The following is a 72,089-nucleotide window of genomic DNA, read 5'->3' on the forward strand; positions in this document are numbered from 1 at the left end:
TGATGAAGACAAACAAAAACACTTCCCCGAACTTTAAATAGGAAATGAACGGGACAATTATCTAGAGACCAAAATGGTAAGAACGGAAGAAGAAACATGGATGAGCACACAATTAAGGCAATTATGCAGATGATATCTAAGAAGAAGCAACACTATATAATAACGCGTTAGTTCACTGTACAAATGCTGCACGTTCCTGTACTCCTCCATACACAAAATGAATTACCTATATGGGGGCAAGTGGATGGATCCTTACTGGGACGCAAACACTTAAGGGACTTCCACACTCGCAGGAGGCCTATTTAGCTCCAGTTAGTTCAAATTGTATCAGAATGTGCTATCACTCCAAATATTCCAATCCTATCCTTCATGTTTATGGATCCATATTCCAGAAAAGCTTTTAGATGCTTGTGTGAGCCAGCACCAGATTTTCCCATGCACCTAGTTGAGATATGAGCTCTGCTACCACCTCCTAACACATCTCAGGTTTTCCCAGATGTCAACCAGGGTGGGAACTAAAGGGTACTCTGTTACTCTACTGTTTTGGTTACACCGCTGCATGGGTGGGTGAATGGAAAAGGAGTATGTATAAGGCGGCACGCTGTGTGGATAATGAAGGTCAGTCATTTAAATGCATGTTTTGTTTTCTTCAGCCTTGATAGTACTGTTGTAAAATGTCATGGGTTGGAGCATAGGCAAGGAAGGACCCAGGTACAGGATTTGAATTGGGGGGAGGGGAGTGGTGGTTAGTATGGTGTCTGTATGTGGGGGTGGTGGGGAGGACGGGGCCGGGGAAGAGGGCTATTGTTCCCATACTTGTTTTTTTTTTACACTTCGACCCCTGATTTCTCTCAAAGCTCCCAGACCAGTGTTGATTACCCTAGTCCACAGACATGCACATGAATCAGAGGTGGAATCTTAACTCATTAGCACAAATGGGATTCTTTGTTGAAATGACAGAGAGAAACCTCATGCACAGTGCGGATCAAAGTCAGTACCATAGACTCCCTCTTGCCAGGTTTTCGAATTGTATACTGGCGTCCTGCATGATGCATGGTTGTGGTATGACAACTTCTGAGTTGAAAGAGTTGGTGCAGTCTGAACACTGATCATATTCTTGACAACATGTTGTTTTTGCTCCATAACCCATTCTATAATGGCTTTGTATGAACTATACTTTACTCTAGTTACTGAATGTTCGCAACCTCTTCTGTTCTACTACATGGAGGCGTCTATGCATGTTCACACACAGGAACTTACTCGAACACAGGTACTCATCCATACATACATGCCCATGTGCCACACATCCTTTTATATAGAAAAGTAAACATTAATAACCATTACAGCTAACTAAACCATTTTCTGTAATGTTTCCTGGAGAAATGCTCATGTATTCCAAAACACCAGAATTCTCTAGAACCTTCTGTTTCTTTCACACAGGCGCTCACTTCATAAATGCAATATTGCTGTGCTTTGTACTGAAAAAATGTAGTTACCTTTATACACAACACTTTCTCCTTTCCTCAAATTCTGCGATCAAAAGCAAGACACTAGTGAATTAAAACCACCAGTACAGTCCTAAAAGAAAACAAAAAAAAGACAACATTCTATTCACATACTTAGCAGTCATAACAACATAGACACCTTTCTTATATTGAACAAAATAAACAGAGTTTTGCCTATTGAGAATCAAGGTATCATGCATCAGTGGTGAGAATTAATTAGGCATCCGACTAGAGCATAGGGCAGAAAGCGTACTTATGGCAGTGTGGTAAATGGAATGGCTATTTTGCATTGCTTTCTAAACTAATCTGCTGTTTTCAAAAGGCCCATAAGAATGTGTTCAATAGAACCACAAATCACAAAGATTTTGGGTGATTCGAACAGATCAAATCGGAGACAGACCGTTTTAGAAGTTCAACCATGCAAACTATAAAAGGACAAACATGGTTGGAGCTTATTGTCAGACTTGGGCAACTTTCAGAAAGGAAGGAGTTTGCGGAAAGCTATGCAAAAGGAAAGGATGCAAGGCAAACATTTACATTTAAAAACAACATGTGAGATGCAGCCTGTGCACAGAAAAAGGCAGGTGCAAGGAAATGTGTGATGTTAGCAGCCCACCTAAAGCAAGAGTATATGTCCACAGTAAAAGACAGGCACACAAATAAATCTTTTCAGTTACATAGAGGGATCCAGCAATTGTATGTTAAATGGAAAAACATGTCCAATCTGGGTTGAAAAGCACAATAATTTATTGGAAAAAGGAAAACCCAAATTGGGCCCTGTGTTGTGTGTATTATCCGATTTATATAAAGAAACATATCGAGATATTAAAGATATAAATGTTGATAGGAGTTTGATTATAAAGATGTTATAATATTGTACTGTTTAAGCTAACAATTGCAATAGAGAAAGGAAGTTAAGGCTGCATTTCTGATTCAAACAGCAGCTTTGGCCTAGAATGTAACATACAAACATCATCCATAAAGCTACAGGAAATTGGAGATGCGTTCCTATGAGAAATATGTGAACCTTGTCGATGAAGCTCAATTATAAATGTTTATGGCTCTGCCTTGACATTGTGTTCTTGGAACAGTCATTCAAGAGTAAAACTAATGGCACTCACTTGTAACCCAATTCGTCCTTGAGCCTACCCAAAGGCCTAAAACATATACAGAATTATTCTGAGCAACAGTCTTCTCTCAAGTAAACTGACCTTCCCATCAGCTAACTCTTCCAGGAGAAAAGAAATGTGTACAGTCGAAAACTTGGAGTCTGACTGAAGTGATCGAAAATGGCTATACTTCCTCAAGGGGGGAGGACTGAGTCACACAGTTTCCTGCCAGCTCTGTACTTCAAAGAGGATTGCACCATGGCAAACAGCATTCACAGAAGATATAAGTGACACAGATCTCAGATGCAAAGGAATTAGCCTTATATGACACCAGATGTTCTGTTTTCATGCAGGGATGGTATGCCATTTCAGAGTGTGATTCCTTCCATTCTATGTAAGGAAGAAAATGCACCATGTGAAATTTACATATGGAATCATATTTTAGGTTGTACATTTTGAAAGACATGTCATAGAAAGTGTAACTGTTTGTTAAAATGTTGAGGGTGAAATGTTCTATCAGTCGAATGTAAAACAATCTTTTTTGTTTATTTAATTATGTAAATTATGTGAATGTTGATATATATGCATAGAAATGGCACAAGCCAGTAACTCATGTATCATAGTGTCAGTGCCAGGGAGCCTGTTATTCTGAGCTGGGAATGTAATATTTGTGTAAAAAGACCAACGTGTGCAACACATACATTTTGCAGAGATCAGACTAGCATCATTTGATTAATTTAAGTGAGAGAAATTGTATTAACCAATTAGTAACATGATCACATGTGAGGAATATGAACTTTTAGAAAGTTACAATTGTATAATGTTGACAGATGACATCACAGCAAAAGGGAAGGGAAATGGGGTTGGAAGTTACTCCCATCAGACTGCCCTCTTCATTAATATGCCCAATGAGCATGGTGGGGATGGTTTTGTGTGATGTCATTTTTGCAACACTGTCCATTCACATACATTTACCAATTATATTAGAGAAATTATACACCTCTGAAGGAAGTGGTTTCTGATCTATAATAGTCCACCCCCTTAGGTTGTGGCAACCATCACTCGCTCACTCACTGAATGGAGTTGATGAAGGGGAAGAAGCAGAGAAAGATGAATTGATTACAATGTATTTATTTTTATTAATTGTGTATTTGTATGGCACCTATACACACGTGTTTCCAGGTGCCACAAGACAACTAATGTGTGTGTGGGGGGGGCAACGATAATGGTTATATTGGCCTTGTGACAATTCTACTGTGTAAGTGCAGACAAGGTGATAAGTGCAGGGTGCAGGGGTCTAGCCGGGAGAAGGAAGGGAGGGGGTGAGTGGCTGAAGAGGCAGGCCCTTGGTGGTGAGCAGTGCTGAGAGGACCAGTGAGGGCAAGTGCCAGGGGAAAGGAGAAGGTCAAAATAAGTGGACAGGGTGGATCAGATTCAGGTTAGTCCAGGGAAGTGGGCCTGAGGGCAAATGCTGGAAGGGGATGCTGAGGGAGACTGTCAGGGGTGGTCTGGCCCATGTATGACTCCAGAGGGACCAGGCACCAGTCGCAGTGGCAGTGAAACATTTAGCATGGCAGGGGGAGAGGGAAGAAAGAGGAGAAAAGGAAGGACTTGAGAAGTTTCTGGAACTTAATAAAATCTGTCTACAGTCTAAGGGGGGCAGGGAGAGCATTTCAGAGCGAGGAACCTGCCAAGGAAAGGGATTTTTTTTTTTTTTTTTTTTTTTTTTTTTTTATAAAAAAAAAGTAGAAATGTTGTTCGCGCTCCTAGCGCAGTGTTTGTTGCCTGCTCCTGCTCCCCCCCTCCCACTTCCTGGTCTTCCTCGCCCTCCCCGCCTCCCTGCCCGCCCACCCCCCCTCTGATTGGTTGTGTGCCTGCCTCCCCTCTGGCCTACTCGACGGCCGTTCCCCACGCTCGCTTCTTTTCCCCAGCTGAGCGTGGAGAGCGGTCGCCGGTGGCCTGAGGGGATCAGCAGGCCTGGGAAGCCCTGCCTGGGCCTCCGTGAGTGTTTTGTTGTGTTTTTTTTATTAAAAAAAAAAGTAGAATTGTTGTTTGCGCTCCTAGCGCGGTGTTTGTTGCCTGCTTCTGCTCCCCCCTCCCACTTCCTGGTCTTCCTCTCCCTCCCTGCCCGCCCACCCCCCCTCTGATTGGTTGTGTGCCTGCCTCCCCTCTGGCCTACTCGACGGCCGTTCCCCACGCTCGCTTCTTTTCCCCAGCTGAGCGTGGAGAGCGGTCGCCGGTGGCCTGAGGGGATCAGCAGGCCTGGGAAGCCCTGCCTGGGCCTCCGTGAGTGTTTTGTTGTGTTTTTTTTATAAAAAAAAAGTAGAATTGTTGTTCGCGCTCCTAGCGCGGTGTTTGTTGCCTGCTCCTGCTCCCCCCTCCCACTTCCTGGTCTTCCTCTCCCTCCCCGCCTCCCTGCCCGCCCACCCCCCCTCTGATTGGTTGTGTGCCTGCCTCCCCTCTGGCCTACTCGACGGCCGTTCCCCACGCTCGCTTCTTTTCCCCAGCTGAGCGTGGAGAGCGGTCGCCGGTGGCCTGAGGGGATCAGCAGGCCTGGGAAGCCCTGCCTGGGCCTCCGTGAGTGTTTTGTTGTGGTTTTTTTTTTTTTTTTTTATAAAAAAAAAAAAGTAGAATTGTTGTTCGCGCTCCTAGCGCGGTGTTTGTTGCCTGCTCCTGCTCCCCCCTCCCACTTCCTGGTCTTCCTCTCCCTCCCCGCCTCCCTGCCCGCCCAACCCCCCCCTCTCCCCCTCTGCCTATAACCTCCCCCCTCCTGGGCAGCCCTCTGCCCGGCAGCCCCCGCGGCTAAGGGCCCCAGGCCAAGGGCGACTCCTACAGTGCGGCTCCCTGTGTGTCTGCAGGTGTCCGCAGGGGACGCCAGGCGCCAGTTCCACCTGTTCTCCGTTCCCCGGCCCACCCCTCCTTCTCCTGGTTACATCCACATGGGGCCTTGCCTCACTGTATTCACAGTTTTGGTATACTAGGGTGCTTTTTCTCCCCTCGCAGGATTCTCAAACTTAGGTGGCCCGGTACCTAATACGCATTACTGTTTGCTCTGATTTGTGGTATACTAGGGTGCTGCTCTAATTGTGGTAACTTGTGCTTGCCGCTCACTTCCTGTCTGCGTGCTCTCGTTTCGTCTGTCCCCCCCCCCCACCTCCCTCCCTCCTTACTCCATGGTGCTCTCCGTCTCGCCTATCTTCTTTAACTGCTTCTCCATTGACTATCCTGCTTTCCTCACTAAATCTGGTAGGAAAAAGTTTAAAAAGGACATCCTGGTCTCCAACCCAGGCCTCCCTATCGCTGACACCTACACTAATGCCTGCTCTAAGGAAACTCTCACTGACATCCTCTTTTTCGTGCCTTCGCCTGACCTATGGACCCTTCATATGGTCTCTGTGCTCTCTCCTTTCTCCTCCTCTCCCATTAATGGTGGCACCCGTTGGGATGTCCTCTTGGCCCCCTTCCACTCCTCTAAGGCCATCATTAATGTCTACGCTAACGGGACCGTCTTGGTCCAAGGCATTCAGGCCAACCTTCACCTCTTCGATAGACGCTTCCCACACCTCATCAACTTCCTCTCCTCTCCTGCTGTCCCCCCTCCTCTATCCTTGGCTACCTTGCCTCTACCCTCCCTCCCTGCCCCCTCTCGTGCTCCTTCTTCACCTCGTGCTCGTGCTCCTTCTTCTTCACCTCCTTCTTCAATACCTCCGCAGGGCGTACCTCTGATCTGTACCCCTCCCCGGAAGTTCTTCAAGGATGGCAGCCTTCTCCACATTGCCACACTAAACACTCGCTCTGCCATCAAGCACTCCTCCGATATCTGTCACCTTCGTGAGGAACTGGACCTCGACGTCCTTTGTCTCACTGAGACATGGTTCACAGCCAGCTCTGCCACCAGCTTTGACACACTCCTACCTGACGGTTACAAGATCCTCTCCGTGCCCAGGCCCAACCGTGCAGGGGGTGGTGTTGCCCTTATCTTCCCTGAGTGGATTCCTGCCACTGTCACTCCTACGCAGACCTACTCCTCTTTTGAATGCCTTGTCTGCCGACTCTCTCTCTCTCCTAGCCATTCCCTTACCGTGGCTACTATCTATCGGCCACCTGGTCAAATTTCCTCCTTCCTCTCTGAGTGGGCTGACCTCTCCTCCGCACTCCTGTCCTCAACCACTCAACTCCTCTTTCTTGGCGACTTTAACATCCACCTTGATGCCTCCAGTCCCCCCACTGGTCTCTTTCGTGACCTCTGCGACTCTCTCTCACTCTCTATTCTCCCATCTGGGCCTACTCACTCTGCTGGGCACACTCTTGATGCTCTGATCTCTTCTGACCTTCCCCTCTCCGTCCCTCTCTCCACTCCTCTCTCCTGGAGTGATCACTTTCTCCTATCCTCCCACCTCACCCTGCCTACCCCACAGGTAAAGCCACCCTCATCACTGCCACCCACCTTCTCGGTCATCCGACCCATGAAGCGTGTGTCAGTTGAGGCTTTCGCTGCTACCTTCTCGCCCCCCCCCTGCCCCTTCGGCTGACTCCCACCCTGACACAGCCCTCTCCATGCTCCACTCTGCTATATCTGTTACTCTTGATATCCTTGCCCCCGTCATGAGAATCCGCCTGAAGCCCAAAGCCAAATGTAACTCCTGGTATGACTCGGATCTCGCCACCCTAAAACGCAAGTGCAGGGTTGCAGAGAGGAAATGGCGTGCTTCATGTTCATCCTCTGACAAACTGGCCTGCCGCCTGCTCCAAAGGCAGTACCGGCTCTCCGTTCTCACCAAGAAGAGAGCCCTTATTCAAGCCCGCATCTCTGCGGCATCAAACAACTCCGCCGAACTCTTTAAAATCTGCAAGGAGCTGGCCAACCCTGTTGCAGTCTCTACCTCTCCTGTCCCCTCCCAGGCCCTCTGCACTGCACTGGCCTCTCACTTCATCTCTAAAACTCAGGACATCCTGTCCTCGCTCTCCTCCTTTCACCTCCCTCCCTCCCTACCCGGCCCTTCCTCTGGCCCTTCTGCGGTCACCCCTCCTCCCTCTTTCTCTGCCTTTCCACCTTTCTCTGCTGACGAGGTTTCCAGACAAGTCCGATCTATGAAAGTCTCGTCTAAACAGGTTCACCCCTGTTCCTCCAAAACTATCAAGGACCACATCGACTCCCTGGCTCCTGCCCTGGCTGACTTTTGCAACCACTCCTTCGCCTCTGGAGTCTTCCCTTCCCCCCTCAAGCACTCCCTTGTGCACCCTCTTCTCAAGAAACCCTCTTCCGACCCCTCCTGCCCGGCTAACTATCGCCCTATCTCCATCACTCCCTTCCTGGGCAAGCTCCTGGAGAAACTGGCCATCTCCCAGCTTAACCTCCATGCTGAATCTGTTGGTAGTCTTCATGACCATCAATCTGGCTTCAGAGCTGCCAGAAGCACGGAAGCTGCTCTCCTGAACATCTGTGAAGACCTGCTCTTGAACCTTGATTCCAACACCCCGTGTGTTCTCATTCTGCTCGATCTCTCCTCTGCCTTTGACACTGTCAACCATGCCATCCTGCTCAACCGTCTCCGGGAAAACCTGGGTATCACTGGTCAGGCTCTGGCATGGTTGACCTCTTTCCTTTCAAATCGACCCTCCCAGGTCCAACTGGGGTCCTTCCTCTCCGACATCTTTTTCTCCACCTGTGGTGTCCCCCAGGGATCTAATCTCTCTCCCTGGCTGTTCAACCAGTATCTGGCACTCCTTGCCCACCGCATCGCCGCTCTCTGCCCTAATTTCCAGTGCTATGCGGACGATACCCAGCTCATTTTCAGGCTACCCTCAGCCTCCCCCTCTCCTTCCCTCATCTCTGACTGTCTGTCTACTATCCAAGAATGGTGTGCCGCCAATGACCTCTGCCTTAATGCCAGTAAGACTGAGATTCTACTCATCGGTACTCCCACTCCCTCCTTCCCTGTAGCTCTCTGGCCTGCCTCCCTTGGCCCCCTCCCTGCTCCTACCTGCAAGGCAAAAAACCTTGGGGTCATCTTCGACTCCACACTCTCCTTCTCTCCTCATATTTCTGACGTCGCCAAGAGGTCACACTACCAGCTGCACCTCCTCAGAGGTATTCTTCCCTTCCTCTCCTTCCCCCAGAAGCTCACTGTCTCCCGAGCCCTGGTTCTCTCGAAGCTGGACTACTGTAACAGTCTCTATCTTAATCTGCCTGCCTCCACTCTCCGCCCTCTGCAACTCATCCAGAACAGAACTGCGAGACTTGTCCTTGGCCTCAAGCCCGGGGACCGTATCTCTCCAGGACTGAAATCTCTACACTGGCTCCCAGTGGCTGCGAGGATAAAGTTCAAAACCCTCTGCATTGTCCACAAGGCCTTCTGGGGCCTGGGTCCTAAATACCTTCAACTCTCTCTTCCCAAATATCTTCCTTCCCAAGCCCTTCGCTCATCCGCCTCCAACTCCCTCAGGGTTAGCCGCTTCTCGAAGCAACGAGCTGGGGGTAGATCTCTCTCCGCGGCAGGGGCCTCCCTCTGGAACAGCCTTCCTGCCTCCCTGAAACTTGAGGAGAACCATCTCCGGTTCCGGAAGCACCTCAAAACCTTCCTCTTTGCTTCTTCTTTCCCTCTCCCTCTCCCCTGCTGAACTGCTAATTAATTTTCACTGAAACTGCACTGATCCTGCAACTGGACCACTCTAAACGGCCTCGGTCCTGGGCCCTGCCACTCTCCACTTGCACTGATGCCCTGGAACCCCTTTGCACTGCGGGACTGTCTCTGTATCCCTACAGCCCCCTCCTCCCCCAGCACTTGTTCTGCACTTACCTCACACTTGCCACCAGCTGGCCCTATTTATTTATTTATTACGTACGCCACTTACCTTGTACTGCACTTTTCCCCCTCCCCTTCCCCTTGCACTTTTTCCCCCTCCCCTACCCCTGCACTTGCGCGATCTGAATGACACCTGGCCTAGTAGGATCGTTGTCTGTCTCCCCTTGTCCCCCCCTCCCTGCCTCGTCGCGCCTTGAAACACTTGTGTATAGGCGCGTTACAAATACCATACCATATCATATCATATCACTCTCTGTTGTTTGAAGCATCTGACCTGCAGAGAGTTGGAGCTTGAGGACCGAAGAACTCTAGCAGGGAGGTTTCTAGGGAGAGAAAGCTGGATTTAGAGAGGTCCCAGGGCCCATACAACCTTGTGTATGATGCAAAGTGTCTTGAATGTGATCCTTTTGGTCACCGGGAGCCAGTGGAGAGATATTAAGACTGGAGACATGTGGTCCCTGGGCTTTAAGCCAAGGATAGGTCTTGCAGTTCTATTCTGAATTAGCTGAAGGGGGCGAAGGGAGAAAAGAGTTAGATTGAGGAAGAGGCTGTTGCAGTAGTCCAGCCTAGAGAGAACCAGAGTTCTGGAGACATTGAACATCTGGGGGAAGGTGAGAAAAGGGAAAATGCCTCTGAGGAGGTGGAGTTTAAAGTTGGACTTCTTGGCAAGGTCTGTGATGTGCAGAGAGAAAGAGAGAGAGGAATCTAAGTTGACCTCAAGGTTTTTAGCCTCACATGAAGTTGAGGGGACGGGGCCCAAGGAGGGTGGCTAGAGAGTGGGGCAAACAGGGAGCAGGCATCCCAATGAGAAGGATCTTTGTCTTACTAGCATTAAGGCAGGGATCGTTGGAAGAGTAGCACACTTGTATAGCAGACAGGCAGTCAGGTATGAGAGAGGAAGGAGAGAAGGAGGAGGAAGGGAGCTGTGTATCATCGTCATAACACTGGAGATGAGGCGAGAAGGTGGAGATAGGGTGGGCCAGAGGGGCTAGGTATATGTTGAAGAGCCATGGAGATAGGATAGAGCCCTAAGGGATGCCACAGGGCGAGAGAGAGAGAGCGAGAGAGAGAGGTGGAGGAGAGGAAAGGGCCCATTTGCACTTGGCAGGGTCAGTTTGACAGGAAAGAGATCAACCACACCAGTGCCCAGTTTGTGATGCCAACGGCATCATGGCAATGATTTATGAGGATGGAGTGGTTGACTGTGTCAAAAGCAGATGAAAGATCAAGGACGTTTAGAACAGAGGGAGAGTTAGAATCCAGAATCAAGGGCAGGTCTTCATAGGTGTTCAGGAGAGAGGTTACTGTGCCTCTTGAAGCACTAAATCCAGACCAGTGATCATGGAGGCATCCAGCCACTTCAGTGTGAAGGGATAGTTGGCAGATGACCAGCTTCTCCCTGAGTTTGTCCAAGAAAGGGCTGATAGAGATAGGGTGATAGTTAGCTGGGCAAGAATCGTCAGCCGATGTTTTTTCTTAGCAGAGGGTGCACAAGGCAGTGCTTGAGAGCTTGTGGGAAGGAGCCAGTGGTGAAGGATTGATTACAGAGGTCAGCCAAGACTGGGGCAAGAGAGGTGAAATTGTGCTTGATGGTTCTGGAATAACAGGGGAGCACCTGTTTGGAGGATACTTTCATAGAGCGGACACATCTAGTGACCTCATCCAGTGTAATGGGAGAGAAGGAGGAAAGTATGGCTCGAGTGAGAGGGGGGCCAAAAGAGGCAAGAGAAGAGGGTAGATGGGGATGAGAGTAGAAGACCGTGAGGATAGGATGTGCAGAGTTTTGGAGGAGAAGTGGAAGGCTAGTGCATTGCAGAGGGCCTGGGAGGGAGGAGGAGAGGAGGAGACTGCTGTAGGATTGACAAGTTCCTTGCAGATTTTAAAGAGTCCAGCTGTGTTATTGGTGGCACCAGTGATACAGGCTTGGACCTGGGCCCTCTTCTTGGAGCAGACGGTGAGTCAATATTGTCTTTGGAGCAGGCAGCAGGCCAGTTTGTCACAAGAGGTACCTGAGGCCTGCCACTTCCACTCAGCAGATTTGCATTTGCGTTTCAAAGCTGCCACGGCAGAGTCATACTAAGAGTTGCATTTGAAGGCAGGCTTCATGTAGATCCTCATGACATGGGCAAGGATGTCCAGGGTGTTATAGATGGCAAGATTGAGAGATGGAGGTTAGCCAGAGCAGAGTCAGAAGGACAGTCGAAGGCAGGGGCAGGAGGAGAGATAAAGGTGGAGGTAAATGCAGTGACTGACACACGCTTCATCAGTCGAATGACAAAGAAGGAGACCGGAAGTACGGGAAGAGGCATCATCAGGAGGCTGGGAAACTCAAGGGGAGTGGAGAGGAGAGAGTAGTCAGACCAGGAGAGGGGGTAGTAAGAGGGATAGAGAGAGGGATGTCTGTAGAGATGAGTGTATCCAGGATGTGCCTGGCAGAGTGGGTTGAGCCAGAGGGAAAATATTGAGGGAAAGACAGTCACAGAGGTCACAAAAGAGTGCAGTGGCAAAATCTTAATAGTCAAGGTGGATGTTAAAGTCACCAAGGAAGATACGTTTGGGGAAGGAGGTAAGGAGAGAGGGGGAGAGGTACGCCCATTCTGAGAGGAAGAGGGGTGAGGTTCCGGGGGGACTATAGATGGTGACAAGAGTGAGGGAGAAGGTAGGGGAGACAGACAGCCTACAGACGAGGCATTCAAAGGAAGAATAGGATTGAGTGGGGATAATGGTGGCAGGAACCCATTTGGGGAAAACCAAAGCCACTTCACCACTAGGCTGGGCGGGCCTGGGATTATACAGGAGTTTGTAGCCATCGCGGAAAAGAGTGCTTTCAATAGGAAGCAGAAGGGAATAGTTTGCTTTCTGTTGTACCCATTTTTGGATTGCTAATAGAACACTGTACGAGAGGCCTACCTGGAGTTAAAGATCCAAGCTTTCTTTAGTGGAAAAGACAGCAGACATTCCCAAAACATAAAGAAGGTAATCCGATTAGGGGGGGAAGGTGATCCCATCTAGCTGACTGATGTCCACCTTTTCCTAGAGGGGGAGAGTTGAACCACTCCTTAAAACAGTGGTCACCTGTCTGGGTGATGGCCAAAACAAATTCTTATGCAAGTTTAAAGTCAAGGGAAAATACAATTATGGGGCAAGCAAACTCTAAAGGGGAATAAATTAAATCCCATCCATTTTTATTAGTGGAAGCACTGAGGGAGCAGGGTATGTAAATTGACTAGACCTACTGAGAAATGTGAACATATTTTAGAAGTGCCTGTGCTTCTAGAATTATAGATTTGATGTAGGGCCTATGATGTGTATACTGGGAGATCCCCTGCCTCCTTCTCTGTGTAATTATCAAACACAGACAAAGCATTCTGGGAGTCAAAAGGATATCTCACTGTGTGTATACCTAGAAAGATAGTGTAAAATGAAGTCATTTCCTGGTTACGTCACCAAGCAGAGTTCTGTTACTAGCGCTGACCATTAAAGACAAAGAGTAGAGGGTAATGAGCCAATACCCATTTCCCATCTTTATGTTGCCCATTGAAAATGACAAATGTTATGTTACTTTATGTTATGTTACTTTGCATTTATATAGCGCCTTATGTATCATTGGTATGATCTCAAAGCACTGGTAGGTTGAACGCCCTCGGGAACCGTAGTTCAAGTCAGTTGAGAGAGAGAGAGTCATAAGGTGCGTGTGTGCACCGGATATGTGTGCAGCCGGTGTTTCATGATAGCTGCTTCTTAGCGTTAGGTGTGGTGGTTGGGAGGTCAGGTATATGTGTTCATTCTGGAGGGTTGACACCCAAACTGATATCTGGCTGCGTTAGGCCCGAGGAGACGCTTAAGCTAGCGTTGTGTGCTCAGCTAGCTGTCTTTAATTAGGATGATGAGGAGTATGTGGCAGGTGTTAGTATGAGAACAGCTATACCGAATGTGTCATAGTATCGCTGTGTTCTAGTGGAGTGGTGGTGTATAAGAGAGAGTAATCGTGGTAGTGTGATATGGTGGTTATCAGTAAGGTGCTTGCGATCGAGCACTCCATCTGTACCATCTATTCTATCCGTTTTATTCACTCTGTCCGTTCATTCCACTTTGTCTGTTCATACATTTCGTCTGGTTCATCATTTAATTTACTAGTCTTTCTATCCATTTCATCACTCAATCCTTCATCCACATAAACTACTCCATCCAATCCATGGATCAATTTCATCCTTCCCGTCTGTTTAGTGTGTTCCGTCCTTCCTATTCATTCGATCCGCTCCGTGTGTTCCACTCACTTAATCAGTTCCATCCTCTCAATCTGTTCCATACGCTCTATCCGTTCCATCCGCTCCATCCGTTCCATCCGCTCCATCCGCTCCATCCGTTCCATCCATTCCATCCGTTCCATCCACTCCATCTGTTCCATCTACTCCACCTGTTCCATCCACTCCACCGTTCCATCCGTTCCATCCATTCCATCCGTACGGCAGTTGATTGGCTATGAAGTACACCTCAAAGTTAGGCAATGTAATACCCCTTTGTTCATATGAGTTCAGGAGTTGCAGCAGGCGTCCTCTTCAAGTTCTTCTTCGGTTACTTCGTCCAGTGGTTGACTCTGGCTTCCAAGCCAGAGGATTTGAATATTATACAGTTCTCTACCATTCATTCCAGTCGAGCTGTCAGTCACCCAGCAGGGTGGCTGTCTTTGCCGGACAGTCAGTCACCCAATCACCACAGAGTGCATTTGGGTCTTCTAGGAGAGTAAGTACAGGGAGTTTCGGGCACCTCCCTCACTTCCTGCCTACCCCAAACACCCTGGAGTCAGCAGCGGGTTTCACTCCTGAACCCCACCAAAGGCGACATGAACAAAGTGACCCAACCTGTTTGGCATACAGAGCAAATCTCAAGAAAGACCTTCCCACAAAGAAATGGCGAAAAACGAAGACCGGGTGCCATTTTGACAAAGATGGCTCCCGTGTGAGCTTTACTATAGCTGCGAACGCAGCCCGCGGTCAAGACACACTATGGTAGTTCAAACGAAACCACTGCTACCAGCCAATCAGTGCGAAAAGGGTAACATAAAAAATGTTACATGAGAAACTAGACAAAGGTGATACTAGGTAACCCCTCCAGCACTCTATTGTAAGATAGGGTGTGCTGGGTCTAGAAAGTTACGATGGTAAGTAAAGTCAATTTCACTTTATTGCTCTTGGAAACAGTAGTTTATTCAAGAGAAGGTATTTAAGCCTTTGGGAAATCTGAAAGACTTCCCTGTGTCACTGCACTGAAGGTGCTGTGTGCCACAATGTAAAAGATGATGCCTATGTAGTTTGTCAGGATCCACAACCAAAAGATACAGTGTTCAAAATCACAATAAAATTCAAGTCCTCAAAATCCAGCAAAGTTGCTGGGGGTCTCTAAGGTGGAGGGAATTAGCACATTTCTGAGAATTTTCCCTGACACTAACATAGCCTGAGCCACCTCAACAGAGTGCTGAACCCCAGAAGCAAGGAAAGTCCAAGTGTCTGTGAACTGCGGTTGTGCTATTTGCGAGAAGCTGAAACTGCGAAGTGCTGCTGATCTGAAGTTTACCCATTGCTGCCGCCGACCTTCAAACCGTAGTGCAGGAGTCCTGAGACATCCTCCCTCTTGTCCCCACTACTGAGGCCCAGAACAACAGGATCTGCCATACTACAACAGGAACAGAAGTCAGCTGGAACCAATTTCTTCAGACCTAAGGTACTGTAAACAAAGGGGTGCTTACCTCTTACTGTGTAACTTGCTAGCTCTCAGTTGAGACTTGCCTTCGTTACACCTCATGCAAAGTTGCTTGCAGCTTTGCCCATCACAAGCCTCCCAGCTTGTGGCCCAACATTGATTTCTTTATCAACAAAAACTCTACATTGTGTAAGACTTTTTACTTACCTTTAAGAAGAACTTCACCTCTCTTACACTTTGCTAACTTGACATTGACTGTCCTGGCTCCCTGATAGAATCTTCTAACCTCCGACTTTGTGTTTTCATCTGTCCCTCGAAAAAGTCACACATTCTTTACTTGTGTAGCTGGGAAAGGGTTAATTTACATTGCATTGGGGGGGTTAAAAATGCTTACCATCTGAGATAATTGTTAACCATTGTTTTCTCCCTCTAACCTTTCGATCAACTCCATCAGTTCCATCCACTCCATCAGTTCCACCCACTCCTTCTGTTCCATCCACTCCTTCTGTTCCATCCACTCCACCTGTTCCATCCACTCACCTGTTCCATCCACTCATCTGTTCCATCCACTCCACCTGTTCCATCCACTCCACCGTTCCATCCGTTCCATCCATTCCATCCGTACGGCAGTTGATTGGCTATGAAGTACACCTCAAAGTTAGGCAATGTAATACCCCTTTGTTCATATGAGTTCAGGAGTTGCAGCAGGCGTCCTCTTCAAGTTCTTCTTCGGTTACTTCGTCCAGTGGTTGACTCTGGCTTCCAAGCCAGAGGATTTGAATATTATACAGTTCTCTACCATTCATTCCAGTCGAGCTGTCAGTCACCCAGCAGGGTGGCTGTCTTTGCCGGACAGTCAGTCACCCAATCACCACAGAGTGCATTTGGGTCTTCTAGGAGAGTAAGTACAGGGAGTTTCGGGCACCTCCCTCACTTCCTGCCTACCCCAAACACCCTGGAGTCAGCAGCGGGTTTCACTCCTGAACCCCACCAAAGGCGACATGAACAAAGTGACCCAACCTGTTTGGCATACAGAGCAAATCTCAAGAAAGACCTTCCCACAAAGAAATGGCGAAAAACGAAGACCGGGTGCCATTTTGACAAAGATGGCTCCCGTGTGAGCTTTACTATAGCTGCGAACGCAGCCCGCGGTCAAGACACACTATGGTAGTTCAAACGAAACCACTGCTACCAGCCAATCAGTGCGAAAAGGGTAACATAAAAAATGTTACATGAGAAACTAGATAAAGGTGATACTAGGTAACCCCTCCAGCACTCTATTGTAAGATAGGGTGTGCTGGGTCTAGAAAGTTACGATGGTAAGTAAAGTCAATTTCACTTTATTGCTCTTGGAAACAGTAGTTTATTCAAGAGAAGGTATTTAAGCCTTTGGGAAATCTGAAAGACTTCCCTGTGTCACTGCACTGAAGGTGCTGTGTGCCACAATGTAAAAGATGATGCCTATGTAGTTTGTCAGGATCCACAACCAAAAGAAACAGTGTTCAAAATCACAATAAAATTCAAGTCCTCAAAATCCAGCAAAGTTGCTGGGGGTCTCTAAGGTGGAGGGAATTAGCACATTTCTGAGAATTTTCCCTGACACTAACATAGCCTGAGCCACCTCAACAGAGTGCTGAACCCCAGAAGCAAGGAAAGTCCAAGTGTCTGTGAACTGCGGTTGTGCTATTTGCGAGAAGCTGAAACCGCGAAGTGCTGCTGATCTGAAGTTTACCCATTGCTGCCGCCGACCTTCAAACCGTAGTGCAGGAGTCCTGAGACATCCTCCCTCTTGTCCCCACTACTGAGGCCCAGAACAACAGGATCTGCCATACTACAACAGGAACAGAAGTCAGCTGGAACCAATTTCTTCAGACCTAAGGTACTGTAAACAAAGGGGTGCTTACCTCTTACTGTGTAACTTGCTAGCTCTCAGTTGAGACTTGCCTTCGTTACACCTCATGCAAAGTTGCTTGCAGCTTTGCCCATCACAAGCCTCCCAGCTTGTGGCCCAACATTGATTTCTTTATCAACAAAAACTCTACATTGTGTAAGACTTTTTACTTACCTTTAAGAAGAACTTCACCTCTCTTACACTTTGCTAACTTGACATTGACTGTCCTGGCTCCCTGATAGAATCTTCTAACCTCCGACTTTGTGTTTTCATCTGTCCCTCGAAAAAGTCACACATTCTTTACTTGTGTAGCTGGGAAAGGGTTAATTTACATTGCATTGGGGGGGTTAAAAATGCTTACCATCTGAGATAATTGTTAACCATTGTTTTCTCCCTCTAACCTTTCGATCAACTCCATCAGTTCCATCCACTCCATCAGTTCCACCCACTCCTTCTGTTCCATCCACTCCTTCTGTTCCATCCACTCCACCTGTTCCATCCACTCACCTGTTCCATCCACTCATCTGTTCCATCCACTCCACCTGTTCCATCCACTCCACCGTTCCATCCGTTCCATCCATTCCATCCGTACGGCAGTTGATTGGCTATGAAGTACACCTCAAAGTTAGGCAATGTAATACCCCTTTGTTCATATGAGTTCAGGAGTTGCAGCAGGCGTCCTCTTCAAGTTCTTCTTCGGTTACTTCGTCCAGTGGTTGACTCTGGCTTCCAAGCCAGAGGATTCGAATATTATACAGTTCTCTACCATTCATTCCAGTCGAGCTGTCAGTCACCCAGCAGGGTGGCTGTCCTTGCCGGACAGTCAGCCAGCCAATCACCACAGAGTGCATTTGGGTCTTCTAGGAGAGTAAGTACAGGGAGTTTCGGGCACCTCCCTCACTTACTGCCTACCCCAAACACCCTGGAGTCAGCAGCAGGTTTCACTCCTGAACCCCGCCAAAGGCGACATGAACAAAGTGACCAAACCTGGTTTGGCATGCAGAGCAAATCTCAAGAAAGACCTTTCCACAAAGAAATGGCGAAAAACGAAGACCGGGTGCCATTTTGACAAAGATGGCTCCCGTGTGAGCTTTACTATAGCTGCGAACGCAGCCCGCGGTCAAGACACACTATGGTTGTTCAAACGAAACCACTGCTACCAGCCATTCAGTGCGAAAAGGGTAACCTAAAAAATGTTACATGAGAAACTAGACAAAGGTGATACTAGGTAACCCCTCCAGCACTCTATTGTAAGATAGGGTGTGCTGGGTCTAGAAAGTTACGATGGTAAGTAAAGTCAATTTCACTTTATTGCTCTTGGAAACAGTAGTTTATTCAAGAGAAGGTATTTAAACCTTTGGGAAATCTGAAAGACTTCCCTTTGTCACTGCACTGAAGGTGCTGTGTGCCACAATGTAAACATTGATGCCTATGTAGTTTGTCAGGATCCACAACCAAAAGAAACAGTGTTCAAAATCACAATAAAATTCAAGTCCTCAAAATCCAGCAAAGTTGCTGGGGGTCTCTAAGGTGGAGGGAATTAGCACATTTCTGAGAATTTTCCCTGACACTAACATAGCCTGAGCCACCTCAACAGAGTGCTGAACCCCAGAAGCAAGGGAAGTCCAAGTGTCTGTGAACTGCGGTTGTGCTATTTGCGAGAAGCTGAAACCGCAAAGTGCTGCTGATCTGAAGTTTACCCATTGCTGCCGCCGACCTTCAAACCGTAGTGCAGGAGTCCTGAGACATCCTCCCTCTTGTCCCCACTACTGAGGCCCAGAACAACAGGATCTGCCATACTACAACAGGAACAGAAGTCAGCTGGAACCAATTTCTTCAGACCTAAGGTACTGTAAACGAAGGGGTGCTTAACTCTTACTGTGTAACTTGCTAGCTCTCAGTTGAGACTTGCCTTTGTTACACCTCATGCAAAGTTGCTTGCAGTTTTGCCCATCACAAGCCTCCCAGCTTGTGGCCCAACATTGATTTCTTTATCAACAAAAACTCTACATTGTGTAAGACTTTTTACTTACCTTTAAGAAGAACTTCACCTCTCTTAGACTTTGCTAACTTGACATTGGCTGTCCTGGCTCCCTGATAGAATCTTCTAACCTCCGACTTTGTGTTTTCATCTGTCCCTCGAAAAAGTCACACATTCTTTACTTGTGTAGCTGGGAAAGGGTTAATTTACATTGCATTGGGGGGGTTAAAAAATGCTTACCATCTGAGATACTTGTTAACCATTGTTTCTCCCTCTAACCTTTTCCTTTTTGACACCAAGCACAGTATTGCTTTAAATGTACCAGTGATCTATCAATGTCCACAGTGTCCAAGTTATTTAAGTCACCTCAGGGTGTAGGAAGTGTCTGTCATCCCAAATGGCTATCTACTGATTATTGAAACAGAGTATATTTATTGGGAGTATATTTCTGTGTTACATAGTTGCTCCCTTCTAAAGAATGCTCAATCAAACTGACTGTTAAATAGTTTAATCAAGAAACCTCAAGTATACGTTCTATCTTACACTTGCCACTGTGAAACTATGTTGCAACCCCACAGCTCACACTGATCCCCCGCCTCGCTGCTTAGTCACTCTACCAACTTGTGTAGTACGTGCCTATACCAAAGGTTGGGTTAACCATTGCCAAGAGGACAAGGCTGGTGCAGTCTTCCACAGGGTACTGCATACAATCTTGCCTAACAGTTTACATGGAACTTTGAGATAAATTTGGACGCAAAGCATGGGTGCGTGCGCAAAACCACCTTGTCTTTGTGAATCTGATGAAGGGATCTTGAACTGAAAGAGCCTGCAGTTCACTAACTCTCCTTTTAGTGGTGATCGCCACTATGAAGGCAGTCTTGTAGTGAGTGCCTTCAGGCTAGCTTTGTGCAATTGTTCAAAATGAGGTCCCATTAGTCTGGTAAGAACAGCATTCAGATCCCATCCGGGGGCTGGGTTGGGAATCGGGGGATGAAGTCTCTTTACCCCCCCCCCATTACGGCTTTACTCACAGGAATCTTCCACTACAAAACCTTGCTTTGGGACGTGGTTTACGCTGAAAGAGCAGCTAAGTGGACCTTTAGAGAATTGAAAGCCAGGCCTGAATCTAACAGGTGAGTTAGGAACAGGACAATATCTTTAGGAGATCAATCAATAGGATTGATGCCCTTGGCATTACACCAGGTAACAAAGCGCTTCGACTTACTGGAGTAGCAGTGTCTGGTGGCAGGTTTACGTGCCTCTCTGAGCATGTCCATGCATCTTTGAGGGAGTTGAAGGTGCCCAAACTCTGACTTTTTAGGAGCCATGCTGCTAAATTGAGTGTTTGAGGGCATGGATGTAGTGTCCCTCCCTGATGCTGGGACAGCATGTTGTATGGGCATGGCAGCTTCCTGGCAGGGGAGACTGACATTGCCATGAGATGGGAGAACCAAGGCTGGCAGGCCTACATATGGGCCACCAGGATCATCGTGACTGGGTCCTGGTGCATCATGTGCACTATTCTGTTGAGCAGGGGAATCCAGGAGGTGGCTGAAGCATAGGCAAATAACCCGGACCATGTTATTCCGAGACCGTTCCCCCTTGGAGCGGTACTTTGGGTACCTGGAGGCATAGTCTGGGCACTGGGTGTTTTCCAGAGTGGCGAAGGGGTCGATCTCTGGGAAGCACCATTCTGCAAAGACGTTGAGTAAAATGTCCTCTTGTAGCCGTCACTCATGCTCCACAGGTAGTAGGAAGTCTCTGCGGAGTACGTCTGCCAGAAGATTGAGTTCCCCTGGAACATGTGAGAGGAGAACATGTGTTTGAGTGCCCACTTCCTGATGTTCTGGGACAGTCTGTGTTAGGCAGAGTTTGTATGCAGTACCCTTCAGGACCACTACACACATCTAAGACTACAGGTGTGAGCAAAACCAACCTTTGGTATAAGTCTGTACCACACAGTTGTTGGTAGCGAGTTGAGCAGCCAGGCTTGTCTCAAGAGGGAATGTGAGCTGTAAGGGTGTCACACGGAGGTCTACAATCACAAGTATTCAAACAAACTCTTATACTCAAGGTTTCTTGGCAAAACACTTATTAATTTATTTCACAGTCAGTTACAAAACATTCACCAGAAGGAGGCAATCCATATCACACAAAAATATACTTCAATACTTTACACTATCAGATTCTGAGGCATTTGAACTACTTTAGAAGGAGGAGTGTAACAAAGTGGGCCGGTTACAAAATGGTTCTGAAGCATTGTATGATGAAAGCACTTTTATTTGATCTTGGTGCAAGTTATAGTAAATTATATTCAGATCAAGACGGAGCTATGAACATCCACCAGCCCCTATCATCAGTCACTTTCCCTTCTATCTTCCAACCGTCTACCTCTCGAATCTCTCCAGACCAGCATTCCAGTCCACCACGCATTCCAAACCAAATGACATCACACCCAGTCCTTGAACATAGTGCAATGTACAAACCAAGCATTTCAAATTATTACAAACGAAACATTTCAAATCATCACATATCTCCCTCTCTTATAAAAGGACACAAAAGAAAAATACACTACCCGCAAATCAAAGCAACCTAAAGTAAGACCTCTACACTTCTCCACACTAAATACCAAATATATGTATTTCATAAACCAAACCCTCAACATACTGCGGGCCCTGCAGTAATACCAATATAGAGACCAGCTCCATCCTCCTCTATCTCACAACAAACCCAATATTACTACTACCATGCCAACCTACTTTGATTCATACAAAAACGCTACCATCCTCCACACTTGGTAGCAATTGCTTAAGAGAAACCCACACTCTCTCACTCAATTCCCCAATAAACTCCAATGGGACTGCCGAGATCCCTTAAGACACTAGTAAATGACAACAGAAACAACAGCTTCCAACCACCACTCTGTGCCCAGAGAAACTCACCCCAAAGGTTTCCTGGATGCGTTAACATAACACCCCAGCTTCTAAACTAAACCAGAAAGCTGGAATACCTAACTCTCAAAAACACAAATGGTCCCAACCATAACTCAAACACAAACTTAGGATCCACAAAATCTCTTGAGTTCCAAACTCCCTATCCCTTAAATCCAGAACCTCTTCATTTATTCTCAATGAACTTTAACCTTTTACATAATTTTGAAATCTTTCAAAATCTCTAAAACACCACTCCCTATAACACATTAACACCTTACCACTCTGATTTAACCAACAACTCTTAATGAAACACTTCCCAAACTAGAAATCTGAACTTCAAACTCACTAGAACATCATCTTCATGAGATTCACCACAATACCTACTACACAAACCACACTCTGCGTTCTGTTCACACACGGTCCCCAAACACAGAAGTCTATGTTACACCAACATGGCAATCAATAACAGTAACCACAGACTTTTCCACAGAGAAACAAGCACATTAATAATGACTGTGATATACCCACTACTTGTTATGTATGGGCACTCGTTCCGTTCTAGACTACGGGCTCGTGTCCCTTTAAGAAAGGCGAAACCTGGTGCCTGGAAATTGGTATGGCAACGCTGGCGTCCGCTCTACTCCTCCCAGGGATCACGCCGAGTAGTGCGCTGTGTTGTCACGTGACTGGCCTCCTTATTAGCACCTCCTCCCTCTAGGTCGGTGCTTCTGATCACGGATTAGTGGCGTTTCGAATTCTGTCTAAAGTTATCTTGTTCTCTCTGTTCCTGTCCTTGTTTCCCTTTTTTTCCCCACAGTTTATGATCACCTTGGTTCCTCGACGCGGATTGTTTATTGGATTGCCCTTCTTATCGCCTTGCCTTGAATTGCCTCGTCTGGTATCTTGATCACGGACCGCTACTGGACTTCTCTTGCCTGCTCCTTGGATGCCACGTTACTTCAGGCCAGACCTCGTCTGCATACGCTTTTCCACCTTCGGATTGTTGTTCTTGGAACTTCTGGTTTTCTTTACCTGGAACTTTGGAGTTTAGAACTGGTACACGGACTAGAGACTCCCTGGGTGTACTACCGTCCTCGTGCCGTCGGGTTAGGGTGTTATTAGGCGTCCTCGTGCCGTCGGGCTAGGTTGGACTGCTACTATGTGGATTGCTGGGATCTTGCCTACGTGTGAATTTCCTCTCCTGGTACGAAACCACCGGTAAGCGGTTAACCTTTTCTGATAAGCCTGGGTGGAAGAAGGGGGGTGGCTTGTGTATCTTTCTCTTACTATTACTGGTGGGATACATTTACTTAAACTCCCTTTTTGCCTTGCATGGTAAATCTTTGGTATAACGCAACTCAAATCTTGCTGCTGTGGTGTGTTGTTATATCTCACCTTTGCAGGTCCGGCTTCGGATTGCTGTTGTATTATTCATCTCCAGTCCTCCTTTGACATCCCGCGTCTCGACCTGAGTTGTTCCATTGATACTCCGGGACTTCCATCGGCATCCATTCTTTTCTCCAATAGATCGCTCTGGTTCTTTCTAAACCAAAACCAGAGGGGCACATTGGGAAGAAGAACTCATCGGCTACACTACGAGGGCAACTCTGGTATCTGACAGAATCAGAAGCCTTAATGGATGCCAATGAGACTTTGGCCACCATTTTGCAATTGGTGGCCGAACTCCGCAATGATATGACCGCTGCCCATACTGCTACGCAGCGGCGCATAAATGATTTGCAAGCAGGTTTGTCGCCTCGGGGGGCCGAGGCGGCTCCTTTGGCGGGTATCCCTGACCCAGCTCCTCTCCCTTCTCAACAGGGCACGGGACCTGTTTATATGACGGCCCAGTTTCCCTTGGCTCCTCCTGAACGGTTCCATGGAGACCCCAAAACATTCAGGACCTTCCTGAATCAGTGTAGGTTGCACTTTCTTTGTCGTCCTGCCTCTTTTCCTGATGCAACCACCAAGGCAGCATTTTTGTTGTCCCATTTAGGGGGCACTGCGGCCGCCTGGGCGAATCCACTGCTGGAAGAAGGGAGCCATCTTCTATACAATTGTGACGCTTTAATAGACGCCATGAGTCGTGTCTTTGACACACGTTATGCTACACAGGCTACTGACTTAGAACTGCTCAATTTGCAACAAGGCGGTCTCTCTCTGCTAGCTTACGTGGCCAAGTTTAACCAACTGGTGGCAGAGACCGGTTGGCCCGAAGATAAGAAGGCCTCACTCTTCTATAAGGGCTTGTCGGATTCCTTGAAGGACACCCTAGCTACGGTTCCACTGATACCCAAGACATTCCCCAAGCTATTGGATTTGGTTCTTCAGATCGATTCTCGACAGGCAGCAAGGAAAGGAGAGAAAAGAACAGCTCCTCCGGTTTCTCTTTCTGTTCCCGTTCCTGCTTCGGGATCCTCTGAACCTATGCAAATAGGGGCTCTGAGAAACCCTCTATCGGCAGAAATCAGGGAACACCGTAAGAAGAACGGCCTATGTTTTTACTGTGGAGCATCTGAACACTTGCTCAGGGAATGCCCCAAAAGACCTACCAAGAAACAGGGAAACGCCAAAACCCGGTGACTGAAGGGATCCAGACGTCGGGTGTTTCATCTACAGATCCCCCTTTGTGTAGCCCTTATTGTCTGGCTGTGTCACTCACGGCCTCCGGTCTTGAGAGAAAGGAGGTTAGCATGGTATTGGACTCCGGAGCCACAGGGAATTACGTGGATGCCTCCTATGCGAGGGAATTGGGTCTTCCGATTGTCCTTAAATCTTGTCCTGAAATGGTGAATGCTGTTGACGGTTCTTCCCTGGTCTCTGGGCTAGTGACAGAACGCACTATCAATCTGGTCATGACCACGGATTGTGGTCATCAGGAAAGCATATCCTTTGATCTTATTGCTGCACCACAGTTCAGGTTTATATTAGGTCTGCCTTGGTTCAGGCTGCATAATCCTTCCGTGGACTGGTGTTCAGGGGACGTGTGTTTTCTCTCTGATTTCTGCGAGAGTCATTGTCTGACAACCCCTGCGGTGGTCAATCCAGGCGGCGTTCTCTCTGAGCTAGCTGGTACCGTAGGGGCACTTATCAATACTACGCTTCCTGTGGCATACCAAAAGTACAAGGATGTCTTCGATGCTCAGGGGGCGGAGGTGCTTCCACCTCACAGACCCTACGACTGTCCTATTGAATTGGTCCCAGGGGCCAAGGTACCTTCAGGACGCATACACTCCTTGAACCCAAGGGAAGACTTGATTTTGAAGGACTATATTAAGCGTTCCTTGGACTCCGGGTTTATACGCCCTTCTCGTTCACCTGCTGCCTCCCCCTTGTTCTTCGTCCCAAAAAAGGAGGGAGACATTCGTCCTTGCATCGATTATCGGGCATTGAACGCAGTCACAATCAAAAACCAATATCCGATCCCTCTGATTTCGGTTCTACTGGATCAATTGGGTTCGGCCAACGTGTTTACTAAACTGGACTTAAGGGGTGCATACAATCTTGTACGGATACGCGAAGGCGACGAATGGAAAACCGCTTTCAAAACCAAGTATGGCCTCTTTGAGTACTGCGTTATGCCTTTTGGCCTGTGCAACGCTCCAGCTACCTTTCAGTATTTCATCAATGAGGTATTCCATGACATGTTGGACCAATATGTTGTCGTATACTTGGATGACATCTTGATCTATTCCCCTTCGATTGCCTCTCATGTCACTCATGTTTCTAACGTATTGCAACGACTAAGGGATAATCGTCTGTACGCCAAACTGGAGAAGTGCATGTTTCATGTTACTGAGGCGGAATTTCTGGGCTATAACATTACCAACCAGGGCGTGCAGATGAGCCGTTCCAAGGTCTCTGCTATTTTGGACTGGCCGCGTCCCAACACATTGAAAGCCTTGCAATCGTTTCTTGGTTTTGCCAATTTCTACCGGCGGTTTATCCAAGATTACTCTGCCCTAGCTTCTCCACTGACGGCCCACACCAGCACTAAACATCCATGAAAATGGAATGCACAGGCACAAATTGCCTTCGAAGCCCTGAAGTCCGCCTTTACTTCTGCTCCTGTTCTCCAGCATCCGGATACGAATACACCATTTGTTATTGAAGCCGATGCCTCTGATGTAGCCTTGGGCGCGGTTTTGTCCCAGCATTGTCCAGACACCAAAAGCCTCCATCCAGTGGCTTATCACTCCAGAAAACTTACGCCCTATGAAAGAAATTACACTATCACGGAGCGCGAGCTATTGGCTGTCAGAGACGCATTCTTGGTTTGGAGGCATCATCTGTTGGGCTCTCCCGAGCCGGTACAGGTCTTTACTGATCACAGGAATCTCTTAGCCCTGCAGTCGGTAAAATGCACCACGGCTCGCCATGCTAGGTGGCATGAATTTTTCTCGATGTTCAATTTCATCATCACCTACCGTCCCGGTTCCTTGAACTCAAAAGCAGATGCCCTTTCTCGACTTCATGGACCTCCGACTCCTTCCAACCTTCACGGCTCCCTGTTACTGCCTACTCAAGTGGTGTGTGGTTGCACGTTACGTCCCTCATTAAACGCAGCCATCAAGGATTGGGCGAGGAACCATCCCTCCGAGGTTGCCAGCCTTGGTTTGGAGCTCGTTCACTCACTACCCTATAAACAGGGTAAGATATTTTTGCCAGATGTTGATACCCGGCGTACCGCCATGCAGTGGTGTCATGATGCTGCTACAGCAGCCCATCCAGGGGTTGGAAAGACCTTGGACCTCTTGAGAAGATGGTGCTGGTGGCCTTCTATGAACCAAGATGTAAGGGAATATATAGCTATTTGTGCCGTTTGTGCCCAGTGCAAACGTCATCATGGGAAACCTGTGGGCCTGCTGCAACCCATGCCTATACCTGATGCCCCATGGAAGATGCTTTCTATGGATTTTGTCGTAGAACTACCTTTGGTGGACGGTTACAACACTATCTGGGTAGTGGTTGATTACTTTACCAAGATGGCTATGTTTGTACCATGCCATGGTGTCCCTACTGCTCCGGTGTTGGCGGATCTATTCTTGAAGAACGTGTTTAGAAGGTTCGGCCTACCTACTATGATCGTCACGGATCGGGGACCGCAGTTTACTTCTCGCTTTTGGAGGTCTTTGACCACAACCCTAGGCATCGATGGCAGATACTCCAGCGCCTATCATCCTCAAACAGATGGTCAAACGGAGAGGCTTAATGCAACCATGGAACAGTACCTCCGTTGCCTCACTTTCCAACGTCAAGGTACCTGGGTCTCTGTATTGCCGTTGGCGGAATTTGCCTACAATAATTCCCTCCACTCTGCGACCCACATGTCCCCGTTTTACGCGATGAATGGTCGACATCCACGTTCCTTGCCTCTTGGTGCCGAACCACCATTCCACAATCCCGCTGCTTTGAGTTGTTTTAAGAGACTATCAGACACTCATGCCTTAGTGAAGAGCCAACTGGTTCTGGCCCAGAGCCGTTCAAAAAAATATGCGGATGCACACTGCTCCCCGGCTCCTATGTATGCTCCGGGCATGAAGGTCTGGTTGTCTACGAAAAACCTACGATTGCCAGGTCGACGGGCCTTGTTACCACGTTTTGTGGGTCCCTATAAAGTTCTGCAAGTCATAAATCCGGCAGTGGTTCGTCTAGCCCTACCTTCTACTTGGAGGATACATCCAGTGTTTCATGTGTCCTTGGTGAAACCTTGTCACCCATTGACCAAACTACCTATACACCCGTCTCCTGTCAGGGTGCATGGTTTCGATGAATACGAGGTGGCTGCTATCCTGGATACCAAGGTGTGAAGGGGACGGCGTTTGTACTTGGTCGATTGGAAGGGCTATGGTCCAGAGGACCGCACATGGGAACCGACTGAAAACATTCACGCCCCTGTCCTTATGGCCCGTTTTTGGTCCGTTCGGGGGGTGAGGGCCCCTTTTGCGGGAGGATACTGTTATGTATGGGCACTCGTTCCGTTCTAGACTACAGGCTCGTGTCCCTTTAAGAAACGCGAAACCTGGTGCCTGGAAATTGGCATGGCAACGCTGGCGTCCGCTCTACTCCTCCCAGGGATCACGCCGAGTAGCGCGCTGTGTTGTCATGTGACTGGCCTCCTTATTAGCACCTCCTCCCTCTAGGTCGGTGCTTCTGATCACGAATTAGTGGCGTTTCGAATTCTGTCTAAAGTTATCTTGTTCTCTCTGTTCCTGTCCTTGTTTCCCTGTTTTTTCCCCACAGTTTATGATCACCTTGGTTCCTCAACGCGGACTGTTTATTGGATTGCCCTTCTTATCACCTTGCCTTGAATTGCCTCGTCTGGTATCTTGATCATGGACCGCTACTTGACTTCTCTTGCCTGCTCCTTGGATGGCACGTTACTTCAGGCCAGACCTCGTCTGCATACGCTTTTCCACCTTCGGATTGTTGTTCTTGGAACTTCTGGTTTTCTTTACCTGGAACTTTGGAGTTTAGAACTGGTACACGGACTAGAGACTCCCTGGGTGTACTACCGTCCTCGTGCCGTCGGGTTAGGGTGTTATTAGGCGTCCTCGTGCCGTCGGGCTAGGTTGGACTGCTACTATGTGGATTGCTGGGATCTTGCCTACGTGTGAATTTCCTCTCCTGGTACGAAACCACCGGTAAGCGGTTAACCTTTTCTGATAAGCCTGGGTGGAAGAAGGGGGGTGGCTTGTGTATCTTTCTCTTACTATTACTGGTGGGGTACATTTACTCAAACTCCCTTTTTGCCTTGCATGGTAAATCTTTGGTATAACGCAACTCAAATCTTGCTGCTGTGGTGTGTTGTTATATCTCACCTTTGCAGGTCCGGCTTCGGATTGCTGTTGTATTATTCATCTCCAGTCCTCCTTTGACATCCCGCGTCTCGACCTGAGTTGTTCCATTGATACGCCGGGACTTCCATCGGCATCCATTCTTTTCTCCAATAGATCGCTCTGGTTCTTTCTAAACCAAAACCAAAGGGGCACATTGGGAAGAAGAACTCATCGGCTACACTACGAGGGCAACTCTGGTATCTGACACTACTAAAGATTGTAAAACTTTGGTTCAAAGTCTCTGAATTTCTCGATGACCGGAAATATAAAGTGGTTAAGCTTGAACTTATCACCCATAACCTGACTAAGTTCCCAACCTTCAAAGGCCACGACACTCTTCCACACCATTCATTCAGTTTCACCAGCCTATAGAATTACACTCATTTCTTCAAAACAACAGCCTCACATGACACTTCTGGGATTTGACTAATATTCTCTGTCATAACATGACAAACTCTTGAAAAACCTTAAAAAATACGGATCCAGCGACTCTAGCACTATTACAGAGGTATCCCCAACTTCCCCCAATAACTCTCCACAGGACCTACAATGCCCCCAGGCTTCTTCCCAATGGACCTTAAATTTATTAAATGCACTTAAATAGCAATTACATAGTGCAACTCCCCTATCTCTATAGTCCCAACAACTTCCAGGATGTCCACATCTAATAGGGCCTTGAATACTCCCCACCTCTCTCACCGTGTATTGTATCAGCTCTTCCACAATATCTACTGGCTCACACCCAGATTCTCCATTTTGCATCAAAACATCTTTAAGCTGACATTCCTGAAAAATAACTTAATTTTCCTTTGCTTTACCTCGATTTTCATACGCTTCGTCACCTGCCAGCCTAATCCTTTTCCCATACCGAATAGGTCTTGTCACAACATCCTCAGTATCCATGAGTTTAATTCCTCTCACACAATCCTTTTCTCTTCCTGCGTCCTGCTCACACCACGACACCTCCATGCTTCCTTTACATTTTCCCAATAACACAATCCTCCTTTCATTAGATGAAGGGACCTGCAATACGTCCTTCGATAACATATCCGGCGTCTCCTCGCCCCCAGACGTCATCACAATCCTTGCGTTCTCCCAGCTGAGCTCAGCTCTGTGCTCAACCGTCGCACCAGCCACCCGTACACGCCTTGTGTACAAACAGAGTCACAACCACACCAGGCACCTGTACACGCCTTGTATACTGTACACGCCTTGTGTACTTCAAAGGTATCTTGCTGCCTGTATGACAGCGCGTTATGGCAAGCTGCCACCCGTACACGTCTTGTGTACAAACATGGTCATTGCCACACCAGGATCCTATACACGCCTTGTGTACCGTTCAAAAGTTACTTGCAGTACAAGCCTTGTGTACCGTACACGCCTTGTGTACTTCAAAAGTTATGCCCTCATGACAGCCTGTCAAAGCCACCAATGGGAAAAGGGCCATGATGTATCCGCTATGTGTACATACAGCTCGAAAGGGCCTCGCTCACTTGGGGCCCCAGGGGGGGCTGGTGGATGTTCCGCTACCTGATGTTCCTCTCCGTCTGACCTCGGTGTACACTTAGCGCTCCGCAAACACACTCAGTGCTCCTCTTCGTCCGTCAGTGCGGCGCACAGTCAGCGCTACAGCCAGCAGCAACCTGTTCCTGGACACGCTCCTCTTCTGTTTGCGGTAGGTTGCCACTGCCTCCTTAGTGTACAGCACACCAAGCAGAGTTCTGTTACTAGCGCTGACCATTAAAGACAAAGAGTAGAGGGTAATTACCCAGTACCCATTTCCCATCTTTATGTTGCCCATTGAAAATGACAAATGTTATGTTACTTTATGTTATGCTACTTTGCATTTATATAGCGCCTTATGTATCATTGGTATGATCTCAAAGCACTGGTAGGTTGAACGCCCTCGGGAACCGTAGTTCAAGTCAGTTGAGAGAGAGAGAGTCATTAGGTGCGTGTGTGCACCTGATATGTGTGCAGTGTAGGTTATTTTGTATAGATTTGGGGCCTAGCGGTATTTTCTTACCGCCAAAATGAAAATAATTCAGTAATAATCACTCTTTGCATTCAGATTAGATGTGGTATATAGTACTACAGTATACATACATTATTTCAGCACACAGATACATTTAATGGTATACATTATGTTGGTATGCGTTATTGGTGGTAATTCGGGTGAGCATAATTCCTTTGTTTTATATGTGGCCCCAATATCCAGAACCCCTTATTTTTGCTTAGCTTGTTTGTGTGATCACTAGAGAGGCCTCAGGCTTACATTTCAGGAACACCACATTTTCAATTTGAGTGCCACCATGGGCTGTCCTCACTGGCTTATCTACGGCAGCGAGCTAACATGTGGTATTCTTCACCAATTTATCTACATCGGTGAACTATGTCCAGGGCCTCTCTTTCTGCTGACTCATGTACCTCCAGCAGCAGTCTATTTCATTATGTTATTATTATGTTCCGTTTAGAAAACATACACTTATATACTGAATGGAATCATGCACACAGCTACCGCTAAGTCTTATTTTTAGCTAGCTTAAAAATGACAATTGAACTGTCTAAACCTCTCCCCATATTATCAGTACTGTAATGGTAGATACACAAATAAAAGAGAAAAATAAAACACACTATCCGTTTGCTTTCAAATATTTTTTGTGTATTATAAAAAATTGCATTTCAACACGATCTTACTCTTTTTCCAGAAATAAATGGAAATTGCACAGTAACAACCTTATCTGTAACAAAATGAGAAGAGAGTGGCGAGAACATATTCAATTTGCAACATTAAACATGTTGATAAAACACTGGAGTTCCCTCTTCCACGCTGACTGAATAGTTTCGCACACATACACACTGCCCCCACACTCTGTAATATAATTACCAGGCGTGTTCAGCATGTGAAATTCGTCGGCTGGTCGCCTTCTGGAAGTGGTTCAATGAATTCTTCTTAAATCACCCCAGCAAGGACGAGCATCTGCCGTCACTCAAACCGGGGCTTATTGACTGGAATTCCCAGTCCCTGCAGCAGTGCACTGGGATCTGCTTTTTCAATTAGGAAAATCCTGAGCCACCAGCCAGGTCTTTCTCCCAGCTGTGTAAAATGTCTTCTCCTCTCTTCTTCCCCGAGATTCATTAGCAAAGCTCTGTTACAGCCTGCCAAACAAGTTCAACCAAAGAAATTCTATCATGTCCTACCTTCTTCTCTTGAACAATGGCTTGGCTTATACAGTTGCAACTGTAACCAAACTGATTTCCTGCTTATTTGAGTCTTTGCTTCCTGCAAATACTGTGGACAGAGCACAGATAGAAGCAAAGAGAAAGAAAATCTGGATGCGCGTTTAAAATGACTTTCAGAGGCTGTCATTTTCCATCTCATTTGGCACTGGAGAACACATTATATTATTAATGAGTTAGAATCGTTAGTATTGTTAATGAGGTTAGTTCATTAATCCTCAAATATGTCTCCTGCAACAGAGGAATTTCAGGTGAGAAAAAAATATATGCTTTTAACTGTGAAAAAGAAAATATTTGCATTTTAGATGTAGAAATCGTTTTTGACTGAATAGCCTGTTTTCATTTACATGTCCATGTCACACTGGCAACACATGCCTTGCTGTACCGCATTATAGCAATGCACCAAACCCATGCAGTGGTGCTGCATGAAAAAAATGCTAAATACTCTTACATATTCCCTCCTTTTTTCTGAGAATTTGGCAGTCCAAGCCATAATTAGTGGAAAATCAACTTACTCCCTTCCTTCTTTTAAAATGTATGCGTATTGGGATATCTTTCTTTTCCTGACATAGTTACTAAGATTAGCAACATTTTCATTTTTACTGATAGCACAATCAACCATCCACGCATGATTAGCACCAGGACAGCTAAACCCACTATTGAACGTTTCCCCCATGTTCCCCAATTAAATCTTTCCACCTCCATTAAACCCAGGTTACTAACTGTAATATTGTTTTTTTTCAGATTCATTTTCATTACATGTCTTTCTTTATGATTCAATAAAAACTCCACATCCGGATCTATTGGAAATGTGTCCCTTTGAAAAAAATCAATATTTTCTACTTGGCTTTCCCAAATATCATTTGTTATGTGAAACAATGTTAACCCTCCAAGTGATACAATTGTATCCTTCGGAACCTGTAAGTAAAAAACATTATATTTCACCTGTTTAACCACATATGTTCCATGATTCAAATGTACTATTGTCATGTTCTTTAAATAGGTGCTGACCAACCATTTACCTCTGACCATCTTAGCCTGTGCCAGTTCTTCACTCCCCATATTGCTAATGATCACTTCACATACTTCTGATATACTTGGGTCAGATTTCAAACCACAAATAGCATCTGTGGCATCCGGAACAAACGGTTTACCTGGACACATATAATTTTTTTCTTTAAATTTGACACACGTTTCCAAGTTTGGTATTAAGTAAATTTCAGGCTCCCATGACTGAAATGCCACCACTTCTGGAGTCTTAATCTTAATAAATTTGTCCTCTTGCCAAAATCCCACGTTGTGTACCCACTTGGTTTGATAAATAAGTTCAGGAGCTACATATGGGATGCATAATAACAAACCAATCTCCAACCTTTCCAGGTCCACATATAATGGCATTGCATTACCCATTTCAAATGCAATTTTTACCTGTACCACATCAATTTCCCTCCTGGTCAATCTTTCTATCATTTGATGAATAATATCCTGCGAAACAAAATACAAGGGAATATGTCCTTGAATCAATTGTGAAACTGCAGTTTGAACTTCTCTCATATAATTTGTTAATAGTCTATCAACAGGACTCATTATACTCAATATTTCATTTAAAGTTCTATCATGCTTAATAATTAGCTTAGTCGACCGTTGCATCACATCCGCTTGTTCATTTAGAATGATTGCAGTTTCATTTATGAATCTTACTTGTTCATCCAATCCCCCTCTAATCCCATCTAATGTTTTTTGTATTATTTCTAGGTCAACACTCACTTGTTGCGCTTTAGAACTCAGCGTTCCTGCCGAAATGGCATTGGCTTTTGATATTGTGGTACCTATTATGGCTCCAACTATAGACATTACCAATGATATCGCGAGCATCACCGCTCCTCTTTTTCCTCTCCTCTTCTTAATGTCTGCTGAATTCACAAATGTTTTTTCCAATTGCATCAATATATCTCTTATTGACTGCTTAGAGTCCTCCTTTCTTGTTTCCAACCACTCTTTAGTCTGTTCAATCTTAATTCCGGTATGGTTCAAATGCTTTTCAATCAAAATCTCAGGGTTCAATGGTATATAGATATTCTGGAAAATCATCCTTCTATCACTCATGATGAATCCTGGTGCCTCTTCTACCGCAATACCAGATGCTGGTCCAGGTTCAATTTCAACCTGTGCTTCTGAATTTTTGAAGATTCCTCCGAATATCATCATCATTAACCATATTGTTGGTGTCTTCTTCAACGCTGATCGCTTTGCAGCCTTGGTCTTCGCCCCCCTTTGGGGCTTTTCTGGAATCCGTCCACGTGGGCTCCAGGACTCCATCGTCTCCCGTGACCTCCGGTACAAATATGTTAATATTCTAAATCAAATAGAAAAGAAACAGATTAAGAATATAGCACAATACTATAAACATGCTTTGTAAAACATTTCACCCTTTTTCTTTCGCCCTCTGAAATTAAGCACAGGTTATAGAGAACAAGCATGCATAAAACAACATTCAATATTTAATGCATTTTCATTCTGCACACCAACTCCATAAACTTCAGCTTCTTTTTTATATTATATATATATATTTACATATATTACAGTGTGTATGTGCCATTATAATCAACCATCTTTATTTCACTTCTCTGTCACTGCCTCCTGACTGTACCCATTTATTTTACCTTTTTGTGTTCAAGGGACTTTATCTGTTTCTACACGCTCCAGATGTTTTATCTCATGTCTTGGATGACATGGCTTGATTTGGTTTACATGCACAAACTGTTCTGTTGCTGTTTCACCTTCAGTCTTTAAAATTTTGTAAACTACAGGAGATACTTTATCTATAATTCGGAATGGCCCCTGCCAGGCTGCTAGGAATTTGGAATTCTTTTGTTTACTTATGAAATTTATACACCTGATCCCCTACACATAATTCCTTTAATGTTGACTTTTTTATCATAATATGTTTTAGCACTGTCAGCAGCCCTTTCCAGATTTCTCTGTACAAAAGCAAATGCATGTTGTAAATGCTTCCTCAGCTCATCAATGTATTCATGAACTGTAGATGCGCTTACAAGTGTTTGCTCATGTGTTCTGTATAGCAGGTGTTGCGGCAACACCATTTTCCTACCTGTCAAGACCTCATGTGGGCTAATACCTGTTGCTCTGGCAGGAGTTGATCTGATTTCCATCAAAACCAACGGTAAACGTAAATCCCAGCTGGAACCTGCTTCAGCTACAAATTTCTTTAAAATGTCCACAACAGACCTATTACCCCGTTCAACTCCACCTGAAGAAGCCGCCCGATATGTAATGTGTAGTTTCCTTTTCACACCCAGTATTTGCCATACCTTGCTCATTAGAGCACTTGTGAAATGACTTCCTCCGTCTGACTCAATTCTTTGTGGTAACCCAAACCTTGAGAACACATGATTCACTAGCAATGTGGCTGCTGTTTGCGCACTACAATCTGGTGCAGGAATACATTCAATCCACTTTGACATCAAACATACCACACTCAAAACATAACGGTTTCCTCTGCTCGACCTTTTTAAAGGCCCTACATAGTCTATTTGCAAATCTGACCATGGAAGGGTTAGGCCTCTTTTCATTAGTGGAGCTCTGTGCATTGGTGAAGCAGGTTTAAATTGGGCACATACTAGACATCCTTTAGTATACAATTCCACATCTTGGGACATATGTGGCCAATAAGCATAATCTTTTAGTATTTCCAATGTTTTTTGTGAACCTCTGTGGCCTGCAGTTATGGCATCATGTGCATGGTGTAGCATCAGCCCACTAAATTAAAGGGGTACCACCCATTGTATCTGTCCGGTTATGGCCTCTCTAACCATGAGTCCATCCTGTAGTCTAATTTGTTTTTTATTCTTTAATAGCACCCTTAATTCCTCTTTTCCCACACAATCATCTTCCGTTAAAGGGTTTTGTCCAGGATCTATCAAATGGTTAAAATAGATTCCCAAAATTCGATCATTTTTTTGTGCCTCAATCAAATTTTGGTCTGGGATGTTGTAACATTAGCCAGGTGGTCTGCCTTATCATTCCCCTCTTTATGCTCTCCTGGAGTTTTTAAATGCCCACGAATTTTTCTCCAGTATATTGTCAAATTATTTTCTGACACTAATTTGTCTATGGCCTGTATCATTATTCCATGCTTAAGTGGCTTTTTGTTGTATGTAATCATGCCTCTCGCTTTCCAGCCAGGTAGATATTCCACAAAGCTGTTTCGTGCATAGTCAGAATCAGTCACCAGGACTATTTCACTGAATTTATTATCAATTGCAGTAGCAATTGCTTTAAAAATGGCTTCCAATTCCGCTACTTGACTGCTCCTAGTTCCAATTCTCATCCCTATGCTGGGGATACCTTCACACTTCAACCAGACATTCCCTATTCCTGACACTAATTGTTTATCACTGTCATTTTCAATGTGAAAAGCACAACCATCGACATATAGAGTTGGCAAGTCCTTGCATATTTTTTCATCAAAAGCTTTGTGTGGTGATTGTTCAAACTCCTGTAAATTAGGTTCTATTTCCATTTCGTTTGATGCTTGTTCAGCTGCACAGTCGTGTAAATCTGCTAAACTTTGAGCAATTGGGCTCTTTTTATTTTGGCCATATCTCACCTCTACAGGAAAACCTTGTAATGCTAGCGTCCATTAAGTGATTCTGGACTGCGCTAGATTACCTGACCTAATTCTTTTACTCTCTAAGAATTGCAAAGGTTGATGATTTGTTTCGATAATCACCTTTTCTCCCTGAACAATGGGGCAGAAATGTTGTAGCGCCCACACAGTGGTTAATAGGGCCTTTTCACATTCATTAAATTTTATTTCAACTTGGGAAAATGCTTTACTTGCATAGGCAATGGTTTTGTGATTCACATCATGTTTTTGTGATAACACTGCTGACATACAATGTTCAGAGAAACCTATTTCTATAAAGAAATCCCTATCCTTTATGGGGTATGCTAAACATGGTGCCTTTACAAGACATTCCTTCAATTTGGCTACTGCCTCAGACTGCTCTTTCTCCCATTTGCAGGGCGTAGTTAGTTTTAGCAGTTTAGTCAATGGTTGAGTGATTTCAGCATAATTTTCAATGAACTTTCTGTTATAGCCTGTCATTCCTAATAAACTTTTCACTCCTTTCACATTTTTAGGGTCTTTTAGTTTTTGTATGGCCTCTATTTTCTTCTTTTGTGGATTTAGTCCATGTTCAGTTACTTCATGGCCTAGAAAATTTACTTTTTTCTTGCACCATTGTGCTTTTTGTAAAGACACTTTGGCGCCTGCTTTCTGCAATTGGCCAAGCACATGCCTTATTTCATCAAAATGGTTTTTTAAGCTTTCATTTTTTATCAGGACATCATCCACATAAACTATGGTTCCTCTTTCCGCTGCATCAGACATGGCCTTTCTAAAAAGTATTCCAAATTCACTCCCACTATTAACGTACCCGAACGAAGTTCTAACCCATGCGTATTGAGTCCTGTCAAATGTAAAGGAAAATAAATTATGTATCTCCTCTGCCAATGGCACGCACCAATATCCAGAGGTGAGATCTAATGTGATAAACACTTTTGAACTATGTACCTGAGCTAGGCCCTGATCAATGAATGGCAGTGGCCATCTGGACACTGGTACTCTTTTATTTAACTCCCTCAAATCTGCACAAAGCCGCCATTGACGTTTTGGCTTTAACACACCTAAAATGTGCGTGTTGGGTGTGCTATGGATAGGCCTGATGATTCCTCGCGATTCTAAATTTTTAATAATCTCTGCCAATGATTCTAAACATGCCAGCGGTAGTCTATACTTGCGTACAAATACTGGTCTTCTGCTACACCCTTCCGGAAGTGTGGCCACATGTAAATTAGTTAACCCGCAATCATAGGCATCTTTTGCAAATACATCTTTAAATTCCATAAATATCTTCCTCAATTCGTTTCTATCCTCATCGTTGTCACACGCATCTGCTAAGGAGATCTGCTCTTCTACCATTTCGGAAAATTCCGGAAAATGTTCTGGTAGTGGAATCTCGGCGCTTTCCTCTAGCTGTGTGGCTGTGTCTCTTTGTAAAGCTGCCACTTTTAAATGTTTTGTCATGTCAGCTTCCATTTCAATGGGCTGATTTTCCATTTCATTTTCACTTAAATCAAATGTTATACAACTCTTGATAACAGCACACTGTCTCACTTGAATCATAAGGGTACACAGAATGAATTTTAAATATTCCTTTGGGCTGAGAGTCCAGCTATTCTGGCAACTCACCCTTGGCATCTACATACTTTTCAGGGATATTTCCAATCACCATGTTATTTAGATCTGCAGTATAATGTGATTTTTGTATGGCCATTCCTAATGGGGAGTTTTCCTCTAAGTGAATATCTTGACAACCCTTATTATTTACCATAATTCTTACAGGCCCTTCACCAATATCTACCAATGGAATGTATTCATAATCCAGGCCTTGCTGTTTTATGGATTCATTCAGGCACACAAATGCATCAGAGTCTTTCATCTGCTGTCCATTTTTGCATTTCAGTGTTATTGCAAACTGTTTTGTAAATGCAGGAATAATAGTATCTTTCCTCATTTGTAGTTCGATTGCATAAGAAACCAGTTGTGCACAATGATAAGCCCTTCTTTTGTCTTCAAATTCAGGTGCCGGCCCACTTAGGCGTGACCATATTTTTTGATTAAGGAAATCTAACACCATACACATTCTGTGCATGATGTCATTGCCCATGTAAAAATCATTTTGTGCTCCACTCACTATCCATACATTATGGTAAATTGTTTTCTGCCCAATGCTAATTTTAAGCATGCATCTGCCTGCAATTCGGTTTTCAAAGTCTGGACTGTCCAACCCAGAAACATATTGGTTTTAATCCTAAATTTCGGGATTTCCTCCCTCTCCATTATTTTTTGCAACAATTTCTCATTAATGAAGCTCCTCTCCTGTTCAAGAGCTAAAGTGGCTTTTATTGTTTTAAAACAGTCATTTATACCAACATGAACCCATGGTTGCTCATCTTCCATGTGTATTTCAGCAAGAGTGGTAATGTGTTTTTCTGAATCTGCTTTAGGAGTAATATTTTGTTTGCATATCTTTTCTATTAAATAAAAACGTAATGTGTGCTCATCTATGGTGGTCTGCCAATTTTTCCTTGGCTCCAAGTATATTTGTACAGGTAGTTTTTCATTGTCGCTCTGCATTTTGTCTTGACACATAAATATAACAGTGACACTAGGTATGCAACTATTCTGGAGATATACCTCCACAGCATCATTTGTTTTGGCAACGGTGTGACATTCATTTATGTTGCTGTTTTGTGATTTTAGTTTCTTAGGTCTCAATGGTGTTTTGGTTAAGGACCACAGCACTCCATTCACCCCATCTATGAGAGGAGACAATCGTTTCAGGCAATCTGTCCCCATCAGAAATGGAATTTCACAAATAGATGTGATCAATACCTCTTGTTTCATTCTGTGCTTTCCTATTTTTATGTCAACCTCAGTTACACCTATGATGGGCACCTCCTCTCCATTAAAGTTATGCACTGGACCTTGATTTTCGTTCACTGTGATCTGATTCTGTGGGGATCTCCCTTCATTGATACTCTTTACCAGCTCCTTGGACATAATTGTGGCCTGTGCGCCAGTGTCAATCATTGCAAATGTTTGGCATTTTTCTTCTACAGTGATGGGAGCATAATACTTGTCATCAACTTCTTCTAATACACATAAGAAGTGTGAATTCTTACTGATTTCAGGGCTCACCTTTCTCAGGCCTTTTTAACTTTTGGCTAAGCACATTGGTAAATGGAAAGACATTTTCCCTCCTTTTTACCCATTTCTGCGCGAGAGACTTTATTAATTTCTCCATGTTCAGAGGTTTTTTGGAGTGTGGCCACTGTTCGCCTATCCATCCAGGTATCATCAGAGGCCACATTACAACCCTCCAACTGAACACGTGTAACAACATCATTCAGCAATCTGTCATTGTTTAATTCTGTGCATTTGTGATCATTTACTGTGGTACCAGCCCTTTCAGCCTCTTCAAAAATATGTGGCTCAAAGAATTCTTCAGGTGATTGGCATGTACTCTCCTTTGGAGTATTTCCCTTTTCTGCCTGTGTTTGGTCATTGTTTTGACTGCCCAGGGAAGAAATCATAGCATCCCCACTTACTCCCTGTTTACTGGTATTCCCCATGCATGAGTCATTTTTCTTAAATCTGTCTCTTTGTTCTCTTGGAGTTTCAGGTTTTCTTATTTCATTTGTACAAATCTCCAATGTTTGATTTAGCTCTAGGTTAAACCATACCTCTCTTTTAGAAGTATTTGCACTTTCTGTTACATGTTCATTTACTGGCATTTTCACTTTTAAATCATTAGACATCTCAGAGTCATTATGCGAAATTACATCAGAGCAATCTGTCTTTTCGGCGCTGTAGGTATCATGAGTACTTAGTCACTTTTCAGAAGAAGCCCCCTGGTCATTGCTATGGCCATCAGCCCCTCCTTTGATGACTGTTTTTGTGCTGTACAAAGCTTCCCTATTTGTTCAGCTAACATTTTCACTTGGGCCTCAAGGCACTGGAACCTTTCCATCTCTCTAGAATCCTCCCTCTGTGGCCCAGATCGATATTGGTTGCTTTCTCCCTGATTGGATCTATTCTGATACCTCTCAGGTGAGTGATTTCTATTGGGATAGTTTCTGAACTCTTGATTCATTTGTGGAGGGGAGCGGGGTGCACCCATCCTTTGGTTGTAGTCCTCTGGTGGGGAATCATTGTACTGACGTGGAGTATAATTCATGTTCTGTCTCATGTCCTGTCTCTCATGTTGTGGGTACTGGCCCCTATGTTGATTCCCATTATCAGTAAATCGATCCTCATATCAGGGTCTATCTTGATTACCATATATCATGGTGTTGGGATCAAATTTGCTCTGTGTCCTCAATGTCTGGTAGGGACCGTCATTTCTTTGATCTTGATTTTGTCTCTGATTATAGTTCATACCTGACATATCAGGCCGGTAGCCTGCCCGGGGCCTATCTCCTAAATACCTAGGACTGATGTAGCTCTCCCTATTACTAGGATCATGTGATTGAAACATTGGTGCAGAGTGTGATGACCTTTGTTGATTAACCCTTTGTTCAGGTGCCGATTTATTTTTACCTGGACTTTGAGCAGACTCAAGGGACATTTTGGCTGACCTGATTTCCATCACTGTTGCTGAGGGTTCTTTAGATGTAGGTCTAGTATCTTTCATTTTATCACTTTCTCTACCTTGACAATAGAGTACCTCATATAGTTTTGTGCTTTGATGCATAATCCACTCAAGGGACTTGTCACGATCAAATTAACAAACCAATTGGGATATGATGTCTTTCTGTAGCCCATAGAAGTAGGCGGTTTTAAATTCATTAGAATTGGGGTCAAAAGATACATCAAAGCGAGAAAATGCTCTTTTTAAGTCTTGTAAAAACTGGCGAGGGGATGTATTAGGCTCAGCAGTAATTGTGTAAGCAACTTTCTTTGCCTCCTGTAATGACTGGAAAGGAGAAAAATGACACCTAATTTCTTTTTCAAACTCCACCCATGTCATATTCTGCTGTTCATTTAATCCCCTTATGATGCTGGCCGTCGGAGCATCTAAAGCTAAATGAAAATATTGTCTGTACTGTTCCTTAGGTATCTGGAGTGCTTTAAAAATGTCATGAACCGCTTCTAAGTGATCCTCAATGCAGCATTCCCCTCCTTTTTTAAATGGTTTGATCAGAGCTTTAATAGATTTCATTATTTTTATGGGGCTACTTGTTGCAATGCATGGAATTGCACTACTTGGTGACTCAATCCTGGTTCCAGGTGTATGGGATTGGTGGCTGCCCCCAATGGGAGTATCAAATCCCACAAGGGCGCTGCAACCAAGTTCAGTCACCGGCCCAGTCACTGGAGCACTAGCTCTTTGGGCAGAACTAGAATTCACCTCCACTCCATTGAATGTAGTACCCTGCCGCCTCTCCTGGGACCTGGGAATGCACATTTGCTGTTCTAAGTCTTTGCACTTTTTAAGGAGCCTGTGTACTTCATTTTGCAGATAGTTGTTTTCATCAATCATTTTATTTATTACCTCCTGCATGTCGCACATTTGCATTTGGCATTCATTGAATTCTTTGTTTCTCTTGTCTCTTTCTTGAATCATTATAACCATTTCTTGCTCTGCACCTTGGAGATCACTTTCTTTTTCAAAATTTTCTTTTTGTAAAATCTGCATTTCTGAAACAATCTCATCTTTATCCTGTCTAATGTGCTCCACTAAGGCTTTTAAGTGTACCAATTCTTGCTCACTGTCTTCAAACTGTTTCTTGCTTTTGGACAACTGAATATCAAAATCTCTGCATTTTAATTGCATGTCTTTCTGACATCCTTCTAATTCTGTTCTTAACATCTCATATCTTTTACTTGCCCCATCTAAGTCAGTCTTTAACCTGTTAATTAGCTGGGTATCATGTTCTTGCATTCGCAGGGACCTACTCAAAATAAACCATATTTTGGCGCATAGCCGTATTAAACAGTCTTTCTCTGCACTTTTATCGGCTGCATTCTATAACCTTGTAAGGCAGACCTGAATTATGCTGCCTTCTGCAAAAATATTGTCTAGTTTTTCTTTCTGCACCTCACCCTGAATGCGGTCGTGCCATTCTGAGGTACTGTTTGATGACCACGTCCCATGTGCAAACAACTTTGCCTCTAAATATTGCACTAGGTCTGAGAATGTAGTTTCCCTTTGTGACATTCTGAAATTCGTTTTGGTGACACACTGTTATTATGAAATGGGTTCCCTTTAATGTACAGATGGCAGTGTGAGACACACTTGCCACACCCAGTAGGTGCTCTATGATCACTTTCCCGGCCTGCAACGCACCATAAACATGTAGGGTATTTTGTATAGATTTGGGGCCTAGCGGTATTTTCTTACCGCCAAAATGAAAATAATTCAGTAATAATCACTCTTTGCATTCAGATTAGATGTGGTATATAGTACTAAAGTATACATACATTATTTCAGCACACAGATACATTTAGTGGTATACATTATGTTGGTATGCGTTATTGGCGGTATTTCTAGTGAGCATAATTCCTTTGTTTTATATGTGGCCCCAATATCCAGAACCCCTTATTTTTGCTTAGTTTGTTCGTGTGATCACTAGAGAGGCCTCAGGCTTACATTTCAGGAACACCACATTTTCAATTGGAGTGCCACCATGGGCTGTCCTCACTGGCTTATCTACGGCAGCGAGCTAACATGTGGTATTCATCACCAATTTATCTACATCGGTGAACTATGTCCAGGGCCTCTCTTTCTGCTGACACATGTACCTCCAGCAGCAGTCTATTTCATTATGTTATTATTATGTTCCGTTCAGAAAACATACACTTATATACTGAATGGAATCATGCACACAGCTACCGCTAAGTCTTATTTTTAGCTAGCTTAAAAATGACAATTGAACTGTCTAAACCTCTCCCCATATTATCAGTACTGTAATGGTAGATGCACAAATAAAAGAGAAAAATAAAACACACTATCCGTCTGCTTTCAAATATTTTTTGTGTATTATAAAAAATTGCATTTCAACACGATCTTACTCTTTTTACAGAAATAAATGGAAATTGCACAGTAACAACCTTATCTGTAACAAAATGAGAAGAGAGCGTCGAGAACATATTCAATTTGCAACATTAAACATGTTGATAAAACACTGGAGTTCCCTCTTCCACGCTGACTGAATAGTTTCGCACACATACACACTGCCCCCACACTCTGTAATATAATTACCCGGCCTGTTCAGCATGTGAAATTCGTCGGCTGGTCGCCTTCTGGAAGTGGTTCAATGAATTCTTCTTAAATCACCCCAGCAAAGACGAGCATCTGCCGTCACTCAAACCGGGGCTTATTGACTGGAATTCCCAGTCTCTGCAGCAGTGCACTGGGATCTGCTTTTTCAATTAGAAAAATCCCCAGCCACCAGCCAGGTCTTTCTCCCAGCTGTGTAAAATGTCTTCTCCTCTCTTCTTCCCCGAGATTCATTAGCAAAGCTCTGTTACAGCCTGCCAAACGAGTTCAACCAATGAAATTCTATCATGTCCTACCTCCTTCTCTTGAACAATGGCTTGGCTTATACAGTTGCAACTGTAACCAAACTGATTTCCTGCTTATTCGAGTCTTTGCTTCCTGCAAATACTGTGGACAGAGCACAGATAGAAGCAAAGAGAAAAAAAATCTGGATGCGCGTTTACAATGACTTTCATAGCCTGTCATTTTCCATCTCATTTTGCACTGGAGAACACATTATATTATTAATGAGTTAGAATCGTTAGTATTGTTAATGAGGTTAGTTCATTAATCCTCAAATGTGTCTCCTGCTACAGAGGAATTTCAGGTGAGAAAAAAATATATGCTTTTAACTGTGAAAAAAAATTATTTGCATTTTAGATGTAGAAATCGTTTTTGACTGAATAGCCTGTTTTCATTTACATGTCCATGTCACAATGGCATCACATGCCTTGCTGTACCGCATTATAGCAATGCACCAAACCCATGCAGTGGGTTGAAAAAAAAATGCTAAATACTCTTACAGCAGCCAGTGTTTCATGATAGCTGCTTCTTAGCGTTAGGTGTGGTGGTTGGGAGGTCAGGTATATGTGTTCATTCTGGAGGGTTGACACCCAAACTGATATCTGGCTGCGTTAGGCCCGAGGAGACGCTTAAGCTAGTGGTGTGTGCTCAGCTAGCTGTCTTTAATTAGGATGATGAGGCGTATGCGGCAGGTGTTGGTATGAGAACAGCTATACCGAATGTGTCATAGTATCACTGTGTTCTAGTTGAGTGGTGGTGTATAAGAGAGAGTAAGCGTGGTAGTGTGATATGGTGGTTATCAGTAAGGTGCTTGCGATCGAGCACTCCATCTGTACTATCTATTCTATCCGTATTATTCACTCTGTCCATTCATTCCACTTCGTCTGTTCATACATTTCGTATTAATTTACTAGTCTTTCCATCCATTCCATCACTCAATCCTTCATCCACATAAACGACTCCATCCAATCCATTGATCCATTTCATCCTTCCCGTCTGTTTAGTGTGTTCCGTCCTTCCTATTCATTCGATCCGCTCGGTGTGTTCCACTCACTTAATCAGTTCCATCCGCTCAATCCGTTCCATACGCTCTATCCGTTCCATCCACTCCATCCGTTCCATCCGCTCCATCCACTCCATCCGTTCCATCCACTCCATCCGTTCCATCCACTCATCCACTCCATCTGTTCCATCCACTCCATCTGTTCCATCTACTCCATCCGTTCCATCCACTCCATCTGTTCCATCTACTCCATCTGTTCCATCTACTCCATCTGTTCCATCCACTCCATCCCCTCTATTTGTTCCATCAGCTCTATCTGTTCTATCCATTCCAACTTTTCGATCAACTCCATCAGTTCCATCCACTCCATCAGTTCCACCCACTCCTTCTGTTCCATCCACTCCACCTGTTCCATCCACTCCATCTGTTCCATCCACTCACCTGTTCCATACACTCCACTGTTCCATGCGTTCCATCCATTCCATCCATACGGCAGTTGATTGGCTATGAAGTACACCTCAAAGTTAGGCAATGTAATACCCCTTTGTTCATATGAGTTCAGGAGTTGCAGCAGGAGTCCTCTTCAAGTTCTTCTTCGGTTACTTCGTCCAGTGGTTGACCCTGGCTTCCAAGCCAAAGGACTCGCATATTATACAGTTCTCTCCTATTCATTCCAGTCGAGCTGTCAGTCACCCAGCAGGGTGGCTGTCCTTGCCGGACAGTCAGCCAGCCAATCACCACAGAGTGCATTTGGGTCTTCTATGAGACTAAGTACAGGGAGTTTTGGGCACCTCCCTCACTTCCTGCCTACCCCAGACACCCTGGAGCAAGCAGCGGGTTTCACTCCTGAACCCTGCCAAAGGCGACATGAACAAAGTGATCAAACCTGGTTTGGCATGCAGAGAAAATCTCAAGAAAGACCTTTCCACAAAGAAATGGTGAAAAAAGAAGACAGGGTGTCATTTTGACAAAGATGGCTCCCCTGTGAGCTTTACTATAGCTGCGAACGCAGCCCGCGGTCAAGGCACACTATGGTAGTTCAAACGAAACCACTGCTACCAGCCATTCAGTGCGAAAAGGGTAACATAAAAAACGTTACATGAGAAACTAGACAAAGGTGATACTAGGTAACCCCTCGAGCACTCTATTGTAAGATAGGGTGTGCTGGGTCTAGAAAGTTACGATGCTAAGTAAAGTCAATTTCGCTTTATTGCTCTTGGAAACAGTAGTGTATTCATGAGAAGGTATTTAAACCTTTGGGAAATCTGAAAGACTTCCCTGTGTCACTGCACTGAAGGTGCTGTGTGCCACAATGTAAAAGATGATGCCTATGTAGTTTGTCAGGATCCACAACCAAAAGAAACAGTGTTCAAAATCACAATAAGAATCAAGTCCTCAAAATCCAGCAAAGTTGCTGGATTTTTGCTAAGGTGGAGGAAATTAGCACATTTCTGAGAATTTTCCCTGACACTAACATAGCCTGAGCCACCTCAACAGAGTGCTGAACCCCAGAAGCAAGGAAAGTCCAAGTGTGTGTGAACCGCGGTTGTGCTATTTGCGAGAAGCTGAAACCGCGAAGTGCTGCTGATCTGAAGTTTGCCCATTGCTGCCGCCGACCTTCAAACCGTAGTGCAGGAGTCCTGAGACATCCTCCCTCTTGTCCCCATGACTGAGGCCCAGGAACAACAGGATCTGCCATACTACAACAGGAACAGAAGTCAGCTGGAACCAATTTCTTCAGACCTAAGGTACTGTAAACGAAGGAGTGCTTACCTCTCACTGTGTAACTTGCTAGCTCTCAGTTGAGACTTGCCTCCGTTACACCTCATGCAAAGTTGCTTGCAGCTTTGCCCATCACAAGCATCCCAGCTTGTGGCCCAACATTGATTTCTTTATCAACAAAAAGAATCTTCTAACCTCTGACTTTGTGTTTTCATCTGTCCCTCGATAAAGTCACACATTCTTTACTTGAGTAGCTGGGAAAGGGTTAATCTACATTGCATTGGGGGGGTTCAAAAATGCTTAACATCTAAGATACTTGTTAACCATTGTTTCTCCCTCTAACCTTTTCCTTTTTGACACCAAGCACAGTATTGCTTTAAATGTACCAGTGATCCATCAATGTTCACAGTGTCCTAGTTATTTAAGTCACCTCAGGGTGTAGGAAGTGTCTGTCATCCCAAATGGCTATCTACTGATTATTGAAACACAGTGTATTTATTGGAAGTATATTTATGTGTTACATAGTTGCTCCCTTCTAAAGAAGGCTCAATCAAAATGACTGTTAAATAGTTTAATCAAGAAACCTCAAGTATACGTTCTATCTTGACACTTGCCACTGTGAAACTATGTTGCAACCCCACAGCTCACACTGATCCCCCGCCTCGCTGCTCAGTCACTCTACCATTGCCAAGAGGACAAGGCTGGCACAGTCTTCCACAGGGTACTGCATACAATCTTGCCTAACAGTTTACATGGAACTTTGAGATAAATTTGGACGCAAAGCATGGCTGCGTGCGCAAACCACCTTGTCTTTGGGAATCTGATGAAGGGATCTTGAACTGAGGGAGCCTGCAGTTCACGAACTCTCCTTTTAGATGTGATCGCCACTATGAAGGCCGTCTTGTAGTGAGTGTCTTCAGGCTATCCTTGTGCAATTGTTCAAAATGAGGTCCCATAAGTCTCGTAAGAACAACATTCAGATCCCATTCCGGGGGCTGGGTTGGGAATCGGGGAATGAAGTCTCTTTACCCCCCCCCATTAAGGCTTTAATCACAGGAATCTTTCACTACAAAACCTTGCTTTGGGACGTGGTGTACGTCGAAAGAGCAGCTAAGTGGACCTTTAGAGAATTGAAAGCCAGGCCTGAATATAACAGGTGAGTTAGGTACAGGACAATATATTTAGGAGATCAATCAATAGGATTGATGCCCTTGGCATTACACCAGGTAACAAAGCGCTTCGATTTACTGGAGTAGCAGTGTCTGGTGGCTGGTTTACGTGCCTCTCTGAGAATGTCCATGCATCTTTGAGGGAGTTGAAGGTGCCCAAACTCTGACTTCAGGAGCCATGCTGCTAAGTTGAGTGTTTGAGGGCATGGATGTAGTGTCCCTCCCTGATGCTGGGACAGCATGTTGTATGGGCATGGCAGCTTCCTGGCAGGGGAGACTGACATTGCCATGAGATGGGAGAACCAAGGGTGGCAGGCCTACATATGGGCCACCAGGATCATCGTGACTGGGTCCTGGTGCATCTTGTGCACTCTTCTGTTGAGCAGGGTAATCTAGGAGGTGGGGGAAGCATAGGCAAATAACCCGGACCATGTTATCCCGAGACTGTTCCCCCTTGGAGCGGTTCTTTGGGTACCTGGAGGCATAGTCTGGGCATTGGGTGTTTTCCAGAGTGGTGAAGAGGTCGATCTCTGGGAAACACCATTCTGCAAAGACGTTGAGTAAAATGTCCTCTTGTGGCCGTCACTCATGCTCCACATGGTAGGGGGAAGTCTCTGCAGAGTATGTCTGCCAGAAGATTGAGTTCCCCTGGAACATGTGAGAGGAGAACCTGTGTTTGAGTGCCCACTTCCAGATGTTCTGGGACAGTCTGTGTTAGGCAGAGTTTGTATGCAGTACCCTTCAGGACCACTACACATATCTAAGACTATAGGTGTGAGCAAAACCAACCTTTGGTATAAGTCTGTACCACACAGTTGTTGGTAGCGAGTTGAGCAGCCAGGCTTGTCTCAAGAGGAAATGTGAGCTGTAAGGGTGTCACACGGAGGTCTACAATCACAAGTATTCAAACAAACTCTTATACTCAAGGTTTCTTGGTAAAACACTTATTAATTTATTTCACAGTCAGTTACAAAACATTCACCAGAAGGAGGCAATCCATATCACACAAAAATATACTTCAATACTTTACACTATCAGATTCTGAGGCATTTGAACTACTTTAGAAGGAGGAGTGTAACGAAGTGGGCCGGATACAAAATGGTTCTGAAGCATCGTATAATTAAAGCACTTTTATTTGATCTTGGTGCTAGTTATAGTACATTATATTCAGATCAAGACGGAGCTATGAACATCCACCAGCCCCTATCATCAGTCACTTTCCCTTCTATCTTACAACCTTCTGCCGCTCGAATCTCTCCAGACAAGCATTCCAGTCCACCATGCATTCAAAACCAAATGACATCACACCCAGTCCTTGAACACAGTGCAATGTACAAACCAAGCAATTCAAATAATTACAAACTAAACATTTCAAATCATCACAAGGAGTAAAATGGCATTCAGAGCCTTTGTAGTAGGAGCAGAAAGGCATAGGTTAATAAAATGAAGGTTACAAGTATTCTTAAACAGTGCAAATGTTTTGAGTTCACCAGAGGAGTTGATTCAATGCAATAGGTTAGACCAAAGTCAATGGGCTAAAGTCTTGTATAGGATACAATGGTTGTTAAACGGAAAAGTATTTGCCAAAGTTCTTAGAAGTAGTTCATAAAAGAAAGAATCATATGTTGGGTCACAAGCTGACTAGGCCTGCAAGTTGCAAAAGTTTCACACACTTTCGCAGTGAGAGGTAAATTCTCTCGGTCGGGTTTTCAAAGCACCTTACAATGAAGAAAATGATGCAGCTGAAGACGTCTGTTCCTGGCAGTTGCTGCAGATCTCACTGTTCCTGAGCCTCAGTCGTGGGGAAAAGAGGGAGGATGACAGGGGTCTCCTGCACTACACCGGGACTGGTCACAAAAGCTGGCAACTGGCAAATCTTCAATTACGGTAGCTGTAGACAAGTACAAAAACTGGTGTCCCTCTCCCTGGTTATTCGGTTTCCTGCAGCACTCTGAGGAAAATACAACCAGCCCTGAGAATGGTATCCAGGTGGCTAAGGGTTCAAGTTGATTGGTCCCACCAACTCAAAAGGGAGAAGTCGTCCTTGTAGGGGCTTCTCTGTCTAGGTGAACTTGGCAATTCGGACCTGCAGCAGGGCTTCACTGGGCAAACCAACGGTCCAGGAGTTGCAACAGCCGTCCTCTTCAAGCTCGTCTTCGGTTCTTTCATTCCAGTGGTTGACTCTGCCTTCCAAGCCAAGTGACTCGCCTTTTAATCAGTTCTCTTCCATTCATTCCAGCCTAGCTGTCACTCACCCAGCAGGGTGGCTGTCCTTGCCGGACAGTCAGCCAGCCAATCACGCAGAGTGCATTTGGGTCTCATTGGAGACTAAGCACAGGGAGTTCCGGGCACCTCCATCACTTCCAGCCCACCACAGAAACTCAGGCGCCAGAGGCGATCTTCAGCCCTGAAGCCCGCCAAAGGCGATGAAACAAAGGGACCAAACCTGGGTTGGCGCGCAGAGACAAACTCAAGAAGGACCTTTCCAAAAAGAAATGCCAAAAAAAGAAGACCGGGACATGTTTTTACAGAGGGGGCTCAGACGCCATCTTGAAAAACATGGCTCCCGCCATTTAATGCTACCGGTGTTCGCGGTCGGGAAAAATCATGGTAGTTCATTGTAAAACCACTGCCACCAGCCATTTCGAGAGGAAAGGGTAGCATTTGGCTGCTACATGAGTATTTAGACACAGGGGGCCTCATTCCGAGTATGGCGGTAAGGGATAGCGGCCACCGGTAACGAGACCGGTGGCGGTAATCCCTTACCGCCATACTCCGAGGTTCCCTTTGCGCCCTCGCCCTTAACGCCTGCTTTGAGCAGGTGTTAAAGTCGAGGGCGCAAAGGGGCCTGCAAGCCAATAACGGTGACCGTAATGAACGGTCACCGTTATTTGCATCTTCCCCATTCCCATTGAGCCCTATGGGGGCTCATTTGGGAATGGGGAAGAGCCTTGGTGAATGGGGAATTACCGCCCCGCCAACCTTGGAATGGGGCGGTAATTCCACCATCCACCAAGGCGCTGCCGGTCCGGGTACGGCATCAACCAAGGCGTTAATAGCGCCATTGGTTAGCACCGTACTCGGAATGAGGCCCAGGGGATACTAAGTAGCCCCTCCAGAACTCTATTGTAAGATAGGGTGTGCTGGGTCTAGGAATTTGAAAAGACTAGCAAAGTCAATTTCACTTTACATTCCCTGGGAAACAGTAGTTTATCCCAGGGGTGGTATTTAAAGCTTGGGAACTCTAAAAGACATCCCTGTGCCACTGCATTGAAGGTGCTGTGTGACACAGATGAAAAGATGATGCCTATGGAGTTGTCTAAAACTCCATAATCAAAGAACACAAGAGTAAAACACACATCAAAATGCATAAGCGAGTGGGAAAAAAGGCTCACACTCTCTCCAGGTAAAAAAATCAAGTCCTCAAAATCCAGCAACGTTGCTAGGGGTCTCTAAGGTGAAGGGAATTAGCACATTTATGAGAATTCCCCCCAACAGTCTGAATAGCCGCACAGAGTGAGTGCCCCCTTGTTTGTTTAAATAGTACATAGCCGTGGTACTGTCCGTGAGGACCAGAACTGTCTTCCCCTGGAGGTGTGTCTGGAAAGCCTTCATGGCCTTGAAAACTGATAACAGTTCCAACAGGTTGATGTGATTGGACGCTACTGCTGGAGACCACATACCGTGCGCTGTTTGTTGAAGGAGTTGAGCTCCCCACCCCAACAGATGCGTAAAATGTACACTTTAAATAGTAATTCAATAGAAACATCACTGAAGGAAATCTAGCCAACATTTATTTTCATCTTGATTCACATGCAGGAATGTTAAGTAGCTTGTGTTGCAATTGAGATTTCTAGAACGCTGTTTGAAACTCTGACATGCCCATTGAGTGGGGAAGCAAAATGTTTATTAGCAATGCGTAAGAAGTAGTTTCAGAAAACTTCCATACCTGTGGTCATAAGCATCTGGAGGAGTAGAGAAATGGTCTGTCCTCCCTGACAGACAGAACTACCCCTGATATCAGGGAATGTCAGCCCTCCATGAATGTCAAAACCCATGGAAAAACCTCCCCTTGAGGAAAAAACCTTAAGTAAGGTTTGCAGCAGTGGAACGTTGATTGAAGAATGCAACACACCAGTCAGGAATTAAGGAATCGTAGCCAACACCAGGGATCAGTGCAAAGGTAAGCAGGATTTGAATGATAGCAAGAGGAAGTGGGAACAAGGAACAGGAGAACAAGGAAAATGGGAAGACAAGCGCCCTAGCAACAAGGAAAAGTTGTTATGTGCTGCTTATCTTGTTCTGGAAGCCTTTGTAGTGTGCAGCATTGGAGCTCCGCCTGTCCAGACAAGCAGTCATCTGATGCGTAGTTGCCATCTTGTGACTGGCAAGTATCGAAGCAGCTAAACGCTGTGATGCTGTTGGCGAAAGCTGGGGAAAGAGTCTCCAGCATTCCCATGGAGTCCACGGGCGAGAATCACAAGCACGTTGTCTAACGTCATGGCCCCTTGCAAGACTATGGGCCTCATTCCAACCCTGGTGGCGGGGTTAATGGGGCCGTTAGAGCTGCCGACCCCACTAACCCCCTACAGCCTCATTACGAGGTCTCCTCGCGGGACACGCTATGGACGCCTGGTAAAACCAGGCGTCCTTAGCAGGTTCCGCAAGCAGACCAGGATGCAAACAACGGGCCCGTCATTAACGGGCTCATTGTTTGCATCCCCCTATTCCCATTGAGCCCTATGGGGGCTCAAATGGGAATGGGGATGTACCGGGTCCGGGTTCCCTGAATGGGGAAATACCCGGCCCTCCAAGATCGGAATGGCCCTGTATTTCCCCATTCAGGGAACCCGGACCCAGTACCCGGTATGGGGGTAGCCATGCCGCAAATAGCCATGGTCGTAATGAGGCCCAATATCTTTACATATATATATATATATATATATATATATATATATATATATATATATATATATATATACTATACCTTTATATATTTATATCTATATATACCTATATACACCTATATATATTTATATCTTTACTATACATTTGTCTTCTTTCCCCCCATGATTCCATCTCTTCTTCCCTTTCTTTTCTGGGCTGGCTCCCCTTTCACTTCCAACTTAAATTTAACTTCCTCTGCCTCATTTTTAAATCTCTTCATGATCTCGCTCCACCCTACCTCTCCTCTCTCATTTCTTTCTACACTCCTTCTCGTTCCCTCCGGCCTGCTGATCTCTTCCTTCTCACTGTTCCACCTTCTCCTTGTGCATCTTCTCGTTTCAGATCCTTTCAGCTCCTTGCCCCTCTGCACTGAAACTCTCTTCCTCTCTCTCTCTCTCTCCACACCATTTCCTTGTACTCCTTCTTCCATGCCTCCTTGAAATCTTTTCTTCTTCCCCCCCGTCCTGACATCCCTCTTTAATTTCTCCTATCCCCCCTTTTATTCCTCTTTCCATCCTTCCTCCCTACAACTTCCCTTCTTCCCCATTCCTACTTCCCCTCCCCCTGTAATCCCATCTTCCTCCCCTACCCCGACCTCCCTTACTTCATCCCTCTTTACTTCCCCTGATCTATATCTCTTACATTATCCACAGTAAATTGTTCTGTATACTGTTTTTGATGGTTTGTTTCCTGTCTTGTAATTTGATGTTTCTATTATCCTATGTATTCTTGTTGTTGAAATGTAAAGCGCGTTGGCGTGAAGCGCTATATAAACTTAATAAATACAAATACAAATACTATATCCACCAGGTTTCCACAGATGTAATCTGTGAAATTTATGAACAAGAGTGGGAGCATGCAAGCTCTTGGCCTGTTCCAAGGTTTGAGCAGAAGGTATGTATCCTTTCCAGTCAATATGGTACTCCAAACTTCTGTATAGAATTTGGAGTCACAGACTTGTTCGATCTCATACTCATCTTGTTGGTCTCAAAGTATAAGAGGTAGCACACTTCTGTTTTTCTGAAAATGAGAGACTGCCCTGAAAGGTTTCAACAGGGATGCTTGAAACACTGGACGTATTCTTTTCCAGTGGTAGGAAGACACATTTCATGGCTACATGATTAATAATTATTTGGATCCTGAAAGGACCAAAATATCTGGGTGACAATTTGCCTGGTTTAAGATGAGATGATAAATGACGGCTGGATAGCCCAACCTTGTACCCTATTTTAAAAGGGGATGTTTGACTTCTGTGAACATAAGCGTACATTTTTGAATCTCTTCTTTCTTTCTCTAGGTTCTGTACAGCATGCTGTTGAAGCAGGTGCAATTCTTGCACCATTTCCTCCACTACAAGAACCAATGTCTGTTCTTGGGTATGGATGGAATCCAATCCAAGAAGGGTGAAAACCATAATTACAAAAAATTAAGACATTCCAGTAGAGATATGTAATGAATTGTTATGGGAACATTCCACTGACGGTAAAAAGGATGCCCAATTATCTCGTGCTATGGAAATAAAACATTGAAGATACTGTTCTAGGGACTGATTGGTACATTCTATCAACCTGTTAGATTCAGGATGATACCCCAAGAACACGCATTTCTGTATGCCAATGGTCCAGCAAAGAGCAGCCCAAAGTTTCAAAGTATACTGGGATACACCATCCAAAAACATGGCATCCGATATTCTATGAAAGGGGAAAACCTCCACAAAAAATATGTGTCTCACTTATGCAGCTACAGGGATTCTAGGACAAGGTGTAAAATGGGCCGTCTTGTAAAACGCATCCACAGTAACCATGAGTATTGCATATCATTCTGAAAGAGGTAAGTTCACTATGAAGTCTGTGGCGATCTTAATCCAAGGTTGTGATGGAAGAATTGGTTGTTTCAACTTCCATGCTAGTTTAAAGCATGGGTCCTTGCCCTGGGCACAGATTGCACAGGATTGACAGTATTCGGTCACATCTTTACGAAGTTGCAGTCATCAAAAATGTCTTTGCAAGAGTTCAAGGCTTGATGTTACGCCTCAATGTCCTTTTATTTTAGAATTGTGGAATAAGGTTAAGACCTCTTGTCTCAAAGTATCAGTGGATATGTATAAAACAGAGGCCATTCTTGCTGATAAGAGCATGTTTCTCAGGCATTTTGTCTGATGCTACCGTCTGTTCTGAAGCTGTATGTATTTCTTGGAGAAATGAATTGATTACCATAACCGACGAAGTGTTAGGAAAAATCTTTTCCAGAACTTGATCTTCTTTAGTTGACTTCCCTCCTACCAATGAGAGAGCATCTGCAGCTGTATTTTGTGCCCCCGGAATGTTTGTTAAGTGATATTGTGGAAAGAAATATGCCCAACTAGCCTGATGGCTATTCCTGCCGTCAAAGGATTGCTACAAGAGTAGATTTCTATGGTCTGTGCATTTTCCTATGTCTTGTTCTGCCCTTAGAAGGAAATGGTGCCATTCCTGCCAAGCCAATTTAATGGCCAGAAGTTTGTTTTCCAAAATAGAGTAGTTTATTTCTGAACGAGGTAGGGTTTTTGAATAGTACGCCACTAGATTTTCTTCCTGATCATCATAGAACTGCTTGTGAACCGTTCACACTGCTTTGTCAGAGGCATATGTTTCCACAATAAACATTTTGTGTACATCAGGTTGTATCAAGACCGGTGCTGAGGTGAAGGTGCATTTTAGATGTTGAAAGTACGGGTCCGCCTCTTGCCCAAAATAAAAAGGTACTTTCTTCTTTAAGAGAGAGGTTAGAGGAATAACTGTCTGGGCAACAGCCAGAATACATTTTCTTAAAAAAATGTGCAAGGCCAAAAATCTCTGGATTTCTTTCACAGATCCAGGGGATTCCAGGTAAAAATGGAATTCACATTTCCAAGATCCATGGATATTCCATTGATGAACAAAATGTAACCCAGATATGGCACAGATGTGGTATCAAACATGTATTTTTCTAACTTCACTTGGAAGTGGTTCTTTTCCAAATGGCAAAGCACTGCAGACACATGATGAGTGTGATCCTTGGGGTGTTTCAAAAAGATCAAAATGTCATCTAGATACACTGGGGGTCATTCCGAGGTGGGAGGTAAGGGAAAAACAATGCCAGTAAAGGATTACCGGCATCTCTTACCGCTCCGGGCTATTCCGCTAATAGCGGCATGGGCGCTGGCACACGTTCCATCAACCCGGCAATAGCGGCATGCCGCTAAAAGGAGTAAATCACAAGCCAGGCGGACCAGCAAATACTGGCATCATGAAGGCACAAATAGTGGATACCGGCATGCCGTAAATACCGGCATCGCAGACCAACCGTAAAATGCTATGTGCAGTGTTCCCAACTGCCACAGGTGCACACTATCAGCACAGTTTGGAGGCAATGGAGTCTGGGCCTGTACAAAAGGAGCACACCCACACACCACACCCCTTTTCACACCAAGATTAATCTAATAGTAGTATCAATACTTGAGCTGGAGGACATGCATGCATTGCAACACCATCAACAACACCAACAGCAACAGCAGGCACCAAAGAGGAGACACAGCAGAAGAAGGAGGGTGAGACAGGCGGAGCATGCCCCACCAGTGAAGCCAGCGTAACCACGCAGGCAGTCCCCAATCCAAAACATCAGAGACAGTCTTTCAACCCAACCCCGGAGCAGAACCACACCCTGTACCTTCTGGACCGGGACACCATCAACACCATTGTTGACATGATACACAACGACATTGTCAGCCACATCGAAATACGCACCGCCATCCCCCCTCTACTGAAGGAGTGTCTGTGCTCCACTTCCTTTCCACAGGCACCTGCCAGCACATGCATGGCATAGCACCACCATCATTTTCTCGCATCCTGAAGCAAGTGCTGGATGCCCTCTGCAAGCACACAACGGAATACATATCCCTACCACGAACTCCCCAGGAGATTCTTGAAACAAAAGGTGGCCTCCATGCACTGGCAGGCATGCCAAATTGTATAGGTGCCCTTGACTGCACCCACGTGGAGTTGGTGGCCCTGCATGCCAAGGAGGTGGTGTACCACAACCACAAGCAATACCACTACATCAAAGTGCAGATGCTATGTGACGCCAGCAAGATCATCACACATTGTTGTGCCCGATATTCCGGATCAACCACAGGAATGCTATATGTCACCATGGGAAAAATCAGCGCTGAATGACTAACATTGCAGAGCCTACTGCCAATGCTCCCCATCAGAAAATCCTACAGAACACTACACATCACTGAATGGACAGGGACACAGCTGTATGCGTACACAATGCATGAGCAACAAGACGGCAGAGCACACCGTGTATTGTCTTGAAGATGCAACCCACACCATTATTCCATGGCACAGGACACATTGAGGGCATACAAATGGCATGCATACAACCAGGGACATGTGCATGTGGCCGACGATAATCTGCCGGCATGTGTGACTAGTACAGCTGTCCATCATGAATCGACTGACATATACCTTTTTAATAGCCTCCCATGGAGGTGACAGTGGCTATCCCTTGATGATGTGGCTCCTCACCCCTGCCCGATAAACCACAGAACAGGCATGAGGAGGACTACTATTGATCCCACACCCGTATCCGTGTGGTCATTGAGCAGACCTTCGGCCTGTTGAGTGCATGGTTTTACTGCCTTAGCCCGTCGGGTGGGGCACTCCTCTAGAGGCATGAGAAGGTGGCCAAAATGATCATGGCATGTGTAATGCTGCACGACATGTGTATCCGACGCAACGTGCCCCTGCCCCCTGACATTGAACTGCAACCACCTTGTGATGATGAAGGGGATGTAGAAGAAGTGGCTGCACATCATTGCAGTGCCGATACACAGGAGGGACGTGCTGTGGGTCAGTAAGTGATTGCACAATATTACTGGCATACATGGCTGCAGAGGGTGACATGATAGTTGGACATAGGGCACTGGGTGTGGGGGTGTGGGGGTACATATACACTATGCACTGTATATGAATAAATGACACATGCGCAATGATGAATGACCACTCAAGTCTTGCTTTTGACACAACGGGTGTATTGAAATTAAATGAAAAAAGTGCAATAACCCTCCACCACCCTCCACCACCCTCAGCCCTATCACCCCCTCTGCCTCACCCCACAACTCCCCCACACACCCTCACTCCCCCCTGCCCCCACAACTCCCCAACACACCCTCCACCCTCCCCCTCCCCCCACAACTCCCCCACACACCCTCACCGCCCTCCCCCTGCCCCCACAACTCCCCCACACACCCTTACTGCCTCCCCCTCCCCCACAACTCCCCCACACATGTCCCAACAAGTCTCTAATGCCTTCATCAGGCTGGCCAGACTATTTTTCTGGACTCCCTGGACCTGGTGGTGGCATGTCTGGCCGGCGCAGGGTTCGCGACGACCTGTGGAGTGGGCTGGTCTGGGTAGAGCTTGATGAGGATGGTGTGGCCGCCTGCTCAAATTGGGTTGCCGGATGTTCTGACTCCATGGCATCGGCTATGTGGCTGAGTACCTGCCGCAGGGCAGATACCTCCTCGCACAGGCGGATAGTATTCTCTGCAAATATCTTGCCCATGGAGGCAGTGTTGTCAGTGATTGTCTTGCCTAGAGAGGCGATGTTCTTCCACCACTCCTGTCTTGCCTGGGCGTTGTCCTCCACGAACAGCTGCTCATGATGCTGCGGCCCTGCAGGTGCACCTGTGGAGGTGGACGGTGCCTGGGTCTCATGTTCGGCCTCACTGCTCTCCACTATGGGACTAATGGCCCCTTAAGTTAACTACCCGCCACTGGGGAGGTGCTGTGGTCTGACTCAAGAGATCTGATTTGGGGGGATGGCAGTGGACTGGGCGTGCGGGGCAGTTCTGGGGAATCGTCCTCCATGGGTACCCATACCTCTTCCTGTGCCTCCTCCTCAGCCTGGGGTGCTGTGGCTGCCTCCTCCCCAGCCAAACTGGACTCTGCTGAGTGTGGAGCCTCAGCTGTTTCTTGTGGCTTTGAGACAGGTGTTGGCACTTCCGCCTCAACGGCCCTTGGCAGCACCGATGACCTCGCTACTTGAGGTGTTTTCAATGGTGGTGCACGGCGGGCCTTGGGTTGGCTCTTCCAGGTGGAAGGCCGGTTGGCCTCATCCCGGACCCTCTTCCGGGGTGTGGTTTGCTGTCGGGATGAGTCCTATGCAACGCTGTCATGGTCTGAGCCTGTGGGGGTCGAAGATTGGGACGGCATGAGTGATGTTTTGATAGGCATCATACATACGTTTGTACAATTGATCATCCACACAATCGAGGGTAATCAGCACTTGAGTTTGGATGATCACGTTGTTTGATACATGGGTGGGTGATTCAGGCATAGGTCGGGGTCACTCATGTTGGGAAAGACGTATGGTATGGGACATGCATATTTGTTGGGGCCTGCATGCAGTGTGACTTATGCCATTTACATCTTTGTGTGGTATGTGTCAGGTACGGCATTGCCTTGCTGCAGGAAACTGCATGTGTCTGTGATGCGTCCGACAACTTTGCTGGGAATGTGTGTGTGTTTGGCCATGGCTTGTCTCTTTGGACAGACATATTGGTGGACTTTCATCAGACTCTGCATTACAGTATTTTCTTAGGACACTCACCTCCATCCGCCGATGTTGTGGCGCCACACTCCATGTCTCCGACACCTTCTATGCCCTCAATGCCAATTAGGCTAGCACAGGTGTCCTCCCATCGGGACTGCTTGATGTGGGTGCTGGCTCCTCTGCCTGTTGCCATTGCCTGGCTCCTGTTGGCCGAGAGTATGTTCCGTACTCGCAGCCGCAAGTCATCCCACCGCTTCCTGCAGTCTTTTATGGTGCGTGGGGTGTTCCCGACTGCGCTTACTTTCTGTGCCACAAGTGCCCAGATCTGTTTCTTGTGAATGATGGCCTCCCTCTTCATGCTCTGGGCGAACACAATGTCAGCATGTTCCTGCAAGGTCTCAGCTAGCATGGCCAGCTCATCTTCATTGAAGCGCTCCTTGCGCTGGCGGGAGGCTCCCTTCTTTACAGCCTTTGGCATTGTGGTGTTGTAGATGATGAGTTTCCATGAACAGCAGTGTCCCACAGGTCCTGTGTGCTGAGGATGGCAATGGATTGTGTTATTAAAGATGGCCGCCGTGCTCCTTCCCGTTCCTGTGCGATGACGCTACTTCCAGTTCTGCTTATTTACAGTGACCGTTATTAGCGGTCACTGCTAATGCTGCATTGGGTCATGCCGGTAGTGCAATCTGCGCTATGCATGATGCCGCTAAGGGACTTTTTCTGGCCTTTTATGGCATGGCGGTAATGCCCTTCCCGGCATGGCGCAAAGATCGTGTCCGCAAATCGTAATAGCCCTCTATTAGCGGGCTCTTGACTACATGGACACGCTATTTGCGCCATGCCGGTAAGGACAGTTACTTACCTCCAACCTCAGAATGACCCCCACTATTATGGAATGAAACAGTAGATCCAAAAATATGTAGTCCATCAATCTTTGAAACATGGCATCCACAATACTCATAATGCCCAAACGTCATTCTAAATGCCATTTTTCACTCATCTCTTTCATTTAGTTTAACAAGGACGTGAACTCTGCAGTATCAAAGTCTCGGAGTCCCTTCGGTTCTCGCACTTCTGGCTGGATTGCAAACACTGTGCCTTCTTCCTTCTGCTTCTGCTACTGCAGCATATGCTACAGCCACAGTTCCAGGATCTTCTAATGGCCTGCACCTGAGGGGGCCTTTTAAGCCTCTCAGCTTCCCTCAGGTGTGGGCTATCAAGCTTAATTGCCTGACTACTGCTGCAACATGTCTCTTCAGCCCTCTTCCTCATCCCAGGACTTATAGGATCATGGGACTTGTAATCCCTATCAGAAAAAATAGATCTTTTTGCCACTGCTTGGATGTAATGGTATATTTAGTTCCCTTAAAGTTATTTAGGGAAGAATCATCAGACCTCATTATTAAAGAGGAAGACAGTGGGCCTCATGCCAGGTTTGCTGGTCCAGAAATAAGGTTGCCAGTAAGCTCACCGGCACCCTTGTTTCCAGGACGGCAAACTATGGGTTTGCCTGCTGGAGATGCTGTGCCCGACAGGTCTGACCCTGCTGGGCGCAGCGGTCACGGTAAGCAAAGCTGTCATGTAAGCACCGGCACCATTAACAACTGTGCCAGTGATTTCGTGTCTCCATTCCCATAGAGTCCCATAGGACTCTATGGGAATGGGGATTTACAAATTTACCCATGCCTGACTTCCCAGCCACCAAACTCGTAATGAGCCGGTGGCACCGGGAAGTCAGGTGCCGGTAAACTCTTACAGGTCCGGCGGCAACTTGCTGGTAGCACCAGCAGGGTTACCACTGGGCCCGTAATGAGGCCCAGTTTCTTTAAGGTGACATTTTTTAATTCTCTTACATTATATCTTTGGCAAAAAGGAGGATTATTATCCTTAAGTGCCTCGGATGATCTTTTTGTTCTTCGGTTTTGCAACGGTTTTATGTCACTTGCGACCCTAGCCACAGATTTTATATGTGGTTCAGATATATCATAATGACAATAGAACATTACATGCTTTGGCAACTTTAAAATGTTCTCCTTTTAAAGGATAAATAATGCATCTCATCCAATGAGATCTCACCACCCTGGGCCTTGTCTCCTCCAGGTGATCATCTCGCAGTACAACACCTCCAAGGTCAGGATCAGGAAGCATCTACCTTTCCCTGGCCACCTTGGAGGAGACTTTAGGCAGGGGTTTAGTGAGGGATCCATGGGATTCATCTCAGTATCTACAGAATCAGAGGAAAATAAGCCACATGTATGATGTCAAATTCAATGATCTCAGTGTGCTGCTTTATCAGCATTTGTATTTGAGGGGTATTTCTTGTTATAGATCTGCTTTACAGGAGTAGTCCATCCACTCCTTGTACTGGAATGGACGTTTGTATATGGTTTTCCCAAGCAATGTCCACAAAAAGACTTGCAGCCCCCAAATCAACCCAGGCAGGCACTTCTAGTGTCTTACCTTCTGGAAGGCATACGAGGACCTATAAGACCAAAAGGAGTGGAGTTCCCGTTAAGGCTGATCGTACAGTACTGAAGTCTTGGCACTCGCTGTATGCTCCTGAACCTGAACCTGTGTCCCCTTTAGGTTTGGGAATTGGCTTTTGCCAACCTTCTGGTAGTGGCCCAAGGGCAACTTCTGAGAAGATGAGCTGCCACAGTACATGCATAGACCGTTACTTGTACGTCTGTTTCTTTCTTCTTCGGTCAGCGGGCCCCTAACGGTATCAATATGCATTGGTTCTGTATTCTCCTTAGGCACCTCAGAAGGAGATGGAAAATGTGGGGTGTCCCGAAAAACTAGTGAACGGTTTTGCCTTTTCTCAGTATGACCTTCTTTAGTCTGAAGTCTATCTGCAACATCAACTGAATAAGTTGATCCAAAGTATCAGATTGCGGAACTCAGGGCAATTCCTGCTTGTGATCATATGTGAGACCTTATTGGTACAATGTAAAATAGGGCTCTTCTGACCATACAACGATTTAGTATTGTAAATGAGGAGCTCTTGTTGTCCCTGGTGAAAGTCTGAGAGCTCCTCCTGGGCAGCACAAGTTAAATCAGGTCTGTCAAAAATGTTTTTAAGGCTGTCAGAAACCCTGCATACGTAATGAGCATTTGGTCATCAGTAGACACTAAAGTAGTAGCCCATGCTAGGGAACTTCCAGGCATATGGCTAACAAGAAAGACTACTTTTGTCCTATCCGTCTGAAATGAAGCCTGTCGGAATGAGAACTGTACCATACAGGCATCTATGAATTAATTTTGGTTTTTTGGGGTCCCCGTAGTATTTGTCCACCATAGAGCCATCCCCGGACGGAACTGCAGGTAAGACATCACAAACATGAAGGCCTGATGCAGATATTGATTTTCATTTTTTTGTGTCTGTACTTTAGGAGCGATATTTTGAACTGCGTACACCCGTTCTTGGAATTGTGTCATTTCTGAAGTAGTGTGTGGGCAATCTTTCAGCAAACTGCCTTACCTGTGGTCTTGAGGAGCATCTGGAGGAGTAGAGAAAAGGTCTGTCCTACCTGACAGCCAGAACTATCCCTGATATAAGGGAGAGTGAATACTCCCAGAAAGGCAAAACCTATGGGAAAACCTCCCAGGGAGAAAAAAACCTTAAGTAAGATCTATGTCAGTGGAACGTTGATTGAAGAATGCAACCTGTCAGTCAGGAATGAAGGAATCGTAGCCAGCACCAAGGTTCAGTAGCAAGGTAAGCAGGACTTCAATGAGAGCAAAAGGAGGTGATAGCAAGGAACAGGAGAGCAAAGAAAATGGAACAGGAAACTAGAAACAAGCACTGTAGCTAAAGTCGGAAAGGTTGCGATGCAACACTTACCCTGTTCTGGAAGCTTTTGTTGTGTGCAGCGTGGAGCTCTGCCTCTCTAGATGTGACATTGTCATGCTATGCATAGTTGCCATCTTGTGACTGGAAAGTATGGAAGCAACTAAACGCTGTGATGTGGTTGGCGTAAGCCAGCAGAAGCGTCTCCAGCGATCCCATAAAGAACACGGGCAAGAAGCACAAGCCCATCATCCAACAAGTATAGAGACTTAGGCAGGGATGTTCTGATTTAATTTGGTTTCCTATAAAACTGTCAATGTTATTCCAAGCCCTCTTTATCTGTGCAATACGTGGTGGATATGTTCCCGATAAATCAAATGTACATATTGTGATACATGTGCTTTAAATGTTTCTTTTCAAGTTAATGCTGTTTTTACTATTTATGTGACGGGTGTTTTAATCATTTGTCATCGTAGTCAGCACTGTCATTGAAATTACATAGATGCCTCAAGTGTTTATATTTAAAATAATTTACGTATTTCTATTTTATTAATAAATAGACCTTATGTGCAACCGTTAGTGTTTTTGTCCCAAAAGGGGAAGGAGGCTGTAGGGAATCATTATTGTTAAATTGAGGGGGCAAGGTTCATAAAAAGAACTTTATTCAATAAATAAAATTTGCGCCTTTGTTATGATTATGTAGGTGCTTGGAGTGCTGTTCCTAGGGGAAAAAGCGTTTGTAGGTTCTGTAAATTGGAGACTGAGACATCCAGGCATTTACTCACCACATGTACAAAAATGAAAGGTTGGTATTATAATGGCTACAAGGATTTAGTCAGTGATGAGAGTATTACAATTGTGTACGTAGACAGGTACTTAGACAGTTACAGCAAAGAAAATAAAAGCAGATTTCCACTAACCTGCTGAGAAGACCATGAGTGAAGATAATGAGAGTTCCCCTGAAAATTCTACCACCCCTCCCCCCCTTCCTTAGAAAAACCGGAAGGGAGAGGGGTGTACTCCCAGGGAAATCCTCTGGGGAAGAAAACCTTGTGGTGGAATGGATGTTGCTCTTCGGGAATTGAAGGGTCCTCGGATTGAGGAGCTGGGATCGAATCACAGTCGAATTCAGTACTCGGATGGATCGTCTGAATGTTGCTGGACGGAATCGCCCACTATAGGGTAAGTGATAAGAAACGAGAAATTAGAGCCAAGGTGAGGAAAGAAAGAAATGATTAGTGGGAGATGGGAGCATCCTACCTAATGGCTGCTGGTTTGCCAATCAAATGGTTTTAACAGGAACAGCTTTGAGGGAACAGAGGGAACCCTTACACTGTAGCGGGGAGAGAGAGATAGACCATCAGATTAGAGCTGTGACTAAGAGTGGATTAGGGAAGAGGTGCTACTCGTTACCTACTGGAAAGATTTGAATGATGGTGCAGCAGAGAAGAGCGTAGCGTAGGCTACGGACGGATCACAAAACGGATCTGGAACTGCCAAATATGTAAGGTAGATAAGTAGATATTTAGGAAGTTCAAGTAAACTTTACAATAGTCCTTAATCTACTACCTAGCATGAAGAGAGATATTGGGCAGGAGCGTCTCCGGATCAGTCGAGGAAAGGCTTGTTCCCCTGTAACGAGGGAAGGATCTTGAGGAAGGTTGGAACAAGAACTGGGGTGTGATTCCGGAATGTCGAGGTAAAGCGCTGCTAATGGTTTGTCTGCTCTAAATCAAACAACAAGAGATTAGGAGGCTGAAAATACACAGAGAAAGAATTCCCTAGTTTTCGTACACTCACGGAGCGTCTTTCTGAAGAGTAGCAAAGCGTTGAGTTGTTATTCCGCGGCTGCTATATTGTGTCACGTGACTTTTCTCCGGCGTCAGAGACGTGCGTGTAAAGACTGCACCTGATTTCCCTGAATGACAGGAAGATTCCACCACCATCTTTGGAGAGGCAAACAATAACGAGTTACAATGCCTTCTGCGGTGCCAAAGAGACCATTTCCGACAGTGGGATGTAACAGTATGCCCCCTCTGCAGAGGTGGACTCCCTGGTTTGCCGGGATGCCACCGAAAGAACTGTCTCACCAAGCTAGGGGCATGAACCCCCGAAGCTGGTTCCCAAGAGCGATCTGCTGGTGAGTACCGTTTCCAATCAACCAAAAACTGTAAACACCCTCTATGGTATCGAGAGTCACAGATGACAGCCACCTCAAACTCTGGACCTATAGCAGTGACAATGGGAGGAGGATGGGTCGAAGGATGTCGTCGGAAATGATCTGCCAGATTCAGCTTGATCTGGGAGAGATGAAAAACTGGATGGATTCTCGACCAGGATGGTGGCAGTAACAGGCGCACAGCAGCTTCACCCACCAACACCTGTATCCGAAAGGGTCCAATGAATCTGGGTGAAAGTTTAGACGAAACCAGGTGACGGGGTAAGAATCGAGAAGCCAGCCAAACTGTATCTCCCACCGCCAGGGCCGGAGCAGGTCGACGATGTAGGTCAGCATATCTTTTGACACGATCCTCAGCTGCTAAAAGAGCTTGATGAGCAGTACGGTGCCCTGTGTGTAAGTCGGAAATGAAACTATCGACACCAGGGCATTTTTTGGAGGCTGCTATAACTGTAGGTACAAAGGAAGGATGAAAGCCATATGTACAATAGAAAGGACTAACCTTGATTGCAGAATGAGTAGCATTATTATAAGCAAACTCAGCCAAAGGAAGGAGATCCACCCAGTTGTCATGGGCTGCAGAAACAAAACAGCGCAGATATCCCTCCAGAATCTGATTTAAACGTTCTGTCTGGCCGTTAGTTTGAGGGTGATAGCCAGAGCTAAATGCTCTCTGTACCCCCAGATAGGCACAGATCTTCTGCCAAAAATAAGAGGTTGTGATGCTGGAAATGCATCTGAGGGACAGGGCCTCTGAATCCTTGTCCTTTTTCTGTTTTTACCGTGTGTTCTGTTATGTTTTCTGCCCCGGAGTCCATGTGGGACTCCTGGCAGTGCAGCTCTCTTTTGGTTTGGTGAACAGACCCATGGGATACCCTTATGGCACCCATGGGTAGGGGTACAACCCTGTGCCCCTAGTGTATGTTTTTGGGCACCTGTGGGTGGCCCACAGAGCAGGGTATGGGCTGGTGGCAGCTCCATGCTGAACTTGACAGGTGCTCTGGGTATCCTCCATTTTGGGACACCCCGGCCCTGCCATTGGGATCAGTTGATTCCTGATAGAAACAAGATGGCCCCTGTGGCCTCTTGCTTTCTATTGCCTGTTGTCTTGTTTTTCCCAAAGTCCTGGGAAGCCCTGACTCTGTCCCTTCCCCCTGACTGGCTGTTGGGTGGAAGTTCCATATATGGTATTGTTGTGAAGGCCCAGCTAGACTGGCTGGAGCCTTCCCAGTGTCTGTATGTTGTGGGTACCTCCTGTGGGTGGGACCTGGGTGAATGGAGTGTGTGACCAATATACACTCCTTGTTGTGGTTGTCTGGTTTCTGGCATATGAGACAAAGACTGAGACAGCCCTGCCCGAAACTGGCCTGAATGCTGTGTGTAGTGTTGAATGGCTGGGTACTTGTTCCAATCCACATTCCTTGTTGTGAGTGTCTGGAAGGGAGGAGTGTGGCCTGAATGCACTGTGTGCCTGATTGGCTGACTGACTGCATGAATGCCCTGCAGTGTGATTGGCTGCTGTGTGTGTGCCAGCAGTGTGGATGAGAGGGAGGATAGTATATCTGGGGACCTCTCACCACTGGAAATTGTTCAGTTCAGAAGGAACCATTGGTTGAGAAGCAACCATTGGGTTCAGAAGTTCAGAAGTGTCCAGAAGCTGAGTCTCCACTCAAGAGTAACTGGAACTGCTGATCCTCGACGTCCAGCTGGAAGAAGAAGACTTGCTGTGGCATTTGCTTCGACCGATCCGAAGGCTGTCGAAATTCGTCGAGGACTGACCCGAGAGAGGACCTGGTAAGGCGCCCTCTTCCCGTGCTCCGAGGGACCATCGAGCACCGCTCCATCTTCGCCAAAGCGCCCTGGAAGACAGGTCCTCGAAAGGCTGTCGACCCGAGACGGGACCGCCGAGGAGATCGAAGTGAAGCACCCGGACATCGACGCCGTTGAAGTCCATTGCCGTCGACCAGGGTTCGCAGGTTTGTGTAACCGCTGGAGGCCCGTCGAAGTTGTGTTGCCCAGCCGTGGGAACCACTTGACGCCGTGCCGCCGACGACCGGAGCCGTCCGCTCCTTTGCCTAAGAACATCCAATCGAAGGACTCTCTCGACCGCATCGTCGACCGCTTATCCTGCCGGAGAAAGTCGAGGCCGACCAACGCGCCGAGGAGAAACCTGCCGGTGGGTTTCCCGCCACCCGACGACCTCAAAGACCCGGACGACTCGACGCCCTTGCTGGGCTCCCGTCTCTACAATCTTTGCGGTCCAGAACTATTGTCATCGAGGTGCCCCGCACACCTCCGCCTTGCAGGACGCCGACGCCCCGACGCCCCGACGCCGACGAGCACCGCTCGGACGAAGCTGCCGCCTCTTCGACATCGTTCCACCTCGTTTGTCGACGGACGTTCGACGCCCCGTGCCTCCCGCTTGAAAGGGAAGGCATTCAAGAAGGGCCGTCGATTCCCCGTCGCCGAACAGCGAGTCCCTCGACGTTTGTCGACGCCTCTTCGAGGAACTCGACTCCACCAGGTACATTGGGGGGGTAAAAACATTACAGGGGAAAATAAGACTTGCAGAGCGATACATGGACTGGGCTTGTGCTACACCTTTCTTTACAGGTTGCCCAGGTGGGGGGATCTCCACACAGAACTGTGCCTAGTGGTAGGGGTCAGTATTCTGCCTATTGCTCAACCATCTTATTTTCTCTCTTCTCTCTATTGCTGGTTTCACTCTATTGGTCTGTGTGACATTGTACAGTATTGTTCATGCACTTCAATGAGATCTAGGGTGGTACCACTTTAGGATTGTAAATATTTGTCATTGTAGATTTTGCCAGAGTACAAAGTGAGTTATCATGATGAATGTACATAACCTTAACTATTGATTATATAAAGACTGTGTTCTAACCAATACAGAGTGTGGATATTCCTTTGTGGGGGCTTGGGGATACACTGTACTTAAGAACCAGCCTGCATCACCTCCTGAGAAGCTAGGCCTTGATTGCTCGACCATTGCTACCGAATAGAGAATCTTGGCTGGGGTCTCCTGTGCCTCTCCTCCACCATATAGGGAGTGGGAGTACAGACACCCCCCACCGGTCGTTGAGATCCGTTCTTCTCTTCACACTGGTGGCAAGCGGTGGGATGCTTATGGTTTTAAGAATCAGTGTATAACCGTGCCACTTACAAAGGATATTTGCCCTTTATTGAATTAAAGTTTAGTTGTGTACAAGGTAACTGCATTACAAACAATGGAGTCTATTGCGAATGGCAAATTAACTCGGATGAGCTTGGAGGCTCTCCAGAGTGCTTGTGAAGCTAGGGAGTTAGACTTTGTGGATAAGTCTAGGGCTGAGCTGATAGCTGCCCTGGTGGACTACCAGACTGATAGTGAAACTCTTGATGAGGGGGGAAATGCAACCAATGAGGACTCTGCCCCTGGGGTTTCAGCTGAATCTGTTTCTGGGAATGCCGCCATTCCTGCTGCCTCTGTTCCAAACTCCAGCAATTCCTTAGAACTTGAGTTATTGAGGATGAAATTGGCCTTTGAATACCGCAAGTTGGAAATAGATGCTGAGCTTAAGAAAGAGGAGTTGGCTCAACAAGTTGCACTCAAAAATAAGGACCTTGAACTCAAGAGCCAGGACACTGAATGTCAGAGGATCCAGCTAGAGAAAGCTAGAGTGAAGACTTCAGCTAGATCCAGTGAGAGTGTCAGGTCCCCAGCCACCAAGTTTATGAAAGATTTGGTTGGTGTATTTGTGGAGGGTTCGGATATCCTCCAATGGATTGAAGCGTTTGAAATGGCTTGTGAGATTCATGATGTGGATAAAAGAGATTGGGCGAAGTGTTTGTTAAGCAGAGTGCCTCAAACCGGGTATGACTGTATTCTGAAGCTGAGTGTGGAAGAAAGGGGTCAGTACGAGTGTATGAAGTCTGCTTTGATTGCCAAGTTCGGCAAGACACCTACCCAATACCTTAGAAGGTTCAGGGATTTTAAGAAAAAGGAGAATATGTCTTGGGTTGACTGGGTGAGTGCTGCGCACATGAACATGATGGGGTGGATCGATGGATACAAGGTTAAGACTTTTGTTGAATTGTCCCACCTCTTGTTTTTTGAGCATTTCTCTGAAGCCTGTTCACCAGAGCTGCGTCAGTATGTGGCTGACCAGAACATTTTGGACCCCTTTAAGCTGGCTAGGTTGGCTGACAAGTGGGTCTCCCACCGGGTGTCCCCTAAGGACTCCAGTGGGAAGGACAAGGATAAAGAGAAGGGGGCCTCTCAGAAGGCTGAGGAGCCCCCCAAGCAATCACAGTCGGGTAAACCAAAACCTTCCTCTCCTAAGACCCAAAAATCTAGTGGGGATAAGTCATCTGGGGGTGGGAATAAGAGTAGTGGTCCACCTGCTGCAAAGCAGGCTCCCAGTGGTTCCAGTACCGTACCTCGCACTCCTGGCGCTTGTTGGGACTGTGGGGCTCTGGATCACAAAAGGGGTGACCCCAAGTGTAAAGGTAAGGCACTTGGAGTACAGGCTGTCAGCCTGACCTACCCTTACCCCGTGTCTGAGGTGGAGGCCTCTGTCCTCCCCTCCTCTGCCGGTATCACATTTGGTGCTCCGGTGGAGATTTCCTTAGTGTCCCTTGGGGCCTGGGACCAGTACGCGGAAGTACTGGCGACTATCCCACAGAACACCCGTAGGTTTTTGAGAAGTGTCCTCTTGAATGGCCAGCCTTCTACTGGTTTGAGAGACACTGGGGCAAGCATGACAGTGGTGGACAGGACCCTGCTCAAGCCAGAGGACTATGAAGGTGCTCCTCTGCAAACCACCAGGTTAGCTGGTGGGCCTCCCAAATTATCCCCTGTAGCCTTAGTCACACTCATGATTGGAGACAAGACAGCGAAGCTTCCTGTCCTGGTTCAGGACAATGTCCCTGCTAACATTTTGTTAGGGAATGATCTAGTAGAGTTGGGGTTGATCTCGGATGGTCTTCCCATGACTGCTGCTGCCGTCACTAGATCACAGGCGACATCGGGTCTGGCTGTGGGTCAGATACCCGAGCCAAAGGCGAGGCCTAAGGCAAGAAGGAGGAAGACCAAGAAGGCCACCCCTGTGGAGGGAGCACCTTCTCTTCCTGCCGCACCCATTGGGATCCATGCTCCGGACGGGCTGGGTCCAGTGGAAAACCCAAACTCAACTCCTGTGGGAGAAGAGGCGGAAGACTCTCCTGTGGGAGAGGTTCTTAACCCGGAGGATCATCCCGACCTTCAATGCTTGTTAGCTGAAGGGGGGACCCTCCCGGGCGGACTTCTGTAAGGGACAGAGAGAGTGCCACTCTCTCGAGGGACTGAGGAAACAGGCCCTAGCCCAGGCACAAGGAGAGGTGCCTAGGAATTTCCGGATTTATTGGGAGGGTGAGCTCCTTGTTAGTGAGCCCACTAAGCCTGAACCTGGTGCCCGCAAGAGGTTGGTGGTACCCCAGGTTTACAGGCCCTTCCTACTGCAGTTGGCGCATGAGGTGCCCTTGGCTGGTCATCTTGGGACCAAGAAGACTAAGCAGAGGCTCTCTGCCCATTTCTACTGGCCACGGATGGGAGTAGAGGTGGAGTCCCACTGCAGGACCTGCCCAACTTGTCAGTTGTCTGGCAAGACTGGAGGCAGTGTCATTGCCCCACTGCAACCATTACCAGTGGTCGGCACCCCATTTGAGAGGGTGGGCATCGACATCGTCGGTCCCCTTGACCCTCCCACTTCAGGTGGACATCGGTTCATCCTGGTCTTGGTAGATCATGCCACCAGGTACCCTGAGGCGATACCCCTTCGGACGGTTACGGCCAAGGTGGTTGCCAGGGCTCTCCTGGGCATTTTCACCCGTGTTGGATTCCCCAAGGAGGTTGTCTCTGACAGAGGATCCAACTTCATGTCGAGTTACATGAAAACCATGTGGAAAGAGTGCGGGGTAACCTACAAGTTCTCCACCTCTTACCACCCCCAGACCAATGGTCTGGTTGAGAGATTTAACAAAACTCTCAAGGGCATGCTAGGTGCTTTGGAAGAGCCCCTAAGGAGGAAATGGGATCTCCTCCTGCCATGCCTGCTGTTTGCTTACAGAGAGGTACCTCAAGAGGGTGTTGGTTTCAGCCCCTTTGAGTTACTCTTTGGACATCCCGTGAGGGGGCCCCTCGCCTTGATCAGAGAAGGCTTGGAAGCCACCCCTCCGGGTCCCGCCAAGCAAGTGGGGGACTATGTGTTAGGCCTCAGACGGAGGATGACACAGATGATGGGTCAGGCAACAGCAAATCTCAAGGCCAGCCAGGAATTGAATAAGTACTGGCATGACCTGAAAGCTTCGCAAGTGGATTGGACTCCGGGACAGGAAATCCTTGTGATGGAGCCTACCAAGCCTAGGGCTTTGGCAGACAAGTGGACTGGACCCTTCAGGATCATCTCCAAGATGGGCGAAGTCAACTATCTGGTTGACATGGGAGCCCCTGGGGTAGCTCCTCAGCTATTCCATGTCAACAGGCTCAAGCCTTTCCACAGGCGAG

The sequence above is a fragment of the Ambystoma mexicanum genome, chromosome 4p (genome assembly GCF_040938575.1).
Source record: "Ambystoma mexicanum isolate Mex_15411 chromosome 4p, UKY_AmexF1_1, whole genome shotgun sequence".
NCBI lineage: Eukaryota > Metazoa > Chordata > Amphibia > Caudata > Ambystomatidae > Ambystoma > Ambystoma mexicanum.